Source organism: Tachypleus tridentatus, chromosome 12 (genome assembly GCF_004210375.1).
Source record: "Tachypleus tridentatus isolate NWPU-2018 chromosome 12, ASM421037v1, whole genome shotgun sequence".
Taxonomy (NCBI): domain Eukaryota; kingdom Metazoa; phylum Arthropoda; class Merostomata; order Xiphosura; family Limulidae; genus Tachypleus; species Tachypleus tridentatus.
Window position 1 is genome coordinate 69,737,266 of NC_134836.1, and position 72,089 is coordinate 69,809,354.

The following is a 72,089-nucleotide window of genomic DNA, read 5'->3' on the forward strand; positions in this document are numbered from 1 at the left end:
GGTAAGTTTAACAATAGATGCTGTATTTTGGGTGTTGGATACATGGTAGTTTGGTAAGTTTAACAATAGATGCTGTATTTTGGGTGTTGGATACATGGTAGTTTGGTAAGTTTAACAATAGATGCTGTATTTTGGGTGTTGGATACATGGTAGTTTGGTAAGTTTAACAATAGATGCTGTATTTTGGGTGTTGGATACATGGTAGTTTGGTAAGTTTAACAATAGATGCTGTATTTTGGGTGTTGGATACATGGTAGTTTGGTAAGTTTAACAATAGATGCTGTATTTTGGGTGTTGGATACATGGTAGTTTGGTAAGTTTAACAATAGATGTTGTATTTTGGGTGTTGGATACATGGTAGTTTGGTAAGTTTAACAATAGATGTTGTATTTTGGGTTGGATACATGGTAGTTTGGTAAGTTTAACAATAGATGCTGTATTTTGGGTGTTGGATACATGGTAGTTTGGTAAGTTTAACAATAGATGCTGTATTTTGGGTGTTGGATACATGGTAGTTTGGTAAGTTTAACAATAGATGCTGTATTTTGGGTTGGATTATTGGTTGTTTGGTAAGTTTAACAATAGATGCTGTATTTTGGGTTGGATACATGGTAGTTTGGTAAGTTTAACAATAGATGCTGTATTTTGGGTTGGATACATGGTAGTTTGGTAAGTTTAACAATAGATGCTGTATTTTGGGTTGGATACATGGTTGTTTGGTAAGTTTAACAATAGATGCTGTATTTTGGGTTGGATACATGGTAGTTTGGTAAGTTTAACAATAGATGTTGTATTTTGGGTGTTGGATACATGGTAGTTTGGTAAGTTTAACAATAGATGTTGTATTTTGGGTTGGATACATGGTAGTTTGGTAAGTTTAACAATAGATGTTGTAACCCGATACTAGTTTCTACTTTTCCAGAGAAAAAAAGTTTTTTTTTTTTTTTAAAGAAAATGCAAACAGGGAATTAGTTTAGATTATTTATAATTTGACAAACATTAGGGAAATATAACTTCAGACGTTAGTCAGCTGAATTTGACCCCCAGTGGCACAGCGGGATAGCTGAGGACTAACACTACTAGAAACTGGGTTTCGATACTCGTGGTGAACAGAGTACAGAGAGCCTATTGTGTAGCTTTGTGCTTAATTCTAAACAAACAAACAAACTTATAGCAATGTTTAGTATAGTCAAGTTTCTATAATCTAAACAGCTTTCAAATAGCTCAACTTATTTACACAACATTAATTCCTTTAGTAGGGGTTCATAACACACAGATACATAATAAGCCGGAAGGTGTAAGTTTATAGTGTATCATAGAAACTGAATATATGTTAATAATATGTAGGACATGAGAGTTCAGAGACTTTCGTAGATACCGAAATCTCTGAAAGAGTAAAAGTGGTATTAATTTACAAAATACACTGACCCTACGTATTTAACAGTTAAATTACATCCTTAACACACACTTTACAAAGGACGTTGTCCCTACATCTTTAACATTTAACTTACAATGGACACTGACCTTATATCCTTGACAATTAACTTACAAAGAACATTGTTCCTACATCTTTAACATTTAATTTACGAAGGACAGTTACCTTATATCCTTAACAGTTAATTTACAAAGAACATTGTCCCTATATCCTTAACAGTTAACTTACAAGAGACACTGTCCCTACGCTTTTAACATTTAATTTACGAAGGACAGTAACATTATATTCTTAACAGTTAATATATCAGGTCGTACCATAAGACACGTGCGAGTATTTAATACAGAAAGTGCATTGTCATTTCTGTCTTTGTAAAAGACTTTAATGACTAAAATATGGAGTATTACGTGTATAAAAATGTTCAGACAAATAAAAGAAACTAACCCAACTACACTTTTTCAAATCATTAATCAAATTAACCCTTATGAAGATAGATATGTCTGACGTTCAGGTCATCCTTTTGAGTTTAATGATGACTTGCTGTTGGCTGCACTTGTTGAAGATCGTGCCGTAACAGTTGAAGAACTAGCACAGAAGCTTAATTCAATCCATTCGACAGTTCATTGTCATCTGCAATAGCTTGGAAAGGTGTCAAAACTTAGAAAATGGGTCCCCCAGAAACCAACTTTAGAGTAAGAGTGGACATTTGCACTTCGTTAACATAACTCACCTGTTTTGGACAGGTTAGTGACTGGAGATGAAAAAATGGATATATTATAAAATTGTTAAGCGCTGCAGACAATGACTCAGTGCAGGTAAACTGGCTAAAGCACAGCCCAAAATGGACTTCCATCCTAGGAAAGTATTGTTAAGCGGTTGGTGGGATATTGTTGGTGTAATCCACTTTGAATTGCTGCCACTCAATGTAGCGAATACATCAGACTTCTATTGCTAGATCGTTTGAATGTTGCACTGAAAGAAAAGAGGCCTGCTACGATCAATCGTAAAGGTGTTGTGTTACACCAGGATAATGGGTTGTGTTACACCAGGATAATGCACGTCCCTATAGAGCAAGGATCACATCTGCAAAGATTGAAGAGCTAGACTGGGAAAAACTTCCACATCCTCCTTGTTCACCAGACCTTACTTCATCTGATTATCATCCATTCCAAAATTTGCGGAACTATCTTGATGGAAAAGAGCTTGGAACACATGAAGATGTCAAAACTACCCTCTCTAGATTATTTTTTTCCAAACCCCAATAATTTTATAAAAGTGACATTCAGAAGCTTGTGATAAATCGTTGGCAGGAAGTAATTAATAATAATGGAATATACATTACTGATTAAATAACATTAACAGCATTTGAAATCCTTTCTCTTTTTCTGAACCAAAATCGGACATTACTTAAAGGATGACCTGATACAAAAGACAGAGTCTTCAATAGTTAACAAACATGGGACAGTGTCCCCACATTCTTAAAACTTTTTCAGTATTTTGAATTTATATATCGTACTCTTGTGTTACAATTAATTAATCTGAATGTATGATGGATGTTAATTCGTTGTTTGTAGCCAGAGCCGTGCGTCGGCAGTTTATATGTTGCTGTTGCATGTCCTGACTTCATAAGTATTGGTTTATCCTTTCATTGTCATCAACCTATTTAGCATTTCTCTAACGTTCACTCACCAAAATCTTAAATGATTTTACATTTCACCTGTGTTTACTTATTTCAACTTCCCATTGTCTCCTACTTGCCTCAGTTTCCACTGACATTAGTTTAGTTCGATATGTGGTGACATCAAACTATTTTTATTTTCACACATCTCAACTTCCTTTGATCTTCATAGGTTTCATTATGTCTTCCTTTTTACTGGCAACGACTTGTTCCGGGTATCCCATCATACCCCGGTGAGATTTATTGACGTAGTAGATGGTTCTTTACCAGTTGCATTAAATTAATGGTCTACGAGGGCTAGAGTGTATTGAATTACAAACAAGTATTATAATTCGATAATTAAAGAATCCGCTTTAGTCTGTATGATTTTTGCCTTTATAAAAAAAGTTTGCTATACTTTAGAATAAAAGTTCTGTAAACTAAACATCGGAAGTATTGAAGTCGAATGTTTTAAGTATAACATTCTAAGAAAATTAGCTAACTTTTTGTTTCAGGCATTACCTTTAATGACAAATTCTTGAAGTTTAATTTAAATAAGTTATTTAATTTTCTGCTGTCAATATATTTAAAACATCACTTTCCAGGTGACACCGCCAACTAATAATATCACAAGTTAATTGCTGTCTATAGGTTCTGTGTCGAATTTATTATGCGTATACTATCATAGTTAATTGGGACAACATTCCAGTTCCAGATTATTCAAACCAGCAACCTCTCCAAACCACTATGATTTGATTTTCGCACAAAGCTACACGAGGGTTATCTGCGCTAGCCGTCCCTAATTTTGCAGTGTAAGACTAGAAGGAAGGGAGCTAGTCATCACTATCCACCGCCGACTCTTGGGTTACTCTTTTACCAACGAATAGTGGGATTGACCGAAACATTATAACACCTCCACGGCTGTAAGGGCGAGCATGTTTGGTACGACAGAGATTCAAACCCGCGACCCTCAGAGTTCCAGACTACATGGAAGACTCAATATTGTTTGTGAACGTTTGTACATAGGTCATTATTTGTTTTATTGTTTGTATTAAAAATATATAAAATTGTATGTATCAATCTTGTCATCAAACATTATAAATCCGATAGATAATGACATTTATTTAACATCAAAGTTTAAATTATCATTCTACTCAGTTTCAGGCTATTTGAGGGCCCTGCATGTCCACCAGGTGGTTAAGGCACTCGACTCGTAATCTGAGGGTCACAGGTTCGAATCCTCGTCACACCAAACATGCTCACTCTTTAAGCCGTGGGGGCGTCATAATGTGACGGTCAATCCCACTATTCGTTGGTAAAAGAGTAGTCTAAGAGTCGGCGGTGGGTGGTGATGACTAGCTGCCTTCCCTCTAGTCTTACACTGCTAAATTAGGAACTGTTAGCGCAGATAGCACTCGAGTAACTTTGCGCGAAATTAAAACAAACAAAGAAACTGGGATTATAGATATATAACAATGAAACCTATTTAGTTTTTTAGAAATAACACTGTTATTACGTATGCTACTCAATATTTGCTGATATGGTTTGCCATTATATTAACATTTTTCTGTTCTTTGTAAGCGTGAGATCAAAATTAATTTTATATCTCTTAAAATCTGTTAAAAGTAGTTTTTAAATAAAAAACCAAGACGGACAGTTACATTAAAAATATCATATATTAGTGTAATATATATAACTTATATAATATTGTAAACAAAATTAGCAATAGTTCCTCTAGTTTCTGACAGGTGGCAAGGTTTATTCGTTTTCGAAATTATTCTAAATAAGTTATTGATATAGTCTAATTTATATATATATATATACACACAAAAAAACAAAAAACACTGCAGTCTTTTATTTGTAAATATAATTTGGAGTTGTCCGTGTACATAACGCTCCATTGGTTGACAGCTTCTATAATCCAGCTGGGTTTCGGAAAGTAGATACTGTTCGAAACTGTAGTTTTCCATCGATTTTGGTACTGAGTTCGTTACCTAAGTTTAGTCTACATCCTTTAACATCACAAAAAACTGGAATCTTTCTCTCAAGTGAAGTTTTCCACCTAACAAAAGTCATATAAGTTTGTCTAAGACTACAATATACAAGTTTGTCTAAGATGTAAATTTAGCTAGGATTGAATAGTGTAGAGAATCTTTATTGAAAACGAACTGCATTTATTTTGTTAGGACTAATACCAATAAAGCAACTATATTCCAATAAGCTTCAATATTTCTGAAGCTGTTTCTTTATTATTATGAGCTCTATAGTCTATTGTGACTCACCATCAGCTGACTGAGAGGACTGAATATCAAGTGGATAGGTGGCGTGTCACATAAGAAGAGTGGACTGTTAATATTGAATTTGGGAAAAGCTGTGACAAAATTGGAAATCAATGGATAAGAGAAGAATAAATATGAAAGTCCGGTTGCTTAAACTTTAAATATTTTCTTTTTTTTTCAGAAAGTAGTGAACCATTCAAATCACTTTGAATATTTTCTTAACTTCTGAAAACAAACAGTTGTTTCATATATTCTATATTAGGGTTACTCGATGCTTTTCCTTTTTTGGATTTCAGACAAGAGGTGTGTATGTGTATATATAGCCTGTTATAAATGATAAAACTAAATATGTTTTAAACTATAAGTCAATAAATTATTATAAATTATAAGTTAATAAATTATTATTTGCATTCCGGAACGACGTTTTTCTTTTATTAGGTTCTGGAAAAACTTTTTTGAATATAGATCCCATAATATTTCTTTATCTCTCTTAGTGTGTGTATGTTTTCTTATAACAAAGCCACATCAGGTTATATGCTGAGCCCACCGAGAAGAATCGAACCCCTGATTTTGGCGTTGTAAATTTGTATACTTATCACTGTACGAGCGAGGAAAATATCTCTCTTAAGTATTATCTATGTAATTTGTCTTGTCAGTTATGAAAAATTTAAAATATGAAGTGATAAAAGTATGGAAACAAATGATTACGTTAATGTTTCTTTTGTCAAAACGAGGTTTATTGGGATAGTAAAAAACTAATCTTTCATTTATTGAACACCCAAAATTATTTCCGTATTGATTTTATTAGCTATGGTTAGTAAAACACTAAACCATTTCACTTAGTATTTTCTTTTCTGATTATTGGGTAAATAGTAAAAAAAACATTCTATTTGAAAGTAATTTTGTTTAATCCAAAATATCTAATTTCTTTACCTAAAACTTTCAACTTTATGGTCGAATTATGAATAATTATTTACACTCGTCTTTCATAAAAATGGTTTCAAATTAAGGTTTCCAGCGCGAGACTTACGTTTCCGTATACTATTCACATGTGTAGTTTCAAATCAATTCGTTATAACATTAGTAAGACGTTCAACACCATTTGTATATTTAGAAATAATGACGAAAGAAATTTAAGTATTATACCCTATTATGTTTAACCCTGTCAACCTTATTGTAGAGATTAATGGTGAAAGGTACCCCAACAGGGGCAAGCTCAATATGGCTCTCTGTCCATATTTAAATAATAAGTAGTTAATATGAAGGACAGAGGAAGAGGTCGGAGTTAAATTGAATAAGACTGTATTTCTTGAAGGACCTTGAAAGCATATTTAAACAAAATATTGTTCTTAATGTTTCAATTTTAACTCTGTTTTACACATTAAACAGCCATAAAAATGTTTAATACAAATGTGTAAGGAAGGACAATTTAAGGAAAAGACAAGAAGAGAAAGAGCAAAACAAGACATAGGAAGTACAATGGGGAACATGAGCAGGAAGTAAGTTGTTGAGAAATAGGAAGTGGGAAGTAAAGTTGTAGAGAAGTAGGAAATGGAAAGTAAGTTGTAGAGGGATAAGGAGTTGGAAGTAAGTTATAGAGAAATAGGAAGTAGGAAGTAAAGATGAAGAGAAATAAGAAGTGGGAAATAAGTTCTAAAGAAATAGGAAGTAGGAAGTAAGTTGCAGAGAAATAGTGAGTGGAAGGTAAGTTGTAAAAAAGTTGAGAATGTAATTCTGACAAAAGATGGAGCAGTAGCCAAACAGTGAAAACCAAAATATAAAGAAGAAGAAAATTGGTCATAATGAGTTGGAGGAAGAAAACTGACAAAGAAAGATGACGTTTCACCCGAACATTTTTGTCCCAATTACTAAGTTGGATAAATTCTTTGTACTTTATATTGTGTTATTTGTTACAATTAAAACACTTTAGAGTCATGAATAACAATAACATTTCTTGATTTTATGTACATTTCATTACTTAACACACTTACCATCAATTTTATTGGCTGCTGGTGGATGGGCACATTTCTAGCACTTAAAGTATTGTCTCGCACCAATCCTGTTCTTATCAAGTCCTGTTCTGTGCTTTGAATACCACAAAATAATAACTGTTAACAAGTGTTTTGAGTGTTCCTTCCTGAACATAAACACTTTCTCAATAGGGGTGGCTTATTAGCTGTTCTTGTTTTTCAGTTCTCACAACAGTGAGTCTCGGTATATTAAATATATTAAACTTCTCACTAGTTTAATATTTTGCAACATCTGTGCAACAACTTTGATGTTAACACTGACTTGTGGATGATGTTCTCCAAGAATTGAGAGATCTAATAGCTCCTGAAACTCACGCTTGAAGTATTGGATTAAAATATTTCACTTTTACTTTTCGAATGAGTAGTTCTTCGCCTGTTTTAAATAGCCTCTTGAGGTTTACCACGTAATAATAACACCAAAACTTCAAAAGAATTTTTTTCGCCATCCCTGTTAAACTAGAATAAGAAATCTAACCATACAGTAGATAGAAATATTGTAGTCACTTTAAAGGTTAGTGTTAGTGAATCACGAATAAGTTTTCTAAATTATTTATTAAGGGCTAAAGATCTTGCAGTGGAAGTAAGATAAGTACATTTGTTAACAACATATTTACATGAGACCTGACTTCAGAATACAACATATTCCAAACTGGTTCTTCTAATTTTTCTGACAAGAAGACAGTATTATATCGAAGAAAATAATAATTTCGAAGAGGATAAACACATCAAAAACTTATACTGTCGAATGAACGTTTATAGTAAGCATACATTTAGGGTTAGTTATGATTGCTGTTTCGTTTTCTTCCTGATAGGTCACGTTTTTTATCTGACCACACTCTTTTTTTTTACCCAACATCTGCTTCCACTGACTACTAAAAATCGAGGGAAATTTTGTATGTTTTCTCACTATGGATCTTTCCTCTTCATCATGATGACTGGACACGTGGGTCAGAGGAAGAACAATAGAGCTGTGACAGTCAGTAATGTCCAGACATTCACGCCTGCTAGTTTCAGATTCTCGAAAGTTTCCAGAACACGATGGCTTGCTAACTCTGTTGAGTGTCGATCGACGAACCACATTGGTTCTAGATGACCGCAAGCTGTCGTCCACGTTACTATACGCGGATCTCTGGTACACGGACTGTAAACGGACCAACTTACTCTTGATGCACGGACAGAATGTCTGAAGAAAAGTCCGTCGATATTTTTGACTGAATAAACAATACAAGACGAAGTTTCCAGCTGCATTGATACACACCAAAAAGTTGAAGATGTTACCTAGTCCCAGAAGAAGAGCCTCTTTGTTGGTATGAGGAGGAACGGTATGTAAGGATGTATAGACTAATATTGCTGCGGTTGGAAGCTGACAGACAAAAAATAAGACAACTACAGCAATCAACATGATTGTAATTTTATTTTCCTGTTGGAGAGAATCTCTTGACTCTCTGTGATGTGTCATGGTGTCCCGTTGTATCTTAGAAAGGTGAACCGACCTGATGAGGAAGGAATTGAATATGGCAAGAAGAAAAAGTGGGACAAAGATGAACAAAATGGCCGTCATGGTATAGTACACTGTTTTGTAGAGGTGGTTATTTCCAAAGTCCGAAAAATCCATAGTCATCATAGTTTTATTTGTATCCATATCTGTGATTTCAATGACGGTCCACTCAAATGGAGTTGGCAAGGTTAAGAAAAAACAGATCAGGGAAACAAAGGCAATGACTTTCTTTGCTCTAGACTCTGTACAATATACTTTTCCTTTGATTGGGTGACAAACTGCAATGTACCTCTCTATCGTAAAGGTCACTGTTAGCCAAACTGATGTATTGCTACAAGCGTCTGTTAACATAATAGCAAAGGGCCGAATGTGCCAATATACAACGTAACTTGGACTCTGTATCCCTGGATAATGAGACAGAGACAGACCAAAAACGCACATTAAATATAACATATCAAAGATAGCTAGAGCTGCTAAGTAATTATTGGTAGAGGAACGCATGCGCCGCCTGGTCAGTATAACTATCGTTATGGTATTTCCAATTAGACCAACAATAAGGATGACAGGAACCAGAACTCGCTGAATCCAGAAACGACTCTGTTCTCGAAATTCTTCGAGTTTTTCGTCTACTCCAATCGCTGTTTCGGTGAAGTTTGAAACGACAAGTGTGTGGTTGGCACTGGTCCAGAATGTATTACTACAATTAGAAAGAAAGCAGTCTGTACTGTATGACGAACAATTAGCATATGTAAGCCGTCGATTGCTCCTCGTGCAGTCTGTGGGAAATATCATTTGAGAGGACATTATGTGGAAGTAAAACTCAGGAAGAAATAAAGCAGGCTTAGTGCAGTATCAGAAAGGAGGATTTCGTTTATTATAGCTGTTGAAACCTGAAAAAAGAAAAAAAACTGTTAAGAGGTCTGTTTGAAATAAGGACCAAATTATGTATAATATTCTCAACAATCAATCGTTAACCTACGTCTGCGAACTTACAATACTAAACAAGGGTTGCCATTGTCGTGGTGGGAAGAGCACAGATAGCCCATTGTGTTGTTTTGTGTTTAGTTACATACAAACGTTTGATTAAAAATTTATGAAACAGAACTGTTTTATGATTTAAAATTAATAAACGATCAATAATATTTTGAAATAACAAAAGAATTGATATAATGTTTGATGATGAGAAACCCACTTGAAATAAAAATGTATCTCAGAACGACTGGTGTGGGTATTAACACTTTTATTGATAAGGAGAGATAAGTGTACATACCCATACCAGTCGTTCTGAGTTACAGAGTTGATATAATTCAGTTGCAACTAGTGAAACAAAATAATAATTTATCACAAACAATGTATAATTTAATTTGAATAAAAGCAGCATCTTAGTTAATTAGTTTTCGCTTGTTTATATAATAAACAATATATTTCTCTTCTTTTAATGTTTATTTCCGTACGTATCTTGCATTTATAGCAGAACTACTAAGACTATATTTCACCGTTCCACATTTTGAACTATTGACCAGGGGGAAGACATCCAATTAGATGCACCTTTCACATGCCATCCACGATAAAGGATACGCTGTTACTCTTATAACGCACTCACAGCTTAATGTTAGAATGATTTACAGTAATGATGCGTTACCTAAGTGTTTTTTTAAGGTCAACTGAAGTTAATGCCAATAGCAATTTCTTATATTGGACAACTGATTGGTCTCTACTGCAAAAATTACCAGATCATTCAAATAATAGATTTTTTACCCCTAAATATGTTTGTTAAATTTCGCGCAAAGCTACGCGAGGGTTGTCATTGCAAACTGTACCTACTTTAGAAGTGATTAATTAGAGTAAAAGCAGCTAGTCGCCACCGCCAAGTCAAAGGCTACTTCTAACTGCATAGTAGAATTTGAATATATTTAGGAAAACTGAAAAGTTTTATAATAAATATTATGAAACATTATTATATCTAGTGGTATCGAAAAGATATCAAAGGGAATAATTGTCTGGAAATTATTTCACGTTAAAATAACTAAGTTAGGCTTTAAATGTTTTAAACGATACCCCCAAACTAAAACAGAGTTACTGAACCATGAAATAAATAAATAATTATAGTGGAGACTGTTTTAGTCGTTTGTTTGTAGCCAAGCACAAAAATACACAATGGGCTATATGTGTTCTGCTCAACACGTGTATCAAAACCCAATTTCCAGCGTTGTAAGTCCGCAGATATACCACTGTGCCACTAGAGGTGCAGAGTAATTTCAAAATACGATAATAGTTTGCGACTTTAAAGTAATGTCAAAGGGATGAATAGAACATGTTTAGAAAATTGATTTATAACACCTTACACACAAACAAATCTTTAAAGACACTATTAAGTCAATGACAGGGGAAACTGAAGGTTTCTTATAAGAGTCTAATTTGATGACAAATAACCAGGCAATACGTATTTCTTTGTTTGAAGTTAAACACAAAGCTACACAGTTGGCTATCTGTGCTCTGCCTACCACGAGTATCGAAACTTAGTGTGACATGAAGTACAGGCATACTGAGTGTTTGTGTGTATTTTCCTTATAGTAAAGCCACAACATGCTATCTGCTGAGCCCATCGAGGGGAATCGGACTCCTGGTTTTAGTGTTGTAAATCCGTAGATTTACCGTTGTACTTGCCGGGAGCCAGGAATACTGAAACGATACCAACTTAAAACAATCAATAGGTATCTTAAGATAGCCCCCCCCCCATCTTCCCAATGTCTCAGTGAAAAGTCTGTAGGCTTAGGATGTTAAAATTTGGATTTCGATACTCATAGGGGCCAGAGCACAGAAAACCAATTGTATAGTCTCGTGGTTTCTTGATGACGAGAAATCCACTATAAATGCATTTGTCCTATTCCACCGTAGTAGAAAAATTAAAAAAGGGGAATATAACCTGAGTTAGCACTTGCTAATCAAACTGGAAATATATATATATATTTAAATATAATTTGAAATATCGATGTGTATTTTCAGCCAATCAAAAAATAGTCGCAAACTATCGTTAATTTGGGATTTCTTCATCCGTTATCGTTTAGGCAGAGACATAAAATAACACTAAATATATTAGACACGACGGGCCTTGTTGCTGGGGCTTCATCGTAGTGCTGATTAAACCTGAATTCCATTAACAATATTTGGTACTAACTGTTGTTATTATTACAAACCAAACGGAATAGACCGCGACTTTTCTTATAAAACAACTTTATGAATACCGAAATTGTATGGTAAGCCTTTCCGTTCTTTAGATAACTCAGAGCGATTAAATATCGTGCGACAAGTTATGATGAACTATTTATCAAAAGGAAGTAAGGTCTTTGTCACAGAATTCTATCAATAATTTTAATGTATCATGATTGAAAATGTCAACTATAGAATTCCAACAATGTTGTTAAAATATCAAACATACAGTTCCACCAATGTTGTTAAAGTATCAAACATATAATTCCATCGATACATGTAATGTAGGTATTATACAAAGTGTTACAATACCTGATAAAATAAAGTCTTTTCACTGAAATATTAATTGTGTGATCACTTTTGAATTGCAAATAAACTTTAACCCTTACCTTGCATTTTCCACGTTTCATCACAGCTTAGTTGCATGTCTTTATTACGTTTATTTTATTCTAGAAGCTGTTTTTTTTATCTGCTATATTAGTCCAGAGACAATAAGAAGATAATTAGTTTTGTACTATTTGAGTGTTCTTACTTGTTTGTTTTTGGAATTTCGCGCAAAGCCACACAAGGGCTATCTGTACTATCTGTCCCTAATTTAGCAGTGTAAGACCAGAGGAAATGCAGCTAGTCATCACCATCCGCCGCCAACTCTTGGGCTACCCCTTTACCAACGAATAATGGAACAGACCGTAACATTATAACGCTCCCACAGCTGAAAGGTCAAGCTTGTTTGGTGCGACGGGGATTCGAACCCGTAACCATAGGATTACGAGTCGAGCGACTTAACTACCCGACCATGCCGAGCCTGCAGTGTTTGATTCCCTGTTTTCGACAGTAAATAACGTATAAAAGATGGAAGGTCAGAATGTAAACATACATTTTACTATTATTTTGTGGAATATGTTGTTTTTTTTGCCGTTAAGCACAAAGCTACAGTATGGGTTATTTGCACACCACGGACATCGAAACCGAATTTCTACCCTTATAAGTCTGCAGCATACATGCTCCTGTTAAAGTTTCCTTCAACAGGAGCAATAACAAGAACTGTGAAACAAGTCGATAACATTTTCACAAGACTTGAAGTGAGTAAAACTAATTGATAGGTTCGATAACACTTTGAAAAGAAGTGAAGTGAGTAAAACTAAATAATAGGTTGGATAACAGTTTGACAAGAAGTGAAGCTCAGTAAAACTAATTCGATAAGAGTTTGACAAAAAGTGAAGTCAGTAAAACTAATTGATAGGTTCGATAACACTTTGAAAAGAAGTGAAGTGAGTAAAACTAAATAATAGGTTGGATAACACTTTGACAAGAAGTGAAGCTCAGTAAAACTAATTCGATAAGAGTTTGACAAGAAGTGAAGTCAGTAAAACTAATTGATAGGTTCGATAACACTTTGACAAGAAGTGAAGCTCAACAAAACTAATTAATAGGTTCGATAAAACTTTGACAAGAGGAGAAGTGAGTAAAACTAACTAATATAGCAAAATCACATCAGGCTATTTGTTGAATTCACCAATGTGAATCGAATCCCTAATTTTAGCATTGTAAATCCGTAGACTTTTCGCTGTACCATCAGGGGATCTATATTTAATGTTATGAATCCAAATGCTCTTTGATGATAATTTAGTTAGAAATTGTGCACTCTTTTTATCTTTTTATGGCGTTTTTGTTTCATTTTATAATCAATTTATGGTGATTCATGAACCTTGTAATTGCACGTTGAAGACAAGGTTTAACCCTATTTTTCTTCTGGTAACTGATTCAACATCTCGTTATGACGAAAAACACATATGAAGTAAAAATGTATATGAGAACATTTTTGACTCGATATCTAAATCTAGAGGTCGCTGTTTGTAATTTGTGTTTATTGCAGAACAGTCACACTTGAAATTATGAATAAAATTGTCAATGGAAAAGTTCAGAAGGTTATGAACTTATGAATTCATGATAAATTAAAGCAACTCATGTCGATAGATTGTTTTGTTTCTTTTCGAATTTCGCGCAAAGCTACACGGGAGCTATCTGCGGTAGCCGTCCCTAATTAAGCAGTGTAAGAATAGAGGAAAGGCAGCTAGTCATCATCACTCACCGCCAACTCTTGGGCTACTCTTTTATCAACGAATAGTGGGGTTGACCGTAACTTTATAACACCCCCACGGCTGAAAGGGTGAGGATGTTTGGTGCGACCGGGATTCGAACTCGCGACTCTCAGATTACGAGTCGAACGCCTTAACCCTTAACCTGGCCATGTCGGGCCTCATGTCAATAGAATGGCGACACCTGCAAGAAAGTTACTAGTTTCAATTTAAAAAAAATTATTATTTTAAAGTATATGCAACAGGGCCCTATGGGTCATACTTAGAACTGTACTTTATATAGTTTTCATAGTTACCCCTTTCACCCGTAAACGAAGTAAGAAAAATGTATTTTTTATCTATAGGTTTTGGTTTCAGTATTAAATGACTTGGCCACAACTTGGCATTAGCGTGTCCCGCACGTATCGAAAGGTCCAAGGATCTAGATGCGATTTGCTGTTGGTGCGTCATAAGAGCGTTGGTCAGTTCTGTTTTTGGTTAGGATTATTCAACGACGGATGCTACTGATCGTTTACCATCCCTCTGGCCAATAGCTCTAGATCAGTGAAAGTTATGAGCAAGGCTTGAGATCTATGATTTGGTCTATTTAGATAACGATTATTACATTGTATATTTTTGTTGTCATTTGGGCAATAATAGAAATATTCATCTATGTATCAAACTTCTCTATAACAACTACACACGTATATATGTGGACTACACATTCATGTGTTATATCTATGGCGACTACACGCTTATTTATTGCATTTATAGCGAGTATACATGTATTTATTGTATATATGGCGACTACACATGGATTTATAACGATTAGACATGCATTTATGGCAATTATACATGTATTTATTGTATTTATGACGACTACATGGTAAGACTCAATAAACTAATCGTTAAACTATTTACTTTATGAAAAACACATTTCTATTATCTCTGTTTATTATGTACTTATGAAATTTTCTTATACAGTTACAAAGTTTTCCGAAAGTTAAAACGTTTGGAATTAGTTCTTGCTGGAAGTTCCTAATAGACATTACGTATAAATAAACAAGCCTATTATGCTCGCTAGCCCTTAAACACATTAATACGTCCAAGAGCTTCGTAAGTAACCAGAGCAATTTACTTAACTCCTTTAAGATCCTAAAGTAGATATTTATATTCTCAATATCTGGGTTGCTTATCGCCCCAAATTTTTTTCGATGGGAAAACTGCGGTAGGTGGCTCTGTCTTCTAATAACGTTATTAAGGCATGATTCCTCGCCTGTCAGTTCTTTATTATATAGGAGAAATAATGTTTTAGTACGTTTTAGAAGCTTTCTCTGTTGTAGTCTATTAATCAGATAAATAAATTAAGAAGTCTATTTCTGACTCCAACCTCGTAATTCTCTGTATAGACAGATAAACAGAAACGAGTTTAAAGATATTTCTGGACATATGTTCGGGGAGTGGGAAAGAGATATTTTTCCCTACATGTAACCCTCAGTACGTCAGCGTTAAGTCTGAAGAATTATCACGTTGAGAATTGGGTTTCGATATCCTCTGTGAGCACAACACAGACAGTCCAATGTGCTTATCAATAAATAAACAAACAAACGCCACATACCGTTGAAGAAAATCGTTCTTAATACATCTTTCTGTGTGTAAAAAAGTAACTTCTTTCCTCCTAGCGGGTCAACAGCAAGTTTACGTACTACCAACCCTAAAATCCGGGCACAACTTCATGTGGTGGACGAAAAGTAGAAAGCCAATTGTGTGAATATGCGCTAAAATAAACAAGTGTTTGGTTGCTTTACGAATACTTGGGAGTTTTTTAATTCTAATTAAACGGAAATGAAATGTAACACAACAAATGGAAGTTAGCACATCTCAGCTGTTTCGAACGAGATATTTAATGTCCAAATTGAGTAAAAACCGTAAATAAAACAATCCGTGGTGGTAATTGTACCAACTGTATAAAGCGTTATCATTGAATTAGTCATTGGACAACAACGAAAAGACCAGATAAAGGCAACCGTACGTTTTAATCCGTATTATTCAATTTTTATGACTAAAGCGACATAGCTATAGATACTGATTAACCAAAATACTGGTTGGACATTCCTCAATTCCAACTACCTTATTCTGATTTACTGGAACTAAGTTCACGTACAGAGTAGTAGTTGTATGACATGATATCACTAAGTAAGTTAAAGGGTGTGTGTGTGTGTGTGTGGAGATGAATCCGGGATGTTGTGTGTTTTCTAATAGAACTCTCAGATCATTTAGGTTTCAAAAGTTTGTTGTGTAGTTTTCGGTATTAAACATCGAAAATTTGACGTTTTTGTGCTCCATCCGTATAAATAATGTTTCAAATTGATTTGAAAAAATCAAAAAAAATCCACGTAGTTCACGCTCATACCACATCCAGTTCCTTCTTCTACACACCCGTTTTCATTACACGTCAGTTCTACCTTCTCACATCACTTGCCAGATGAGGAGGACGTAACCATCTCCGTGCCCACCTGCCTCTTGGCTGGAATGGAATTGCGTCATATTGCGTACACTTTCGACTTTCATAGTCCTGACTAGGTCATGACCTGGACAGTAGCAAGTGATAAACTTGAAACGATATCTTAAGAAACCTCTTGTTGGGAATCCATAAAGGACTAGGTGAGAAAAAAATGTATTATTGGGAATCCATAAAGGAAGGTGAGAAAAATGTTGAGAAAAAAAATGTAGTCCACCGTAAATATCATTACAAGTATTATAGGTCAGTGATGTAACTACAACAGATGGTGTAACAACAAAATGTGGTGTAACTACAACAGGTGGTGTAACAACAAGAGATGGTGTAACTACAACAGGTGGTGTAACAACAAGAGATGGTGTAACTACAACAGGTGGTGTAACTACAACAGATGGTGTAACTTCAACAGGTGGTGTAACTACAACAGATGGTTTAACTACAAGAGATGGTGTAACTACAACAAATGGTGTAACAATAAGAGATGGTGTAACTACAACAGGTGGTGTAACTACAAGAAATGGTGTAACTACAACAGATTATGTAACTACAAGAGATGGTGTAACTACAACAGGTGGTGTAACTAGACCAGATGGTGTAACAACAACAGGTGGTGTAACTACAAGAGAGGGTTAACTATAACAGGTGGTGTAACTACAAGAGATGGTGTAACTTCAACAAATGGTGTAACTACAAGAGATGGTGTAACTACAACAGGTGGTGTAACTACAACAGATGGTGTAACTTTAACAGGTAGTGTAACTACAACAGATGGTGTAATTGCAAGAGATGGTGTAACTACAACAGGTAATGTAACAACAAGAGATGGTGTAACTACAACAAATGGTGTAACAATAAGAGATGGTGTAACTACAACAGGTGGTGTAACTACAAGAGATGGTGTAACTACAACAGGTGGTGTAACTAGACCAGATGGTGTAACAACAACAGGTGGTGTAACTACAAGAGAGGGTGTAACTATAACAGTTGGTGTAACTACAAGAGATGGTGTAACTGCAACAGGTGGTGTAACTAGACCAGATGATGTAACTACAACAGGTGGTGTAACTACAAGAGATGGTGTAATTACAAGAAATGGTGTAACTACAACAGGTGGTGTAACTACAACAGATGGTGTAACTACAACAGGTGGTGTAACTACAAGAGATGGTGTAACTTCAACAGGTGGTGTAACTACAACATGTGGTGTAACTAAACCAGATGATGTAACTACAACAGGTGGTGTAACTACAACAGATGGTGTAACTTCAATAGGTGGTATAACTACAACAGATTGTGTAACTACAAGAGATGTTGTAACTGCAACAGGTGGTGTAACTAGACCAGATGATGTAACTTCAACAGGTAGTGTAACTACAACAGATGGTGTAACTTCAATAGGTGGTGTAACTACAAGAGATGGTGTAATTACAAGAGATGGTGTAACTTCAACAGGTGGTGTAACTACAACAGATGGTGTAATTGCAAGAGATGGTGTAACTACGACAGGTGGTGTAACGACAACAGATGGTGTAACAACAAGAGATTGTGTAACTACAAGAGATGGTGTAACTACAACAGGTGATGTAACTACAACAGATTGTGTAACTACAAGGGATGGTGTAACTACAACAAATGGTGTAACTACAACAGATAGGCTCCCCCGCATAAAAAATAATTGAGCCTCCCTTCATTCATACCATTTGTCAGAAATTATGAAGTTCATCAGGCCATTTGGAATCCCGTTTGACTTAGTTCCTGCTCCTCTCAGTTTCTGTGCCTGTGGGGACATACTGAAGCCACTGTTATTAGCTAAACGCTTTTCATAGTTCGCCAGGTGGGCCCGGCATGGCCAGATGGTTAAGGCACTCGACTCGTAATCCGAGGCACATCAACTGATAATATAATAAAAATCTACAAAACATACCTTAGACCTATTATAGAATACGCATGTCCAGCCTGGGTAAACATAACACGAAAACAACTACACAAACTACAAAAAATACAAAATTCAATCTTAACTTCAGCTTATAAAGTACCACTCAGTACTTCATCCACATTCATGTACAAGTATGCAAACGTAGAAACAGTATCCGATAGACTCTTGCATAATGCACTAAATTATTTTAATAAAAATTGACATAAAAATGATTTATTGTGTGATCTCGACAGATGTACGTGATGAACATAGTCCTAAGTTCCTCTCCTCTGTGAATATATATTTAAATCAAGCTGGCCACCATGCACTAGACGTTTAGAACTGGTATAATATTCATAGCTTTTTCTTCTTTCTTTCTCTCTTTTTACTTTGTTAAATATATATATATATAATATTAAAAATAATAATAATGAAACAAATATAAAAGAAGAAAATAAAAAACGTAAATAAAAAAATGGTAACTCAAGACAATATGTGGACATTGCCCTGAAAAGGGCCAGAGAACTGTGGGTTACTCAACAACTACAACATTGTAGAAGCTGAAATTAAAGCTAGGGATGAAGGAAGAGGTTTTATTGCACCTGACCCTCCTGGGTCAACATACCCAACTACCCACAAAGAAACGATGTTTGTTTATTTGTTTTTGAATTTCGCACAAAGCTACTCGAGGGCTATCTGTGCTAGCCGACCCTAATTTAGGAGTGTAAGACTAGAGGAAAGGTAGCTAGTCATCACCAGTCACCGCCAACTCTTGGGCTACTCTTTTACCAACGAATAGTGGGATTGACCTTCACATTATAACGCCCCCACGGACTGAAAGGGCAAGCATGTTTGGCGCGAAGGGGATGCGAACCCGCGACCCTCAGATTACGAATCGCACGCCTTAACACGCTTGGTCATGCTGGGCCTACAAAGAAACGAAGCGAAGCAGATTTTAACGCTCAGAACCGTGCTATCAAATAATATTTCATCGAATAAAATGTAAACCACACTAGTTAGGTAAGTACGAAAGTTAACACACATCCAAAGTTTAATTAATCTTCTAACAATAACTCCAAGTAAATTAAACGGATGTAAGGTCGAATTATTCTGACGAAAAAGTTCTATCTCCAGCATGACTCATTAGACGTAATGCTGAAAAGCCATCCGTCAAGGATACAATGTTTTAATAAGTTCCAGGCTTTCTCTTGTTTTGCAGGTGACGAACAAATGGTTTGGAAAAGCTTTTTAAAACCTTGACCAGAATTCTGACATTCATTCATTATGGAAAACGATGCCTTCACAACAGAAAGTAATTGTTTAAGGTCAGGATAGCAAACTGAATTTCTCTTCATAGTTAAGTCTTATGGTGTAACTTATAAAGAATTTAAAACAAAAATACAGATTCGTTCTGGTGAAATTTGATGAGTCCTAAAAATAAATGTGTGTTCACCATTTCGATGTGAGCATCGTTTAAAAAAGGTCCGGCATGGCCAAGCGTGTTAAGGCGTGCGATTCCTAATCTGAGGGTTGCGGGTATGCATCCCTGTCGCGCCAAACATGCTCTCCCTTTCAGCTGTGGCGGCGTTACAACGTGACGGTCAATCCCATTATTCGTTGGTAAAAGAGTAGACCAAGAGCTGGCGGTGGGTGGTGATGACTAGCTGCCTTCCCTCTAGTCTTACACTAATAAATTAGGGACGGCTAGCACAGATAGCCCTCGAGTAGCTTTGCGCGAAATTCAAAACAAACAAACAAATCGTTTAAAAGGCACGTCGCTTTAATGTGCCCTTTCGGTTCTTTTCACAGAATGTCGAAGTTCTTGACAATTCATAACAATACGCCCCATGCTAGTACAGCGGTAAGTTTACGGATTTACAATGCTAAAAACAGGGGTTTGATTCTCCTCGGTGTGCTCAGCAGATAGCCTGAAGTGGCTTTGCCATAAAAACACACACAAACACACGTAACAATACATTTTCTTGTTCCATTTCAATTACAATATTTTGACTTTAAGTTCTTTCTTAAGTCACAAGAAACCAGAACAGTCTGTATTCATATCATAAAGTGTAACAGAACGAAGTATAGCTGGCTCTGTTAATACTAAAACCGAGGTTAAAAATGATATATGAAACCGCTGAAGTTGGTTATTTAGTTTTCTAGAAACATTTTTTTTTCTGGACTGTTAGGAAGCTGAAAGAACGTTTCTTTTGAAACGAAATATAGTAATTCTTAGCGCATAGACGAAACGTTTATATTATTAGAGATTTATAATAAATCACTTTCTAACTTATTGATTTGTTACTTTTTATCTGTTACATATAATAGATTTAACAACACGTGGTTGACTCACAACAAAAATGTTAAGGGCGTTAATATATCCCGGGTGGTTGGGGGATCCTCATGTTTAATTACATTGCACAACATAGTTTGTGCTTCTTGAACACTGTTGGGTGTTCCTTATAGATTCTTGGCTGCTGATCACGAAAATCACATCCAAATTTGCCCATCACGTTCCGTTTCATCGAAATCTTCAGTTTCACCAGGACATTGCTACAATGGAAAAACGATATTAAGGCAACTGGAATCCGTCAATGCTTGCTGACTACTGTTGGACACTGCAACGTGATGCACCGGACATTAAATACAAACAAAAATCAGGAGCAAAACACTTTTAATCATGTTGAACTTAATAGCGAATTAGAAATATAAACGCGATTAAATACGTTATGGCCGATAATCATTTAACTGTCTATTTCTCAGAGTTCCTACGTGATGAAGCAAAACCAAAACTATATTTGTGCATACCCACAAGGTACCTGTCACAATCAGCAAAAACCTTTCAGGAAGCAAAAATTAAAAAAAAAATTGTTATGCAGTGTTATCTTAAGTTCCTCTAATTCTTGGCAGGCATGGCCTGGTGAATTAAGGCGTTCGGCTCGTAATGTGAGGGTCGCGGGTTTGAATTCCTGTCAAGCCAAACATGCTCGTCCTTTCAGCGGTGTGGACGTTATAATGTTACTGTCAATCCCACTATTTGTTGTTAAAAGAACCCATGTGTTGGCGGTGGGTGGTGGTGATGACTAGCTGCCTTCCATCTAATCTTACACTGCTAAATTATGGGCAGTTAGCGCAGATAACCCTTGTTTAGCTTTGCGCGAAATTCACACCAAACCGAACCTTTAATTCTAGCTAAACGTTTTAGTTTATATATATATACTCTTCAGAACAAGAAACACAAAAGGAATATTTTTTATTTTAAAGAGAAATATATGTAATAACGTTACAAGCTCAGAGTATGTGATGTTACACGTGTTAAGGCACTGACTGACAGACCAAAATGAAATAAAAGTTGTGCACTTTGAAAACGGAGGAAAACATCGGATTTTTTGCCAAAACGCATGCGTGTCCAATAAATTTGTTTGAAATATCTACATGTTCTGCAAGTGCAACATGTGCAAAATCCCTATAAAAGTGACGGGGTCTCGGTTTCCATAGCTCAGTGTTAAGCGACTGACACGCAATACAGTTACGCCAAGACTGACTGAAGCACAACGCAACAACGCCATTGGTCGCTTGGAAGCAGGCGAATCTCGATCAGATGTTTCCAGAGCTGTGAATGTCCACCCAAGCACCATCACAAGGCTATGGAATCGTCACCAACAACATGGATCAATTCGTGACCGTCCACGATCTGGCAGACCTCGTGTGACCATGCCCGCACAAGATCGCTACATCCGGTTACGTCACCTTCGGGATAGGACAACCACTGCGACGTCTACTGCCTCAACCATATCAGGGCTGCGTAGGATTTCCGATCAGACCGTACGCAACCGTCTACGAGATTCTTAGGCCCCATGTGCAACCCATCATGGTGAACGTCAACAACGTTTTTCAACATGACAACGCCCGTCCTCACACAGCCCGACTCATCACTGTCTTCTTGACACACCACAACATCAACGTTCTTCCCTGGCCTTCCAGATCATCAGATTTAAACCCCATCGAACATCTTTGGGACGAGTTGTACCGACGTCTGCGACGGCGACAACCTCAACCGCAGACTCTACCTCAGCTTGCAGCAGCTTTGCAGGCTGAGTGGACAGCCATTCAACAGGATGTGATTTGTCATCTCATCGCTTCCATGGGCAGGAGATGCCAAGCAGTTATTGATGCTCACGGGGGCATACTCTTATTGACGTTGAGTGACGTTAAACTTCACCTAGTGAGCGTGGACTTCACCTTTGCAGACTCTAGGATGTTCAGCAGTGAATGTGCAAAGTTTCACACATGTCATACAGAACCACCCGGAATAAACTTGTTAACAATTTGTCTCAAATTTTGCCTTTTGCGTTTCTTTTTTTGAAGAGTATATATTCTAAACTTCAAATCTCAAAAACGTTATGGAATCACTTGTCGGTTTGACAATCTATAACATTTACAGAGCTGTGACGTGAGAGTGTCTAAATATATACATAAACATAACTCTGTTTGTTTGTTTGTTATTAAGCACAAAGCTACACACTGTGCCGTGTTCTATCCACCACGGGTATCGAAACCTTGATTATAGCGTTATAAGTCCGTAGAAATACCAATGTTGTACTGGGTTGGACATTAACATATGAATAGAGATATTTTAGCTTTAGAAAGAGTTGTAAGAAAATGTTGTTAGTGTGGTTTAAATATGTCTAGATTTGTCCATAAATATACTGATAGTATTCCAATGCAGAATTTGGAAAAGCTCTGGAAGTACTCCAGAAGGCTTGGTAGTCCACATGAATGATACTCGACCTCCTGATTTGGTTGGAGTCACTACTGGATATCCACATTTATCTTCTCCCAAAATTTTTTTTTTTTCTTCAAGAAAAGGGAACTTACAAGTTGACGGAGTAATCTACCTTTTAAGATTTTGATTTACTTGTAAAATGTGTTTTTTATGGTATTTTGAGCCATAAATTATTTAAATAAGATCTTGTTAAATTGATTTATGCAAATACTTCATTTGAATTTATGTAGAACTGTCTTTGTATTTTTCTTATAGCAAAGTCACATCGGGCTATCTGCTGTGTCCATCAAGGGGAATCGAATCCCTGATTTTAGCGTTTTAAATCCGTATATTTATTGCTGTCCCAGAGGGAGACTTATGTAAAACTATTCATATAATGTGTCATTCGGTGGAACAACGCTAAAATCCGAGGTTCGATTCCCACAGTGCAAAGACTAGATAGCCAAAGTGGCGTTTTCTCTAAACCAATAATATAACGTGAACGAAAGCAAATCTACATCATATTATTGTTCGAAAGAAACCAGAAAAAAAATATCGTAAAACAAAAAGTACGAATTTTGTGTCAGTGTGATATAATTACGTCCAATAATTGTTTTTGGATACAACTACGAAAGTTTATTCATATCTGCACATTTAAAATGTTCACAGATGGAACTGGGTTATCTTTCATTACAAAACTTTATGATTTTAATACAAAGTCGTTGTTGCAAATTTCGAAATACTTTAAGTTAAAAAATAAAGTCGTGAATCATTTTTCCATCCAGCACTAACGTCAGACGTGTTGTGTAGCTAAAAGATCTCAAACACGTGGAAATGTTAATACATTCTTCACACGTGTGTAGTTTCTCTGGAGTGTTCTTAAAGTTACTGTGAGTTATTTCTATTCACTGTTATCAAGAAAGTAATAAAATCGACAGTACAGATCTGAGAAACTCAGTCTGACAGTTGACGGACAGTTCACGGGCTATCTGTAATGAAACCCAAACCCAGAGTTATTTATCTAACGAAGTTGCTATCTGCTGTAACGTTAACCTTTCCCGAAACGTGTTTCTTCTGCTCGTGGATGTTCCATAGCATGGAAATATCGTTTGAAATAACTTCTTTTGTTGTTGAAATCAATTTAAAATATCTGCATTTTAAACTACATTCGTTGTGAAAGGTTTACTTTAACAGGATGGCTTATGTATCGATTTGTACTCAAGTTCGAACACATTGTTGGCTACACCTTCATACACTAACTTTAACTTTTATTTAAAAAAATGTTAGCACACCTATGTTTTAATGGTAACTTTTTAGAGTTTGCGTTACACAGTAAGTTACTTGTGCCGTACAAGTCATAGGTATCAAAACCTGATTTTGCGCTTGGAAAACACTTGTTTTAAATTTAATAATAGTTTTGTAATGTGGTGTGGGGTTGTTCTATTATATGTCTTGTATTTTGGTTTTAACCACTTATTTGTTGATTAAATTACTCAAACGGCTAATATTCAAAGCTCAACACTAACTGGTTTTTCATAATTTAAAATAATATTTGTAGAATATACAATAATGTACACTTCAACATTTGAGGCAGTTTTTGAAGATTTAAAAAGTAATTAGAAAAAGGAATCTCTCACGTCTACATATCATTCTAAAATCATCAATTTTGTGAGAAACTTGAAATGTTCTCTAGGAAGAATTTTTTTTTAATTTTGCGCAAAGCTACACGAGGACTATCTGCGTTATCCATACCTAATTTAACAGTGTAAGACTAGAGGGAAGGCAGCTAGCTAGTCATCACTACCCACCGCCAACTCTTTGGATACTCTTTTACCAACGGATAGTGCGATTGATCGTCACGTTATAACGCGACCCTTGGATTACGAGTTGAGTGCTTTTACTACCTGGCCATGACGGGCTAAGAAGAAAGAAAACATCAAAGAAAGGACGTAGGTAAGGGCCACGGATTGATACTTTGTTTTGTTTGTTTGAATTTCGCGTAAAGCTAAACGAGTGCTATCTGCGCATTGTTAGTTTATTCGAGTTTCCTTTTTGTTTGTGGTATGTTTACGGACTTACAAGGCTAGAAATCGGCTTTTGATAGGAGTATTGGGCAGAGCATAGCGAGCCCATGGTGTAGTTTAAAAACAAAACATGTTTGTTTTCATTATAAAAAAATTACTTTAAAAAAACTAACTGTTAACAGAACTTTGGGAATTTTCCATGAATTAGCGGATAGAGCGTAGCCTAAATCTTAGCATTTCAGGATGCGGTCGTAGGATCTGGGATTCAAGACGCGATTCTGGTAGACATAATTCACGCTTTCCAGATATTAACACGGCTAAACGGTAAAGGCAGGGGATGTTGTTGATTGGCTGCCTTCCTTCTAGTTAGCAACTCAAACTCTGTGGGACGGACATACATAAATCCTAAATAAACCTTGACCCGGACTAAAGGCTTATATTAAAAAAAGAATAAAAGTGAAATTATTATTATAATTATGCGAATGCCTTAATTTCATATCAAATGAAACTTGAAAAACGATTTTCAGAAACAACAACGGACAGAGAATAACAGGATAGAAATTTGATGCTGGTGGCGACGCCTTTTGAGAATAAATTAACTAGAATTTCAACACAATATTATTAATTAAATAAAATTAAATTTCAGCGAACACAAAAAGATGTAATTGTACACCCGTATATCCACTGTTATTTCTGGCTTTTTTCGATGTTAAAAATATCTGCTGTAATCATGTTATGCTTATATCTTTCTGTAACAAATGTTGGAGTTTCAACCCATATTTCATGAGACGTAAAAGATAAAGTTCAAATGTCTAAGTCGAGTTGACCTGATTATTATTAACTTCTAAAAAACTCCTGATTTTTGAAAATTTTGTAAACGGAATGACCTTTTTTTGACGGCTCGGCGTGGCCAGGGGGTTAAGATACTCGACTCGTAATCTGAGGGTTGAGAGTTCGGGTTCCCCGTCGCACCACACATTCTGGCCCTTTCGGCGAATGGGGGCTTTATAATGTCATGGTCAATCACACTATTCGTCGGTAAAAGAGTAGCCCAAGAGTTGACGGTGGGTGATGATGACTAGCTGCCTTCCTTCTAGTCTTACACTAAAAAAATTGTGAATTTTTACGCGAAATTCAAACCAAACGTTGTTTGAACGAGCCTCTAACGTGTGACTACAAAATGTTTGATATTCGTTACAAGATTACAAAGATTTGATATTTTAGGCAAAAAGGAAAGAAAAAAAAACAAACAAACCACTCTTCACAGATATTGAGAATCTTTTGGAAGCTATCGTTTACTCACGAAACGTTTTCACTGGAACCATACCTTAAGTCGTAAAGACATTTAAAAATTATATTTCAGTGTCTACATTAAAGAAAACTAAATTATGATTCATCCTGTAAGAAAAAATATACACAAATAATATCCGTGAAAGATAGATTATATGTACCAACTGTCAATATTCTAACATTAACACTGTATAAATATTCATGAAAGAACTTCCAGAAATATTTTATGCGTTTCTTAGACGCTATAACAACAAGTAGTACATAATAATAACGGTTAAGAAACAGTTCATTTAGTCAACATGACCGCTACAAATTCTGTGCATAAGATATGAAATAACATAGATTTGGTAGACGAACATATTATGTTAATGAAGCATGGTTTCAACCTATCGAGGTCTTCAAGAAACAGATATTAGGGATATCGAAGTAGCAATGCAAGCATTTTTACGTCGTCTGCCTGAACGTGCACCATCGCAAGATATAGTCTTTTTTTGTTTGTTTTGAATTTTGCGCAAAGCTACTCGAGGGCTATCTGCGCTAGCCGTCCCTAATTTAGCAGTGTAAAACTAGAAGGAAGGCAACTAGTCATCACCACCCACCGCCAACTCTTGGGCTACTCTTTTTCCAACGAATAGTGGGATTGACCGTAACATTATAACACCCCAACGGCTGAAAGGGTGAGCATGTTTGGTGCGACAGAAATTCGAACCCGCGACCCTCGGATTACGAGTCGAACGCCTTAACACGCTTGGTCATGCCAGGCCAAATATATAGTCTTTCGAGATATATTAAAATTTGTTTGTGAATATCAAGTGACACACAGTTATCCAAGTTATATTAAAATTTGTTTGTGAATATCAAGTGACAAACAGTTATCCAAGTTATATTAAAATTTGTTTGTAAATATCAAGTGACACACAGTTATCCAAGTTATATTAAAATTTGTTTGTGAATATCAAGTGACACACAGTTATCCAAGTTATATTAAAATTTGTTTGTAAATATCAAGTGACACACAGTTATCCAAGTTATATTAAAATTGGTTTGTGAATATCAAGTGACACACAGTTATCCAAGTTATATTAAAATTTGTTTGTGAATATCAAGTGACACACAGTTATCCAAGTTATATTAGAATTTGTTTGTGAATATCAAGTGACACACAGTTATCCAAGTTATATTAAAATTTGTTTGTAAATATCAAGTGACACACAGTTATCCAAGTTATATTAAAATTTGTTTGTGAATATCAAGTGACACACAGTTATCCAAGTTATATTAAAATTTGTTTGTAAATATCAAGTGACACACAGTTATCCAAGTTATATTAAAATTTGTTTGTGAATATCAGTTATCCAAGTTATATTAAAATTTGTTTGTGAATATCAAGTGACACACAGTTATCCAAGTTATATACTCTTCAAAACAAGAAACGCAAAAGGGATATTTTTGTTAATTTAAAGAGAAATATACGTAATAACGTTACAAGCTCAGAGTATGTGATGTTACACGTGTTAAGGCACTGATTGTTAGACCAAAATGACAATAAAAGTTGTGCACTTTGAAAACGGAGGAAATCATCGGATTTTTCGCCAAAACGCATGCGTGTCCAATAAAGTTGTTTGAAATATCTACATGTTCTGCAAGTGCAACATGTGCAAAATCACTATAAAAGTGACGGGGTCTCGGTTTCCATAGCTCAGTGTTAAGCGACCGACACGCAATACAGTTACGCCAAGACTGACTGAAGCACAACGCAACAATGCCATTGGTCGCTTGGAAGCAGGCGAATCTCGATCAGATGTTTCCAGAGCTGTAAATGTCCACCCAAGCACTATTACAAGGCTATGGAATCGTCACCAACAACATGGATCAATTCGTGACCGTCCACGATCTGGCAGACCTCGTGTGACCACGCCCGCACAAAATCGCTACATCCGGTTACGTCACCTTCGGGATAGGACCACCACTGCGACGTCTACTGTCTCAACCATATCAGGGATGCGTAGGATTTCCGATCAGACCGAACGCAACCATCTACGAGATTCTTAGGCCCCATGTGCAACCCATCATGGTGAACGTCAACAACGTTTTTCAACATGACAACGCCCGTCCTCACACAGCCCGACTTACCACTGTCTTCTTGACACACCACAACATCAACGTTCTTCCCTGGCCCTCCAGATCACCAGATTTAAACCCCATCGAACATCTTTGGAACGAGTTGGACCGACGTCTGCGACGTCGACAACCTCAACCGCAGGCTCTACCTCAGCTTGCAGCAGCTTTGCAGGCTGAGTGGACAGCCAATCCACAGGATGTGATTCGTCATCTCATCGCTTCCATGGGCAGGAGATGCCAAGCAGTTATTGATGCTCACGGGGGGCATACTCGTTATTGACGTTAAACTAGCGAGCGTGAACTTCGCCTTTGCAGACTTTAGATGTTCAGCAGTGAATGTGCAAAGTTTCACACATGTCATACAGAACTACCCGGAATAAACTTGTTAACAATGTGTCTCATATTTTGCCTTTTGCGTTTCTTTTTTTGAAGAGTATATTAAAATTTGTTTGTGAATATCAAGTGACACACAGTTATCCAAGTTATACTAAAATTTGTTTGTGAATCTCAAGTGACACACAGTTATCCAAGTTATATTAATTTCTCTTCTCATGCTCTTGACGTTTCGGTGTCTAGTTTTGAACGAAGTTTCTGTAACTTAGAATAAATCGCTCTTTAAGTAATATTTTTCGGATCTTCCGAAAAAAAACCCAAAACAAACCAAAAACGTGTTCTTAAAAAATTGTTTCTACGTTTCTCAAACAGAAGGAACGAAGGCAGAAGTTTTGACAGTCGTGTCTTACCATCACTACTATCTAGTTTAATAGATAATCGTTGACTATACTATCTATTACACAGTTTAATATAAGTACGTTGATTGTATAATCTATTACACAGTTTAATAGAAACACGTTGAATGTACTATTGCACCTTTAATAGAAACAAGTTCACTGTACTATCTATTACGTTGACAACAGTTTAACACGTTGACTGAAACACGTTGAGTACGTTACTATATATTACACAGTTCAATAAAATATCGTGGACTGTACTACCTATTACATAGTTTAATAGAAGTACGTTGACTGTATTTTCTGATCATTGTCACAATAAGATTTAAACGAATAGATTCTTACAGTAGTTATTATTTGGTTTGTTCTTTTTTATTTTCGTGTAAATCTACACTAGGGCTATCTCCGTCAGCAGTATGTAATTTAATAGTGTAAGAGTTGAAGGAAGGCAAGTAGTGATCACCACCCCCCGCCAACTCTTGAGCTACTCTTTTATCAATGATTGACTGTAACATTATAATGCTCCCCGGCTGAAAGTAGAGCATGTTTGGTTTGATGGGGATTCGAATACTCGACCTTCAGGTTTCGAGTGAAGCGTCTCTAACCACTTGTCCTTGCCGGACCTTGTTGTTTGTGTTAAGATCAAACAAAATCAATACATTTTGGTTTGACATGTTGTTTTTATTTTTTATTCTTTCTACTTTGGTAGTTTGGGCGCAGAACTTGAATGTTTGCCTTGAGCATCAAATACCCTTGCGCTGGTTTGAAGCAGACAGCTGAATGTGGGTTTATCTGGTACAAACAAAATTATCACATCTCTAAGAAGATTTCTGGTGTTAAAGTAAGATATTTAGTTTCGGTCATTAGTTTTCAAGAATGAAAGTAGTTGTTTCTGGTGATTATCTATCTCTTAGTTTTATTGTCTGTTGAGAAACTTCATTAATATACATCCATGTTAATTATTTTTGACAATATAATCGTGAAAGATGGGAACATGCTGTTCACCCCTTGTTGAATTATTTATTACCTAAGTTTAAAAAATAATCGCTGGTACTTTTGTCATTCCACGTGAAGCACAGAACGTGCATAACAATACATGACGTCGCGTGGGAAACGTTAATTGGCTGCCGCTTTTCTTGCGTAAACAGTTTTATGATACCCGAGAAGTAATGTCGCAGAATATCAGAAATGCTTTGATAGGCAAAGTGTAATTGAAACGCGTAATGTTGCATCGTATTGCGCATGGTTTCTTTGTCGTTAATTAGACCCGGCATGGCCAGGTTGATTAAGGCGTTCGACTCGTAATCTGAGAGTCGCGGGTTTGAATTCACGGCATTCCAAACATGCTCGCCCTTTCAGTCGTGGGCACGTTATAATGTGACAGTGAATCCCACTATTCGTTTGTAAAAGAGCAGCCTAATAGTTGGCGGTGGGTAGTGAGGACTAGCAGCCTTCCCTCTAGTCTTACACTGCTAAATTATGGATGGCTAACACAAGTAGCCCTCGTGTAGCTCTGCGCGAAAGTTAAAAAAAAAAAGTTGTTAATTGTGAGCAACTGGTAGAAGTTTGTGTGTTTGAACTTAAACACCCAACAACGCAATGGGCTGTCTGTTCTTTGCCCACCACGATTATTGACACCCACATTACAGAGTTGTAATTCCGCAGACATACCGCTATGACACTGGGGACAACTGGTAAAAGTGGGGAGTATATTTTAAAATGTTTTCAGAGAAACCAAACGCTACAAACTCGACCCAGAAGACAGTTTTAGACAAAACTTTGCTGAAAATATTTATACCGCTATGAAGAAAACCCATAGGTACATGAAGGATGCATTTCGTTTGTCTCCGAATTTTACTCACACCCTCAACTAGGCAAAGCTACACAATGAGCGTTCTGCTCACACCATGAATATCGAAACCCGATATTTAGCGCTTAGCCACGTTGTGAAAAATATATTACTGGTGTTATAATTCGATGTAACATTCAATGATATTTTTCCCAGCTGCAAATTAGGTAAGAGGCTGGGCGTGGCCTGAAGATTAGCGCGCAAAGGCTACAAACCAGAGGGCTCGTGGTCCGCGCTCTGTTACTTTAAAATCAGCTGTTGTTTCGTGCCTTTGGTCCGGGCAGACAAGAAAAGCCCAAGAGTAGACTAAGTATGATGTAGATTAGCTGCCTTTTTTTAGCCCGTCAGCTAAAAATTACAGAAGGGTATCCGCAAAAATTCTGGAAGGAGTTAACCAGACGAGTAACGAATGTTCATGAAGAATTTTATCACTGGTTGTGTCGTGAAAACGTGACCGTCATAGTCAGTCTATCAGACCCAAAGATGTATTTAATAGTATTTATTCGTATGTGCGTGCGTGCGTGCGTGCGTGTAGTCGTTTCGAAGCGAGACATAATTCTACTGTTCCATGATCTGGTTGAAATACATAATGCTTTCTAATGAGCTAGAAGTGCGAGCTTATTGGACAAACATTGATTCAGTAGATAGGTACATTAAAACACAAACAATGTCAAACATCTGTCTATTCTATGCGTTCTTTAGAAGCTGAACTTGTTTTGAAGTTCGCGCAAAGCTACAGGAGGGCTATCTGCGCTAGCCGACCATAATTTAGCAATGCAAGACTAGAAGAAAGGCAGTTAGTTATCATAACCCATCGCCAACTTTTGGGCTACTCTTTTACTAACGAATAGTGGGATTGACCATTACATTATAATACCCATACGGCTGAAAGGGCGAGCATGTTTGGTGTGACGGGTATTCGAACCTATGACCCTCAGATTATGAGTGGAGCGCCCCCTAATCACCTGTTCAGAGAAACTGAGCTAAAAAAATAGAATTTTGAAAAGGCTTTATTCGTTTATTATTAAGATATATGTTTAATGTCTGCCACAGGTATTAAACCTTGGATTTTAGCTTTATATTTCGTGAAACTTACCGCTGAATCCCTGCAGTTAAGGAGGAGGATGACGAAATGAGAAGGGGCGAAAAAACTTTGAGTTAAAAGTTATTGAAAGTAGACTAAAACAACAAGATTTGACTGCTTATGGTAAAACACATACTTTGTATATACATTTATTTTTGCTTGTTGTGTTTACGACAAAGCTAGTAAAACCAGCTACGCCATCACTAATCATGAACTACAGACCAGACAGAAGGAAGCCAACCAGGAGCACTCTTCCATCCACCATCCATGCTATGAGATTGATTATCACTTTATAACGCACTCATAGCTTAGAACCCGACTTGCTAGCTCCGAAATCCAGGGTTGTATAAACGTAGACTTTAGGTTTAACTCTTGTTAAGCCCAAAGCCACCCAGTTGGCTATCTGTTTACTGTCGAATGCGAGTATCAAAGCCCGATTTGTAGCGTTGTTAAATTGCAGGTTTATTGTTGAACTACTGGGATGAGAGGTATGTGTGAGTGTTGTAGACGTGAGTTTGTTTGTTTGTTTGTTTTGGAATTTCGCACAAAGCTACTCGAGGGCTATCTGTGCTAGCCGTCCCTAATTTAGCAGTGTAAGACTAGAGGGAAGGCAGCTAGTCATCACCACCCACCGCCAACTCTTGGGCTACTCTTTTACCAACGAAAAGTGGGATTGGCCGAACATTATAACGCTCCCACGGCTGGGAGGGCGAGCATGTTTTGGCGCGACTCGGACGCGAACCCGTGACCCTCAGATTACGAAGCGCACGCCTTAACGCGCTAGGCCATGCCAGACCCGTAGACGTGAGAGATATTTTTCTTGGATACAATTGCAGTAGTTTGTGACGTATGTTGGTATAATGTTTTCAACCGAAGTCGTTCGTATGCTTGAATTTTAATTCGTTCAAAACGGACAAAAAGTACTATATATATAAGGTTACTTATGTTACCTAAAAGAAAGATTTTAGTTGGAAAATAAACAAGTCAGCGCAGATAGCTCTTGTGTAGCTTTGCGCGAAATTCGAAAACAAACAAAAGCAAGTCATATTATAACCACAACAGATGTAACACTGGGACGGAATGGTACATCACAACTACATTTTCGCACTGTTTCGCGTTTTGCACCAAGTCGAGTGCCTTAACTACCTGGCCATCCCGAGCCAAAATATAAAAAAATAGGTATAGTTCTTTTTATCCTATACTGTTAATACTCTATTTCATAAAGTAACAACATTTTCTTACTATTACATCCTTTCTTCGTCAAGTCGAATATAAAAATAACACCTGTGTAGTATTTATACCTATTACAGGTTTTTAAACAAAGGTATACTTTTTTTACGAAATATTTTACTCGAATGAAGTGTTTCGTACTAAGTTTATATTTTGTTCTTGTGGAACTTTAATAACTTTTAATATGTTATCTAAACACTTATGGTTTACGTGTAATACAAATTGTTTTATGTTTTGTATTAATAACATCTGGCGGATTTACAACAAAAAGGACATTTTCGTATTTCTTCTCTATTTATACGTTAATTTGGAGACAAGCTAGACTGATGACGAGTCTGAAAATGTTTCCATATAAACTGGTTCTTCCGTAATAGGGGACCAAAGTTTATCTTAGACCACTTTATACATTACAATGTAAGTTTCAACATAGTTTCTAACTCAGGGGATTACCAATCTTTATTGTTTTCAGCACGATTATTTTAAAATTTAAAACTGTCTCTTTTGAGCTTTTAGTGCTGTATGGTAATTCACTGCACAAAAGATTTAACACGTTGACTGATTCTTATAACGTTGTTACTCAGTTAGGGGTCGAGTTAGTTATAGCTTTCAGTTTAACAACCAGGAAACGTAAGGTGAAGTTGAACCAATATTGTTATTTCAACTTTCTTGTTTCTTAAAAATGCTTAATTATATAGTATATCATACTAATTACTGTGTTGCGATTGTTTAAAACATTTTCAAAAGCAATAGTAATAGGAATCAGGCTTAACAATGATAGGTTGTGCGTACCAACAACGAATGTGAAAAGAACGAAAAGAAATGTGATAAGTTGCTTTTTATTTTGTAATAGCGAAAACTTCCGTGAAATGTCGCAATTACTTTAATTGGCTGCACGATTTTGAAGTTTCAAGAGTGATTGATAGTATAATTTTCTGGAAAGTATCAACTCTATATAACTTTATAACTTTAAACAAAACAAACATAGTGTCACTGTAAATCACTTGCACCAGTTTCTTTCACCACACGTATGTTTATAACTACGTAATCCTGGTTACATCTTTGTTTTCGAGAGCCTTTTTCTCGCGGGCATATTCTAACTGGAGACCATAACTGATAAATGTTTTTGGTTGAAAAACAAGGAAAGAAACAAAAAGTTAAACAAGGTTGTTGATATTTTAACTAGGGTTAAAATTCTTGCTTTAATCCTCTAAGGATTTAGGTCCAAGTATGTGACCATTGTTCTGTTCTGTTTATAGGAACATTTATTTAAACAGTTTGTGACAAAAATTGAAACTCTAAAAAATAAATAAATTTCGTAGGCATAGAAGAAAAAACACTCTGGGATAAGTGGAAACAGCGACATCTAGCGGTGTAATATATAACAGATTGATTTTTACTTTATAAAAAAGTTAATTTGATCAATAGCAGTATGTCCGAAGATTTACATCGCTAAAATCCGGGTTTCGATACCCATGGTTGGCAGAGCAAAGATAGCTCATTGTGAACTTTGTACTTAATAACAACAAACAAACAGTACATAAAAACAGATGCATTCTATTGTTATTATTAGCCAATTTAACAAATATAAATACCTTTGTCACTTGTTATTTTTGTCTTTATATTATCAATTTTCACAGGGTCAAAAGTTTTCTTTGTTTGTTTTGAATCTCGCGCAAAACTACACGAGGGCTATCTGCGCTAGCCGTTCCTAATTTAGTAGTGTAAGGCTAAAGAGAAGGCAGCTAGTCATCACCACCTACCGCCAACTCTTGGGCTACTTATTTACCACCGAATAACAGGATTCACCGTCACATTATAACGCCCTCACTGCTGAAAGGGCGAGCATGTTAGACGCGACTGGGATTCGATCCCGCCATCCTTAGATTACGAGTCGAAAATCCTGAACCGGCTGGCCATGCCGGGCCTCTTCTAGTACAATATGGAGTTAGGAGATTATATGTTAAACGTTTTCTGGTACTGCAAGCAAACACGAATTTAAAAAAACAGTTAAAGTCTTCGTTTAAACTATTTTGGTACAGTCAGCAGTTAATAAAGTTTTTTGAAACTTTTCTGGTACAGTAAGTAGTCAAAAAAGTTCCTATGTATTCTCAAGACGGCTGGAATGGATATTAGAACTTTAATTAAAATAAAGTACAAAACAACGTTTCAACATTCTTAGGTCATATTCAGATTACAATGTTGTTCTGTACATTATCTTAATTAAAGTTTTGATACCAGTAGTCTTGAGACACATTTTTACTTCAAGTGTGTTACTTGTCATCATGTAATGTTCTGATACAGTAAACAGTCAATAAAGTTTCTGTTGAAACTACTCTGGTGTAGCGATTTTGTAGTAAAGTCTGTTGAAACCCACATGATATAATAAGCACTTAATAGTCTGGAGTTATAACAGGAAGAGATGAAGCTTTTGTTGAAACTTTCCACGTGAAGTACACAGTGAGTACAATCTGTGATATAACTATTTTAGTACGGTAAGCAATACGTAAAGATTTCTGTTGAAATTCTTCCAGCAGAACAAACGGTTAAAATGTTCATTTTAACAGGCAAATCGACAAACATAGGAGTACACATAAAGACCCAGCTTTTCTATTCGTTACTAGATTATCAGCCAGCCAGTAAGGTGTTGGTTTACCATAAGACTGGTGCATTTCTAAGTCCTCATGAGGCCTTACTCTGGTAAAAGGGAGGCATAGAAAGCATTAAAAAAATTCTTTCTTCTGGAATTCCATTAACGGAAGCTCTCAAGGATTTCACATGAAGTCAGTGCATTTGCTTTTTGTATGATGCTGACACGACAATGTTGTATTTTCTTAGTTTTTAAACTATTCCTGCTTGTTAAACAGATTTTTTTTTTGTCGGTTACGGTCTTATATTTTAAAGCAAAGTATTCGACATTGCATAACGTTCATATAAACGTGCACATATAAAAAATAATAGTAAGACCCAGACAATGAGGGACACAAAAACAAAGTGAGTAAAATGAGGTCTAATGAACATAAGAATTTATAATAATATGTCAACCAAATAGAATCTCGAGTGCAGGCGAGGCTTGTCGCTCATTACCAGGACTTATGAGGCGGTTAAGATACAATAGTCACAACAGTGGTTGAGACATTATCTCAAGACGGCTGGTATGGGTATTAAAACTACTCCAAGTGTGTTTCTCGTCCTCATGAGTCGTTGAGACACTATTTATAATATTGAATTGCTCGAAGAACAAATGTTACTGTGTGAACTAGATTAAACTGGTGAACCGTAATTTATTTCTGTTTCATATGAGTTTTTAGCAATAATAATAAGAGTAAGGATTAACAACACGATATTGTGTATGTCTTTATCTAAACAGCAATATTTTTTGTCATTTATGATGACGAGGTTGTTTGACCCAACTCAGAAATGATTAAGGCTTAGACGCAGAAATGTTTGATGTAATATCAGATTACAGGATCAAGAATGTTATGGTGGAAAAAAAAGATTAGAACCGAAAATGTACTATTTGTTAACTTTACTTGAGTAATTTACCGATCAGAAATAGCGTAATGATTAACAACACAGTATAAGGTGTTTAGTGATGTGGTTATTCTAATAGAGTAATTATTAATAACACAGTAGACTGTGTTTAGTGATGTGGTTATTCTAATAGAGTAATTATTAACAACACAGTAGGCTGTGTTTAGTGATGTGGTTATTCTAATAGAGTAATTATTAACAACACAGTATAAGGTGTTTAGTGATGTGGTTATTCTAATAGAGTAATTATTAACAACACAGTAGACTGTGTTTAGTGATGTGGTTATTCTAATAGAGTAATTATTAACAACACAGTATAAGGTGTTTAGTGATGTGGTTATTCTAATAGAGTAATTATTAATAACACAGTAGACTGTGTTTAGTGATGTGGTTATTCTAATAGAGTAATTATTAATAACACAGTAGACTGTGTTTAGTGATGTGGTTGTTCTAATAGAGTAATTATTAATAACACAGTAGACTGTGTTTAGTGATGTGGTTATTCTAATAGAGTAATTATTAATAACAGTAGACTGTGTTTAGTGATGTGGTTATTCTAATAGAGTAATTATTAATAACACAGTAGACTGTGTTTAGTGATGGTTATTCTAATAGAGTAATTATTAATAACACAGTAGACTGTGTTTAGTGATGTGGTTATTCTAATAGAGTAATTATTAATAACACAGTAGACTGTGTTTAGTGATGTGGTTATTCTAATAGAGTAATTATTAATAACACAGTAGACTGTGTTTAGTGATGTGGTTATTCTAATAGAGTAATTATTAATAACACAGTAGACTGTGTTTAGTGATGTGGTTATTCTAATAGAGTAATTATTAATAACAGTAGACTGTGTTTAGTGATGTGGTTATTCTAATAGAGTAATTATTAATAACACAGTAGACTGTGTTTAGTGATGTGGTTATTCTAATAGAGTAATTATTAATAACACAGTAGACTGTGTTTAGTGATGTGGTTATTCTAATAGAGTATTATTAATAACACAGTAGACTGTGTTTAGTGATGTGGTTATTCTAATAGAGTAATTATTAATAACACAGTAGACTGTGTTTAGTGATGTGGTTATTCTAATAGAGTAATTATTAATAACACAGTAGACTGTGTTTAGTGATGTGGTTATTCTAATAGAGTAATTATAATAACAGTAGACTGTGTTTAGTGATGTGGTTATTCTAATAGAGTAATTATTAATAACACAGTAGACTGTGTTTAGTGATGTGGTTATTCTAATAGAGTAATTATTAATAACACAGTAGACTGTGTTTAGTGATGTGGTTATTCTAATAGAGTAATTATTAATAACACAGTAGACTGTGTTTAGTGATGTGGTTATTCTAATAGAGTAATTATTAATAACAGTAGACTGTGTTTAGTGATGTGGTTATTCTAATAGAGTAATTATTAATAACACAGTAGACTGTGTTTAGTGATGTGGTTATTCTAATAGAGTATTATTAATAACACAGTAGACTGTGTTTAGTGATGTGGTTATTCTAATAGAGTAATTATTAATAACACAGTAGACTGTGTTTAGTGATGTGGTTATTCTAATAGAGTAATTATTAATAACACAGTAGACTGTGTTTAGTGATGTGGTTATTCTAATAGAGTAATTATTAATAACACAGTAGACTGTGTTTAGTGATGTGGTTATTCTAATAGAGTAATTATTAATAACAGTAGACTGTGTTTAGTGATGTGGTTATTCTAATAGAGTAATTATTAATAACACAGTAGACTGTGTTTAGTGATGTGGTTATTCTAATAGAGTAATTATTAATAACACAGTAGACTGTGTTTAGTGATGTGGTTATTCTAATAGAGTAATTATTAATAACACAGTAGACTGTGTTTAGTGATGTGGTTATTCTAATAGAGTAATTATTAATAACACAGTAGACTGTGTTTAGTGATGTGGTTATTCTAATAGAGTAATTATTAATAAAACAGTAGACTGTGTTTAGTGATGTGGTTATTCTAATAGAGTAATTATTAATAACACAGTAGACTGTGTTTAGTGATGTGGTTATTCTAATAGAGTAATTATTAACAACACAGTATAAGGTGTTTAGTGATGTGGTTATTCTAATAGAGTAATTATTAATAACAGTAGACTGTGTTTAGTGATGTGGTTATTCTAATAGAGTAAGAACTAATAACATGGTATATTGTGTTTAGCGATGGGGTTATTCTAATAGAGTAAGAACTAATAACATGGTATATTGTGTTTAGCGATGGGGTTATTCTAATAATTACTTATAACACAGTATATTGTGTTTAGTGATGTGGTTATTTCCCGCATGATCATTGCACTAGTAGCTTATGTTTTAGCTGTGTTATGTAAAGTATATGTAGCCATATATGTGAAAGTCAAATAAAAAAGTGTATTTATGTACGTATAATTTTCGATTGTAACTAAATCAACTCCACTGAAACTCTAATATTCATATTATGTTTTACTACGAAATATCTCAAAAGAAATCCAATCTTAAGAACTTTCGTCTATTTACACTATTACACTTAATGAATACACACATATTTATACAGCTGAACATTAATCTGTTCTGTTTGCAGAAAGTATTCAGTATGCTTTATCAAAGCAATTTCTTAGTATTGCATTTAGAGAATTAAGATAAATGAATAAACACACACATACATAAATATCGGTTTCGTGTTTTCATGGATACTTTTCAGTTTCTGTTTTGTTTGTTTGTTTGTTTTTAAATTTCGCACAAAGCTACTCGAGGGCTATCTGTGCTAGCCGTCCCTAATTTAGCAGTGTAAGACTAGAGGGAAGGCAGCTAGTCATCACCACCCACCGCCAACTCTTGGGTTACTCTTTTACCAACGAATAGTGAGATTGACCGTTACATTATAACGCCCCCACGGCTGAAAGGGCGAGCATGTCTGGCGCGACGGGGATGCGAACCCGCGACCTTCAGATTACAAGTCGCACGCCTTAACACGCTTGGCCATGCTGGGCCTTTCAGTTTCTGATGAAAGCTGTTGAACAGACACGGCACACGGCATGGCCAGCAGGTTAGGGCGCTCGACTCGTAATCTGAGGGCCTCGGGCTCGAATCCCTGTCACACCAAACATACTCGCCCTTTCAGTTGTGGGGGTGTTATAATGTGATGATCAATCCCACTATTCGTTAGTAACAAAGTAGCCCAAGAGTTGGCGATGGGTAATGATGACTAGTACCTTCCCTCTCGTCTTACACTGCTAAATTAGAGACAATTAGCGCAGATATCCATCACGTACGTTTGCACGAAATTAAAAACCAAATCTTCTTAACAATCTTCTATATTTTTAAAATTCTCTCTCTTATTGTTTAACTATGTAATCTTTAATATTGATTTAAAATTATTAATAAAATAATTTTCATAAAATGATTCTTTAATATTCTGCGAAATAACACTAAAATAGAAATATTTAGGGGAAAAAGTTTTTGAAAATAATTTCCCATAAATACATTTATTTATCTCATGTCAAAAATGGAAATAATTAGCCACTGCCTGTTACAAAACACATTAATAAGCGCAGCACATGGGAATAACTGGTACTAATTTACTGTACGTTTATTGCAAAACAGCAAAATTAAAATCCTACCATAAACCTATAAAATTTAGGTACACACTGTAATGTCTAAGCAAAGTATATAATGTTAGTTATTGAATCTCAAATCATAATAAATGGACACTTCAAAGTCATTGGCTTGGAAAGATAGGCATATGTCTTATCACAACCGCTTTATGTAGATTCTGAATCGTCACCATCGTCCGTTACTTGCTTTGAGACAAAACCAAATGCCCGCAGCCGCAACCGAATATCACAAGATTAGCTTGTATGCCACATGCACAATGAAATGCATTTCACTCATAATACAGAACATAATAATACTGCCAAGTAGAGCATGCACAGTAAACGAATGACACATGCGATAATATTCTTTTCCTAGGTCAAGCCATAGGATACATGGAGCTACACAGAACAATTAATATTCGTACATGAACATTATACATAGGGAGATTGTGAAAGTATGACACGGAAAGGATTAAAAGCATTGCTAGACACATCCTATGAGTTTGTTATTAATAGTACATTTTCATAGGGAGGGTCAAATGCTACGACCATTCATACTGCCATACAACAGTATAGTTAGTTCCGAGTTCAGCTAAATGGATTATTACGTGTTATACTGATCGATGCATTCCTTGAAGAAGACAGAACAGATAAGCCTAAACGGTCAAATAACTTGTTTATCATCGATCACATAACAAAAGTTATTGCAAGATACGCCACATTCTGTCAAGTGAAATCAGATTATAGTTATATAAAAACCTAAGGTCCTAACCAACGTCAGACTTTTAAGTAAAATATCGGTAACTGTTTGCTCTTGCTATCTTTTTTGACCATTGTCATTATTAACCTGAAACATTATCAACTGTAAAGCCACCAGTATAAAATTTGAATAATTTATAAATGTATGAACAAAATAATGTAATAACATGTCATTCATACTATATCTGCTGTTTTCTGAGCCGACGAAGCATTTTTGTTCAATATTAAGAGTCGTCAAACCGGATGGGACACGACAGTAATAGTAGTGGTCGAGGTACTATTTATATCTTAAATGATTTAAGCAACAACTTTTCATTAACAAATAAATAACCAATGATTTTCATTTCAGGTCACCGTATGGATCATCTAACGCCCCAGTTGCAAGGACTCATGAAGTCAGTTTATATTAGTAGTTTTTCTTGTTTTAGCTAAAATCGTACTTATGACAGTTAATAATAAAGGGTTAATTCTTCGCCATGTTTCGCAGCACTCATCAATACAATAAAATATGATTGGCAACAAGGGACATTCAAACTGGTAAGAATTTGTAAGTATGTCTCAATACCGACTTACCTCGTCTATAGAACATGGCACGTTTGTTATCTGGTATTCGTGGTGGGGTTTTCACATTGCTTTAAATAGTGGGATATTCTTGTATATAAAAATGGCTTTAACAAGTAATGTGTTTTTGAAAAAGTTGAGCTCATAATATAATTTTCGATAAATATATCAGTTCTAAACTTTTTATTCACTAGCATTATTTACACATATTGTGAAACAAACCTTGGAACTTCCGTTTGAACAATTAAAATTATAGAAGCATTAATCGCTATAAACAACTAATATTTGCGATAAAAATTATATTATATTTTATATTATTATACATTAGGTACCGCGGATTTTTTCTTTGTTAAGTCACTCTTAATTCAGGTCCGACATGGCCGGGTGACTAAGGTATTCGACTCGTTATCCGACGGTCGCGGGTTCGAATCCTCGTCCCACCAAACATACTCGCCCTTTCAGTCGTGGGTCGTTATAATTAACGGTGAAGTCCAATATTCATTAGTAAAAGAGTTGCCCAACAGTTAGCGGTGGTTTTGATAACTAGCTGTTTTCCCTTTACACTGCTAAATTAGAGGAGGCTAGCGCAGATAGCCCAAGTGTAGCTTTATGCGATGTTAAAAAATAATAAACACATCATTCTTCGTAAACCGAAGTAAAACTGAATAAAATATTCAGTTCCAGACCAGATAGAAGAGTTGGTATTGTTTGTAAACTTTTAAAACTCTTGTATATAAACCAATATTTGTAATAACCGTTATTATAAATTGTATTGTTGTATATATATTAAAATCTATTTCTATTGAAGAAAGAAAATTGTGTATATCATAACTTTCATATATATCCACATTTAATTAACTTCTAAACTCAAATTAAAATTTACAGCTATTTGAAATCGTTACGTATTAACTTAAATAACGTGATAAGTCGGAGTCTTGTCCAATGTAAATTATAGTACATAACAATTATTAATAGAAATTGTTGGAAGCAATACTTGGTATTTTTCATATGTATTACAGAATTATGAGGCTTATAGACTTTGATTCTTATGAGGCTTATAGACTTTGATTCTTAATATCTCTTAATCTCGTATAATTAAAACTGTTATACGAAATTCAAGAAACAAACAATCATAATAAATATACAATCAAGAGTGTATACAAATATTGTTATATTATTGTGTCGTTAGCATTTCAATAGTTGCAATAAATTATTCCACAAATTTCAAGCATGAACTTGCTGGTTAATATAGCGCATCTGTTGTTTCGAGAATTTATGGTTCGCGACAAGTTAATACAAACGAGCTTTTTTTCACTTTGAGGAGTGGGTGTGCTGTAAGAATAACAAAAAGATCTCAGTATTAGAATAGGGAATAATGGTCTAGGTGGTGGCAGTGGGTGATGCCTTTCCTCTAATATATCAGTTCAAAAACCAAGGGGGGCCCGGCATGGCCAAGCGTGTTAAGGCGTTCGACTAGTAATCCGAGAGTCGCGGGTTCGACTCCCAGTCGCACCAAACATACTCGCCCTTTCAGCCGTGGAGGCGTTATAATGTTACGGTCAGTCCCCTATTTGTTGGTAAAAGAGTAGCCCAAGAGTTGGCGGTGGGTGGTGATAACCAATTAACGAAACATGGCAATATAATATGAACGCACTTTCTTTTAATTAATGCGTCATGAACTCTGTTAAAATAAGCAGAAGAAAAAAATATATTAGTTGAATATCAGGAATAGTTTTTATTTTACAAACATTACACGCGAGAACACAACCAAGAAATCCTTGAAAGTATATTCTGACGTGTATTTTTGAAGACAAATACATGACACAACATTAAACAGAAATAAACAAAATGTTCGTGTTTTTTTTTCAAGTAAAGCACTTCTATAAATGAGAAACTGTAAAAAAAATGAAAATATGATAAACTTGGACTCAATGTTTCCATGTAATATTACACAAAGTTTCGTTGTGACTGAACAAGGCACTGAAGCTAATAACGTAATGATCCTACTTATAATGAATATTTTAGCTTTTGTGAAGAAATTTCGAAAAATTTTCTTATTTCACTAAACCTACAGAAACTGTTTTTTTTTTTTTTTTTCTGTTTAACATTGCTGTTAGCTTGAAAACTGAGACCATGACTATTCTAAAATTCATCGTAACTCGTGCGTGAAGGCTTAAGCAAAAACTCTAATGTAGTTACGTCGTGGGTATTTTGTATGGTTTGCAAAATGCATCTGAGCTGTGGCTTTAGCCAGAACACTCATATTTTTGGTGCATTTTCCGCCATATTTTTGATATATATTTACATTTTTTTTTCTATAACGTTGCAAAAGTGGGACACGAGCTAGAAATGTTTAATGTACAGAAGAAACTTTAGATCTGGGTTAGAGGTTATAACGAAAAACGTACTTTAAAAAAAAAAAGGCGAAATGTTTTCCCATCTTAAAAAAATAACAAAAATTGTGTTTTTTTTGTTAAATCACGCGCAAAGTTTCTCGAGGGCTATCTGTTATAGTCGTCTCTGATTTACACCACCGACAACTTTTGGGCCACTTCTTTCCAACAAATAATGAGATTATCATAACATTATAACGCCTGAAAGGGCCAGTACGTTCGGTGACAGGATTTGAACCCACTCTTACCAGTCGAGTGCGCTAACCATCGTACCATATTTGGCAAAAATGCGCACGCACACACATAAAACGTATTTGTTTTCTAGCAACAAACATGTATTGTATTGTTCGTGGGCCTGGCATTGCCAGGAGGTTAAGGCGCTCGACTCGTAATCTGAAGGTCAATGTGACGGTCAACCCCACTATTCCTTGGTGAAAGAGTAGCCCAAGAGTTGGCGGTGGGTGGTGATGACTAGCTGCGTTTCCTCTAGTCTTACACTGCTAAATTAGGGACGACTAGCGCAGATAGCCCTCATGTAGCTTTCAGCGAAATTAAAAATACAATTACAAAATATAGTGTATCGGTTCCGGCTTTTTAAGACTATTACTTTATTTCTGAGAGATTAGCGAAACGTCGAGACTGCGGTGTAAGATTTAACGTTAATTTAATTGTACTTACAATAATACTTTGTTACTGCACTTAAGCCAAGTTTCAAGAAAGTAAAAATAACAGAATAATCATACATTGTTCGCTGTGACATCAAACCTTTCAGTAATACTGTATATTTCACTGTCCAGTTTACCCTAACAGCGACGTTTCTTTTGTTTAGAGAAAAGTAGTAAATTAATAAAGCTTAGGATTTAAATATATTTATTCTGGCAATTTAGAGTAAAGAAAAAGAAACAAAACGTGTATAATAATTATACATTATATAATAATTATGAACAAACGATTGTTTTAAAAATTATCTTTCAAAATAAGTTGTTTAACACAAAGCTTTCTGGTGGTAATAAGTCCATAGAACGGCTAGCATGGATATTAACGCTTTTACAAGGAATTCCGCTGGCAAGTTTTTAACGTACTAGAATTTTTTTAATTTGAATAATTCCACACGATAGCGCCACTTAGATCATGCAATGGTTTCTGTGTGTGTGTGTTTTTCTTATAGCAAAGCCACATCGGGCTATCTGCTGAGCCTACCGAGGGAAATCGAACCCCTGATTTTAGCGTTGTAAACCCGTAGACTTACCGCTGTACTAGAGGAGGGCGCAAGGGTTTCAATATGGCGTTGAAATAAAATACTATTTAAAGTTTATCGTTTCTAACTAATATGGCGCCTTAAGCGACACACGAAAAAAAAAAAAGCCACATCAGAGACCAAGAAGCTCAGGCATAGATGACTTTAGTTTAGAACTGTTGACCAGAAGGAGGAAAATTGGTCAGAACTATCCGCTGCTTACTCGGCCACTTTTAATCGAATAGTTAGATTGGTTGTTACTTTCATAATGCGTCAACAGCTAATCGGTTAACGACTGTCGAAACGTTTAGGAAAATCAAGGGAATTTTCAAGTAGACACTAAATAAAGTTCCTTTTATCGTAACGCGATTAGTGACGTATTATGTGAATGTTTTTTAGCTTCTAGAACAAGCCTCAGATAGCTTTGTGCGAAATTTTAGCTTCTAGAACAAGCCTCAGATATATTAGCTTTAGCTTAAGCCTCTGGCGACATCACGAGAGAATTCAAACAACTGAAAAATTACAGGTAATAAAACTAGAGTTTTTGATGTGTAGTTTTCTAAGAATCCTGACACTTTTACGAAACAAACAATTTTTCTTTCTTGACATTCTTGTGGAAAAGTTTCTGGAATTAATTGCATCCATTTATTACAACGAATAATATTTTTATTTTTATTGTAGGTATGAGTGTGTGTGTTTTTTTTTTCTTATAGCAAAGCTACATCTGGCTATCTGCTGAATCTACTGAGGGAAAGCGAACCACTGATTTTAGCGTTGTAAATCTGTAGACTTACCGCTCTACCAGCGAGGGACATTAAGTAAAACACACCTTTCTGGCTTGCCACAGTCATAATATACGAGAGCATAAATTAATTTTCTGTTAAAATGCGTCATTCTGACTAAATAACTTGGTATAGTTGACGGAATTTGGATTTTTAAATATTTTACTATTTAATTTTCTTTAAGGTAGCCGAGAACTAAATCTGAAATATATATATATATAAGAACTTACAAACTACCTAATAAATACAATTTCAAATCACAAAATATTTTCACCTGAACCTTTAATCTGAGTCACCAATCTGTGAATTTATGGAATTACAGGTCTCGATTCTTCGCGTTGGACAGAGTCCGGATAGTCCATTGTGTAACTCTGAACTAAAAAAAATATTATTTGTTTGTTTTAAATTTCACGAGGTCTGGCGTGGACAGGTGGGTTAATCCGTTTGATTCGTAATCTGAGGGTCGCCGGTTCGAATTCCCATCGCACCAAATATGCTCGCTCATTCAGCCGTGGAGGCGTTATAATGTGACGGTCAATCCCACTATTCGTTGGTAAAAGAGTAGTCCAAGAGTGGGCGGTGATGACCAGCTGCCTTCCCTCTAGTCTTGCACTGCTAAATTAGGGACGGCTGGCGCAGGTGTCCCTCGTATAGCTTTGCGTGAAATTAAAAAACAAACAAACAAATTCAAGGAGGGCTTTCTGCGCTAGCCGTTCCTAATTTAGCAATGTAAGACGAGAGGGAAGGCAGCTAGTCATCACCATCTACTCTTGGACTACTCTTTTACCAACGAATAGTGGAATTGATCGAAACATTATAACGCTCCCACGGCTGTAAGAGCAAACATATTGTGATGGGAATTTGAACCCGCGCCCCTCGGATTACGAGCCGATTTCCCTAATCATCTAGCCATGCCGGGCTGACTTTTGGAAAAAAGAAATAGATGGAAGAGAAAAAACAAAGTAAGAAAACGTTTGAAACAAATTACCCACTAGAGGGCTCGGCATGGTCAAGTGTGTTAAGGCGTTCGACTCGTAATCTGAGGGTCGCGGGTTCGATTCCCGGTCACACCAAACATGCTCGCTCTTTCAGCCGTGGGGGCGTTATAATATGACGGTCAATCCCACTATTCGTTGGTACAAGAGTATCCCAAGAGTTGGCAGTGGATGGTGATGACTAGCTGCCTTCCCTCTAGTCTTATACTGCTAAATTAGGGACGGCTAGCGCAGATAGACCTCGAGTAACTTTGCCCGAAATTCAAAAACAAACAAATAAACAAACGACTAAAGGAAATGCCAATGAGTATAAATCTACAAACATACCATTAAATAACGGGTTGTGGTACTTGTGGTGGGCAGAGCACGGATAGCCCTTTCTGTAACTTTGTACTTGATATTAAATAACAATAACAACAGAAGGAATTGTCCCTTAGAAAGACAGTAGCAAGTTTACGGACTTAGAATGCTAAAATTCAGGGTTCGATTTCTCTCGGTGAACACAGCAGATGACACAAAGTGACTTTGCTCTAAAAAACAAACAAACAAATTGAAGGAAGTACTTTACTGGCTCGAAATGTTATGAGAACTAGCAATGGTTATTGCGCACATAAAGAGATTCGTGAGTTTAAATAATCAACCACGAATGTATTAGTTAAGTGTTATTAAAAATCAAATAATTCTTTGTTTTGACATTTGCGCAAAGCTACACGAGAGCTATCTGCGCTGGACGTCCCGAATTTAGCAATGTAAGACTAGAGAGGAAGCAACTAGTCATCACCACCTATTGCCAATTTCTTGGCAAGGAATACTGGGACTGACCATCACTTAACGCCCCCACAGTTGAATGCGCGACCATGTTTATTGTGACAGGGATTCAAACCCGTGATTCTCATATTAGGAGTCAAGCACCCCCTGGTCAGGTAAGGCCAACGTTAAAGAGAAGGGTGTTAATCAAGAGCACCTACCGCTGTATCTTGGGTTACACTTGCGTGAATCTGAATATGGCTGCCACTTTTCATTTATATTGCACCCAAAGCCCCAGAGTGAGGAGCATGATTATCGGTTACGAATCTGAGAAAAACAAACTTGGATTCACAGTATCAATAGCTAAATAGAAATCTTTATCAGAATTTAGTGAAATTAAGTTAGTTAATTACATTACAGCAAAATACATTTTAGAGCCTTACCAAGTCGCTACAATGTCACCAAGTCCATTCGTGTAATATATGATCACCTGACAGCGCGTTTTGAAAATATCCATACAACAAAGTGCCCATTATAAAAAAATCTTCAATTTAAAATTGTCATGTTCAAAGCACGCCATTCCACCCTGTTGCTTTCCATAGTGTACGAGAACGGCGGTTTCCAGGGCACATTTCAAAAGTCTAATCGCGCAGAAATCCATAAGCGCTGCATCTCATGATTAACACTGTCTTTGTATGAACTAGCATGAATACCCCTTTGTAATTTACTCTGTTTATCTAAGTTTACGCCTTTATTTATTATGTTGCGTACTGTTGAGGATACACGAGAAAGGCGTTCAAAACAAACAAAGCTACCGGGAAGGGACAGTTTCTAAGAACAATATATATTATGAGCCCTTAACCAAGAAAGTCAAGTTCTAGTTTAATTCTAAAATTTGATGAATCTCTAGGATTAATATCGTAATGTTTAATTATAGAATGAAATATACGCATTATATATATAACATGAACGAATACTAGAAAATGGCTCTGAATGTATATACAACTCTTCTCGCTAGTATTTCTATCGTTAAAGATACGGTAGTTTAAAAATTGTGTTCAGAGTTTTTCGTAACGTATTTACATCTGTATGTCGTATTTAAAACAATATCTGCTAACGTTAAGTTGTTTGAATACCTGGCCACCAGTTTAAAATCTTCTTACTTCCACGATTGGAGCTAGATTTGTATTTTCTACTTGGAGAGCCTTCAGTAGCACAGCGGAATTAGAACACTAAAAACCGGATTTCGATACCCGTGGTGGGCATAGCAGAGATAGCCCATTCTACCTGAAGAATACATTATACTTTACATTAGTAGCTTGTCGCTTTATAAAGAGTATCTTAATGGGCTAAAACGAAATATTATTACGTTCATTTTTGTTCAGGGATTTTGCAACAAATACTACACAAGTAGCCACGCTTTTCTCTCGCTCGTTTCGGATACTGTGTCCATTATAATCTCAATACCTACTTCGTTTCCATTAGCTAATAAAGAAACATGTTTTATTATGTTTTGTTTTACTAATGGTTCATAGCCTTCGTCATAATCAGTTCCAAAAGAAACACGTTACCTGTGGCAACTGTTTCTACTTAAAAAAAAAATTATTTTACCTTGCATGCAATGAGTTTTATAGAATTGTCTGATATTAAGATCCAAATAATTACTTTATAAAATGGTTCATTTTAAAGACTGTGGAAACCTGTATCATGTAAATATGTTTTAAATATCTACGAGTTCTTAATTCAACAAACATGTTTTTTTTATTGTTTGTGGGCCTTGCAAGGCCAGGAGGTTAAGGCTCTCGACTCTAACCTGAAGGTCAATCCCACTATTCGTTGGTTAAAGAGTAATCCAAGAGTTGGCGGTGGGTGGTGATGACTAGCTGCCTTTCCTCTAGTCTTATATTGCTAAATTAAGGACGGCTATCGCGTATAGACCTCATATAGCTTTGTGTGAAATTCAAAAACACCTCAAACCGAGAAAGCGCGTTGTAAGGCTATAACGTGAGGACAAGCATGTTTGGTATGACGGGGATTCGAACCCGGAACCCTCGGATAAGGAGTCTAGTATCTTTAACCACCTGGCCATACCAGGCCAACATGTTTTATTTCTTGTATCGTTTTTGTTATCTTTAATAGCCAGTGATAATATACACTTTGTGGCTGAATATCAGTGATGTCGGAGTTCCAAAATTAATACAGATGTCAAACTTGAAATATTTCTGACAAACCTGATCTGCTTTTGCGAGTGTGAAGGAAAATAGTCGTCACACCAATCGCGAATTTTTTGTGTTTTTTCTTTCTTGTTTGTTTCAGAATTTTGCTCAAAGCTACACATGGACTTTTTGGACAGCCTGGAGGGAAGGTAGTTTGTCAGCCATCTAGTCCATCGCCAACTCTTCTTTCACCAATCTAGGAACGCTAGCAATTTGGCCACACCCTGCCATAGAAAACTTTTCATGAGGATAACTTCATGAATCGATTGAAACTGTATCCCTTATATTTCTTGACTGAAGTGGAACTTACCTTGACGATTACAAGTTTAGAACCATTTAATTATGAAAGCGTTAAGTAATTACAAGGGAAGTGATAGTTAATTACGAAGAAAGTAATAAGTAATTATACAGAAAATAATTATAAGAGTTGTCGTAATCTTTCAATGTGCACAGTCTGAGAATTTCAAACACTATAAATGCAAATTAAAATGGTTTCAAATATTACAAATTCGTCGTCACTCGAGGAACGTTAGTTTGGCTTACAACCCGTTTCGTAGGACGAAGTTCTTCCACGCTTTCTCTAAACGTATGCATTATATTTATCCCCTATGTATCAGCCCTAAATGACTGCAGTGTTATCAAGTGCGAGTTGCAGCTAATACGACTTAAACCTAATTGTATAGATCCATTTACTGCTGTTTTCAGTACCAGTTTCTGTGTCAGTGTTCAGAAGCGATCCAATGAGCAAGATGCTCAGGAAACGATGGAAACGTAATTACAAACAAACGTTTTTTTGTTTCGTAAGTTCGTGCAAAACTATATCAGTGCCACCTGCGTTAGCCATTTCTAATTTTGGCCTAATAGGTATTTATTAGGCTACTCCGTATAAAATAGAAGGGTTTAATTGTCATCCTCATAACTGACCCACGGTCCCAGCTGTGGAGTGCATATCTGTAAACCCTAGCTCGGAATGTAAGCCTGAACAAAGCTACCCACAATGGGCTATCTGTAGTGTGCCCATAACGGGTATCAAAATCAAAGTTTCAACATTATAAGCCTTCAATGTTACCGTTGAGCTTCTGGGGGCTAACCTCGTGCCATCTGGTAGCTAATAGCTGTTTAGGTAATAAAAAAAATAAATCGGCTTCATGTAGTGTGCCTATAACGGATATTGAAATCCGTCTTTTAGTGTTATAAACCCTAAGATTTACCGCTGAGCCATATTTACAGTAGACCGACTCCTGATTTCTATACGTCTCGGATTATAAATTCCGCATCTTCTATGTTTCTAAACTTACAAGTCATCGGTTAATTATTATGGCATCATTGTAACTTTCATTGTGATAAAAAATGATCAGCGGAAAAAATGTGAGATTTAAAAGTTTTTGTTGCTGTTGAAGTTATTATCTTGACACCAGATAACAACCAGGTTTGTTTGTTTTGAATTTCGTGCAAAGCTACACGAGGGGTATCTGCGCTTGCCGTCCCTAATTTAGCAGTGTAAGACAAGAGGAAAGGCAGCTAGTCATCACCATCCACCGCCAACTCTTGGATTACTCTTTTACCAACGAATAGTGGGATGGACCGTAACATTATAACGCCCACACGGCTGGAAAGGCGAGCATGTTTGGTGTGACAGGGATTCTAACCCGTAACCCTCAGATTACGAGTCGAATGCCTTAACCACCTCGCCATGCCGGGCCAAGAACCTCGGAGTTTGATATTTAAAGACATGTTCTTACAGAAATATCATTCTTAAGTACTTTGGCTGGGCATATCCTAGCGGTTATTACACCCTATTGTTAAAATATCGTATTCCACGGTTTTAGACCGTTAATGCGTGGTTGACGTGACGGTCAGTTTTCTCTTTTTCATCAGGTATTTTAAAAACAAAACTTATAAGTAAACTTCAGTGGTTTTAAAGGTATATGTCTACCTACTTGTAAAGCACTTTCTGATATATAAACTGTATTTTAAATTTACGGTGAGGCTGCCGATTGGAAAGTGTGTAATTATACACTAATTCTTCCCGCCCCGTCCCTTTTTCATTTTGTTCTTTCTGTTTAGGCTTAAGATTGATAATGTTTTATTTCTTACTCTTTAATGTAGTTAGCAAATGATCAAAGAATAACAACTTAAAAGCACATGTCTAGAAGCTAAAATTTGACAGATAAACAAATGTAATATCTTCGAAAACCGCTGCCATTGGCATGTAACTACATTCACGCCCTCTTATGGATTTTTAGGTATTTTTCAACGAATAATAAATATGATTCTTTAATGGAAAAAATGTACAAAAATACAATAATTTCTTTAGCACGTGGCCAAGAAATTCATGACAGATAGTACAATTATTTGAGCCATAAGAAAAATAATAGTATATAGTTTCGAAAACTGTGAGAGCGAAACGGCATTTTAATGAAAAAAAACACGAGAATTTCGAAACGGAGCCTAAAATGGATCATTATCAGTTCAGAGTATCAAATATTTTAGTTACGTCAAGGCAGAATCAAAATAGCCGGTGTTTAAAGAGATGTAAATTTTCATGTAATAGTGGGCACATCATAGATAGCCCATTGTATAACTTTATGTTTAATAACAAACAAAAACTTAATTCATCGATTTGTTTGTTTGTTTATGAATTTCGTGCAAAGCTACGCGAGAGGTATCTGCGCTAGCCGTCCCTAATTTACCAATGTAAGACTGAAGAGAAGGCAGCTAGACATCACCATCAACCGTCAACTCTTGGGATACTCTTTTACCCACGAACAATGGAATTGACCGTAACATTATAACGTCCCTACGACTGAAAGGGCGAGGATGTTTGATTTGAGTGGCATTCGATCCCCCAACCCTCAGATTACGAGCGTAGCGCCCTAACCACCTGGCCATGCTGGCTTATTCAATGATTCAAACAAATCAAATTTGCAAACAGAGATGGTTGACGAAAAGCGACTCCTCCTAATAAATGAAGGGGTGGATAATGAAAACAACAACAACAAAACAAACGGAGATAAGAGATTCAAATATATTAATAGCATATCCATGATTTTTGTTTTTTTTAGGTATACCCGATATTTATGGAGATTATAATTGAGTAATTGAAGTAATTCGTCAAAAACATTGAGACTAATCCTAGTTCGTTAAATGTCGAGAGATAAAGTAACTCATTGAGAACATCACCAGATGTCAAAGATATCGTAAAATATCTCTCTTTCACGAATATATGATAGTCATAAATGATATTAAATAATATAACGGTTTCGGGACATGTAATTATTCGGAAATGTATAATATTTAATACTGAATTATTAACATAATGTCAGGGTAGATTAACAACTTAGCATAATGTTAGAAATATTTTCATTCGTTCTTTTGTAAATAGACAACAGAACTAACTGTTTTGTTGCGTTTAATATTCCCTCATAAACAAGGAGTACCTGGAGGCAACTGACGTATTTTGTTGTGTTTATTATTTCCTAATAAACAATGGGTACTTGAAGACAACAGAAGAATTTTGTTGTGTTTAGTATTCGCTTATAAACAAGAGGCACCTGGAGACAAAAGAAGTATTTGGTTGTGTTTAGTATTCCCTGAGAAACAACAAGTACCTGGAGAAAACAGATGTATTTTGTTGTGTTTATTATTCCCAGATAAATAAGGAGCACCTGGAGACAACCAAAGTATTTTGTTGTGTTTATTATTCCCAGATTAACTAACAGTCCCTTGTGACAAAAGAACCATTTTGTTGTGTTTACTATTCCCTGATAAACAAGAAGTACTTGGAGACAACTGAGGTACTTTGTTGTATTTATTATTCCCTGATAAACAAGGAGTGCTTGGAGAAAACAATAGTAGTTTGTAGTGATTATTATAAATAACAAGTTCCTCGCAACAACTGAAGTAATTCGTTTGTTTACTATTCCTGATAAACAAGGAGTGCATATAGACAACTGAAGTATTTTTTTTGTGTTTATTATTCTTTCATAGACAAGGAGCACCTGAAGACAACAGAAGTATTTTTTGAGTATAGTATTTGCTAAAAACAAGAAGTACCTGGAAATAACAGATATATTTTGTTGTGTTTGTTCTTCCTTGATAAAGAAGGAATACCTAGGGACAACTTAATTATTTTGTTTTGTTTATTATTTCCTGATAAACAAGAAGCACCTGGAGACAACAGAAGTATTTTCTTGTGTTTCTTATTCCCTGATAATTAAGAAGTACCTGGAGAAGCTAAAGTATTTTGTTGTGTTTATTATACCTTATAAAAAAGAAGTACCTGGAGACAACTGAAGTATTATATTGTTAATTATTACCTAATAAAGAAGTACCATGAGACAACAGACGTATCCTGTTATGCTTATTATTCTTTGATTAACAAGAATTACCTGGAGGCAACTAAAGTATTTTGTTTGTTTGGTATTTTTGATAAACAACAAGCACCTAGAGACAACAGAGGTATTTTGTTGTGTTAAGTATTCCCTGATATAAAAGAAGCACCTGAAAAAACAGAAGTATCTTGTTGTGTTTAGTACTCCTGATACTCAAAAAGCACCTGGAGACAACAGACGTAATTTGTTGTCTTTATTATTCCCTAATAAAAAAAAAGTACCAGGAGATAACTGAATAATTTTTGTTTAGTGTTCCTGATAAACAAAGAGTGCCTAGATACAACTGAAGTATTTTGTTGTGTTTATCATTTTCACGTGAACAATAAGCACGTAGAAACAACAGAAGTATTTTGTTGTGTCTGGTATTCCCTGATAAATAAGAAATACCTAGAGACAACAGGTGTATATTGTTGTGTTTATTATTCCCTGTAAATAGGGAAGTTACTGGAGAGACAACTGAAGTATTTTGCTGTGTTTCGTATTTGCTCATAAACAAGAAGTACCTAAAGACAACAAAAGTATTTTATTGAGGTTAGTATTCCTTGATAAACAAAAAGTATCTGGAGACAACAGACGTATGTTGTTGTATTAATTATTCCCTGATTAACAAAAAGTACCAGAGATACTTAAGTATTTTGTTGTTTTTATTATTCCCTGATAAACAAGGAATACCTGCAGTTAACAAAAGTATTTTGTTGTCTTTATTTTTCCACGATATTGAAGGAGTACCAGGAGATAACTGAAGCATTTTGTTTTATTAGTATTACTGATAAACAACGAGTACCTAAAGACAATTAAAGTATTTTGTTGTGTTTATTATTCTCTCATAAACAAGAAGTACCTAGAGACAACTGAAGTATTTTGTTGTGTTTATTATTCCCTGCTGAAGAACAAGTACCTGGGGAGAACAGAAGTATTTTCTTATGTTTATTATCCCCTGATAATCAAGGCGTACCTAGTGACAACTGAAGTATTTTGCTGTGTTTATTATCCCCTGATAATCAAGGCGTACCTAGAGACAACTGAAGTATTTTGCTGTGTTTATTATCCCCTGATAATCAAGGCGTACCTAGTGACAACTGAAGTATTTTGCTGTGTTTATTATTCTCTCATAAACAAGGAGTTCCTATAGATAACTGAAGTGTTTTGTTGTGTTTATTATTTCCTGATAAACAAGAAGTACCGAGAATAGAAGTATCTGGTTGTGTTTATTATTCCCTGAGAAACAACAAGTACCAGGAGATAACTGAAGCATTTTGTTTTATTAGTATTACTGATAAACAACGAGCACCTAGAGACAATTAAAGTATTTTGTTGTGTTTATTATTCTCTGATAAACAAGAAGTACCTGGATATAACATAAGTATTTTTTGTTGTGTTTGTTATTCTCTGTTAAAGAACAAGTACCTAGAGACAACTGAAGTATTTTGTTGTGTTTAGTATTCCTGATAAACAGTGAACTATGTTATATATTACATTAATGTGCTTTAAGCTACTCAATCAGTTTTATTATTTACGATAATGGCGTTTATTTTTAATAAATAAGTAAAGTAATGAATATACTCACAAAACTATAAATTAGGATCTATACGTAATGTGTGATATTTTGTAAGACACTTCTTCTACATAAGAATTGTAGAACCCATACTGGCTTTCAGTTATTTTACCAGAGTTTGAGGAAACTTGCGTATCACGTTCTGAACCTATTATTTCATCTGAGAACAATTTATAGAACTTCTGTGTTAGGAAACACGAAAATATATACGTATTTATACGATCTAACTAGAGTAGGTTCTGAATATAACATGATGAATAAAACTATATATACACATAAGAGAAATAAAGCACTGTATCTTATTAAAATATTTCAGATGCTCTTCACAAAAATAAGGCAGTGATAAGCGATATTAAATGTTCTACTGGTTTCGTTAGATATTATTTAGGAATATATGAAAAGGATGAAAAATATTAAATCTTCTACCGGTTTTGTGAGATATCACTCTTTAGGTATATATGATAAGGATGAACGATATTGAATGTTCTACCGGTTTCGTGAGATATCACTCTTTAGGTATATATGAAAAGGATGAAAAATATTAAATCTTCTACCGGTTTTGTGAGATATCACTCTTTAGGTATATAGGATAAGGATGGACGATATTGAATGTTCTACCGGTTTCGTGAGATATCACTCTTTAGGTATATATGAAAAGGATGAAAAATATTAAATCTTCTACCGATTTCGTGAGATATCACTCTTTAGGTATATATGATAAGGATGAACGATATTGAATGTTCTTCCGGTTTTGTGAGATATTATTTAGGAATATATGAAAAGGATAAAAATATTAATATGTGTAGCTTCATGTTTAATTCCAAAAAATCAAAATTAATTTGTTCCTAAAAAAATATGTATATAGATATATATTAGCATATGTCTAGGTTATATATAGTTACTTACAAGAAATAACTTACAGTTTTAAGGACAAAGGTTACTGGAATGTTAAACACGTTATTAATATTAAGCTAATTGGTTATTTATTTTTATTTTACAAGCGTTAAAATAGTTTAATTTCTAGCATAAATTGCTTTCTTATACACAGTCGGTAAGGTCTTTTTAATTATTTACAAAAGGCTACGTTTGTACTTCTTAAAGAAGCATTTCATTTAATTATATCTGTTTACCAAATTAAAATTAAATTATTCAATAATTAAAAGAGAAACCTGAGAATATTCTCGTCCCTACTGGTTTTGTTATTAACCTTCAGGCCCAGCATGGCCAGGTGGTTAAGGCGTTCGACTCGTAATCTGAGGGTCGCGGTTTCGAATCCCCGTCACACCAAACACGCTCGCCCTTTCAGCCGTGAGGACGTTATAATGTGCCGGTCAATCCCACAATTTGTTAGTAAAAGAGTAGCCCAAAAGTTGACGGTGGGTGGTGATGACTAGCTGCCTTCCCCTTTAGCCTTACACTGCTAAATTAGGGACGGCTAGCGCAGATAGCCCTCTAGTAGCTTTGCGTGAAATCCAGAAACAAACAGATTAGCTACGTACGAAACTCATTAACAATTAACTAAACACATTAATACCGAAATGTTTTCTGTTATGACTATACCTATAAAGAGCTTTAGAAAATGTGATAGAAACAGAAGGTAAAATGAGTAAATATGATTAGCACTGTTTTTTTGTTTTTTTTTCGTTTTCATGTTTACGAAACTTGATCATTATAATTTAACTGTCAACGGGTTTCCTTTTTGATAACATATTCAAAAACAAGATACAACTGTACAATAAGTTTTGCTAACCTTATTGGCAGGGATGGCTCTTGAGATGGAAGTTGTAACTCGTCAGTGGTATCGATGAAACAAGCTTTCTCCACCTTCCCTTCTCGTCAACAGGCGAGATAATAGTCCGATATCAACTACGAGAGCAACACTGGATTTTTGCTTCGGAAGACAGCGCCCTCTTCAGAGCAATAAATGCTACCCGAGTTTATATTACATTGTTACACTACCTGTGGCTGTTATCGACAACATTAAGAATTGGCTAGACAAAAACATGTTTTTACGTTTTACATACATGTCCAAGAGCTTTATAAAACGTGACTTAAAACGTTAAAATCTAGGTTCGATTTCCTATGGTAGACACAGTAAATAACCCAGTGTGGATTTATCTATAAACAAACATTATTTGGATTAGTGTGTGTGCCTCGTCTAATTACTAATAACGATTATTATTTGAAGCATTATCTTAGCTACAGCTATTATAAAATAATTCATTATTCATGTGTGTATTTACATGACAATTTTAACATTTTACTTTATTAACAGAGAGACACCTAGATACATAATTTTGTAACTCGAATGTTCAAGTACGTGATTATAGAAAGCTCAATAGATGAAAATAATAAAAGTACATGAAACTTCTTTCTTAGTCGGGAGTTTGACTTTTCTTTCATGAATCTCCCCTGGTGGTTAAACTATAAGATGTCATAAGGCGTATGAATACAATATAACACTGTAGGGTGTCAGAAATTGTTGAAGATGTGTACGTTTGTTATGAGGAAATATTTATAAAGTGTTCTATATCTCGAATAACAGTTTATAAATCACTAAAATACCCTAAAACATGCTATTGGTGTGTGCATATCACAAGTTATACCACAGGGCGGTAATATTTCATACATTATAATTTGTAAGAAATACATCTTTATTAAAACGAGTGAACAAATCAGAATTTTATTGATAAACCGATAACGTCGTAACTGGCTTCTTTTCAGTGCCTATTTTAGTCTCAATTTAGAATAATAAAAACTATATGAACAGTATTTATAAATCATGACAGTGATCCATGAACAGAAAGAAATTCGATTCTTAAAAATTCCATTATCGTATGAAATATATGTTCATATAAAAAAATATACTCGTGACAACATAAGTGTTACGTATTCGTAAATTATATATATGTAACTTCTACATATCTTTCAGTTAGCAAGAGATAGACAATGAACGTACACTGTAATTTAAGCGAAATGTCTTTTAAACTTTAATGGACCAATTCAGTGATCCTTCAACGGTAAATCTGTGGACTTGTAACGTTAAAAGTTACAATTAAATAATGTATATCTAAATGTATGTAGTAATGTATATCTAATGTATGTACTAATGTATATCTAATGTCTGTAGTAATGAAAATCTGACGTATGTAATAATGTATATCTAATGTATGTAATAACGTATATCTAATGTATGTAATCTAATGTAATATCTGACGTATGTATGTAATGTATGTAATAACGTATATCTAATGTATGTAGTAACGTATATCTCTTATCAATATTGTAAATATTTATTCCTTCCTTGATACACATTATAACAGTAATTTCTACCTGTTTTTGTGGGAAGAGCACCATTAGGCCTACCATAAAGACTTATTTACATGAGCCACAAAATAAAAATCAACAACAAGAAAACGTTTGGAACAGTGAAAGTGTGTATGTGTTATTCTTATAGCAAAGCCAAATCGGGCTATCTGCTGTGTTCACCAAGAGGAATTGAACCTCTGAATTTAGGGTTGTAAATCCGTCTATCTCTTTAAGGATGTGCTTAATATTTCGGAATATGTTCTTTGATTTACCTTTTTTTTTTTACTTCGTAAACTCTTATGAGGAAACACTATAACACTTTTTTCTGTCTCGTGTTTATTTCTGCTAAACCTTACTTTTGCCTGGCTTGGCACGGCCAGGTAGATGAGGCACTCGACTCGTAATCTGAGGGTCGCGAGTCCGAATCTATATCACACCAAATATCCTCGCCTTTTCAGCCGTGGGTGGGGTATAATGTTACGGTCAAGCCCACTATTCGTTGGTAAAAGAGTAGTTCAAATGTAGTCGGTTGGTGGTGATGACTCTAGTCTTACACTGCAAAATTAGGAACGGCTAGAGCAGATAGCCATAAACAAACAAATAAATAAAATATTCCTGCTTCTGTTAGCGTTTTACTGCAGTAGAAAAGCTTCTGTAAATCTGATATTTTTACAGCTGAATCTATTGCATTAAAAACGTATTTGAGATTTGTATTTGGTTTACCCTGCAAACAAAAACAGAATTTGTTAAACTTGTAGAAGTGGGATATCAGAACACGCCACAAAGAGATTTTTTTATCAAAATAATTCAAAAACCGAAATTAGCATCAACTAAAGGTAATGATCACTCCGCCACAAGTTATTTGTGAAACGTTTCAACCCATTTGTTAACTTTCAGACGTACAGCTGAGCCACTGGTGATGTGACATGTCCTCTGAGAGGTTTAACCATATTCCAACAAGTTTATGGCAAGTGGCTTTCCCAGTTTTATCAGACAGAGCTCTCAGAGCTCAGAGAGAAGTGTAATTAGACAAGTAATCAATTAAGTTCAATTTCTTATTACCTTTCCTGATAGATCTTCAAAGTAATTAGGAGGCCTTGCACACCACGTTGTTAGAGGGCGCCACACGGGTGTCGAACTCTATGAGAGAAAAAGAGATTATGTCACAGTTCCACAAACTGTCGCTAGAGGACGCCATGACGTTATAGTTCCACGAAGTGGGTGGGACAAACACATTTTATTATGACCGAAAATGACTATAATTAAAACAGTCGATATAAAACACTAACTCATTATTTGAACAAATTTCCTTACCGCTTAAATAATTATACAATGATTGAAACTTCCTCTTTGACAATTTCATTATAAAAGTAACATCATTACTATAATTCTAGACATAATATTTCTTTTCTAAACAATTTATTAATATTTTCTAAGTTAATATTTTGCAATCTGCTCTACATAAAGAGACGCATCGATTAAAAATATATCAACACGAAAACGTTTTACGATAAACTGAAGAACAAACATATCATTACTATCTTTGTGGAATCCCAGTTTAGATAGCAGTTTTGATTTTCACACAATTCAACAATGATTATAATTAATATATACAATACTGCCCACATATAGATGAATATGGTTCATGGAGTACTTTATGGTTGTTCAACAGTTCTTCTTTATTAATTTTATTATGTTTACCAACAGTTTAACGATAGCTACAATACAGTTGTGAGGAACTGATAACAACAGTTTAACGATAGCTGCAATACAGGTGTGAGGAACTGATAACAACAGTTTAACGATAGCTGCAATACAGTTGTAAGGAACTGATAGCAGCAGTTTAACGATAGCTACAATACAGTTGTCAGGAACTGATAGCTGCAGTTTAACGATAGCTACAATACAGTTGTCAGGAACTGATACCAAAGGTTTAACATTAACTAAAATACAATTGTAAGGAATTGATAGCAACAGTTTAACGATAGCTACAATACAGTTGTAAGGAACTAATACCAAACGTTTAACAACAGGTACAATACAGTTGTCAGGAACTAATACTAAAGGATAGACAACAGCTATAATACAGTTGTCAGGAACTAATACCAAAGGTTTATGACTCGAATCCAGGTTGACAATGTGTAATTGTTTTTCTGCATAGTCATGTTGTCTGTCACTAGCAAACACACCTCCAAACGCTTTTATTGCGTGCACAAATTTTTAAAGAATATTCAATAAGTCTCTAATAGTGTCCATAGCTTCTTAGATACAGTTACAATGTTTCTCGACTGACCAGTTTCTAGAACAGAGTGAAAGTCTGTATGAGAACATTTATTCTGGTGGGTGAGGCTTAGCCAAACGGAATTTCAGTTTGTAAATTTCCTTGCTTCACCAGATTAAAGTGAGAATCTCCAGCAGAGAGATTCAAAATAAGATTAAAGGCAAAGATTGAATATCTTCTCGCGAACTTGTCATATCCTATAGCAATTCCGTGATCATGAAAATGTTTTACATTCCACTAAGTAATGTTTCGTAGCTTCGTGGATACAGCTCAATGTCAAAATGTTGTTGTAAAGGTCAAGTGAAAATCTCTTTCCATCCACATGGATTGTCATGAAATTGATGCTCTAATGTTTGAAATTGTATGGATTGTGATCCCGAAATATTTTAAAAGGGATCGTTATCAACACATCCTATAACAAGACATGTAGGTACTTGACACACAAAAAAATGTTATCAATAGATGTTTGTGAGTTACCCTGGAGAGTTGAAAACGATCTGCACATTATAGAGTTCAAATATTAGCTTGTGACAGATCAACTGACGGGCTGAGCTGGAATTTTCTAGATACGTATTCTAGAACAATTTTGAATACCAATTTATCATTTAACACAATACAAAACGCGCTCCTAACGACGCGCCATCTCGCGATAATTTACGGAATTATGACGTCATCTCCCTTCTGCTTCTTGAGTTAGGGCCTGGCATGGCCTAGCGCGTTAAGGCGTGCGCTTCGTAATATAAGGGTCGCGGGTTCGCGCCCGAGTCGCGCCAAACATGCTCGCCCTCCCAGCCGTGGGGGCGTTATAATGTGACGGTCAATCCCAAACAACAACAACAACAGCTTCTTGAGTGTGACACATGTATGGCGTCCTCTAACAGCGGAATGTGGAATAGCCTCCCCCTAACTACTTTCTAATCACGTCTGTAAGAAACAAATGCACATTGAAAATAATAAAGAATGACAAATTCTAACAGGTGCCGCGAGGGAAGTGAATCAGTTACCTCTTTATCATTTTGAGGTTTAAGCTCTCGTAAAGAAGTGGTTACTTTATGGATCAGCTTGTAAAATATCAACGCCTTTAGGCATATTGTAATGTTTCTCGATTCCATTGATTACAGTACAAACTTATAGCTTTACTATTTTGTACATCAATGTAAAGCGATACTTTAAGTTTGAAATATTACTGGCAAAACCAACTGGTGAACCAACTGCAAGTTCTGAGTTAATAGAGTTGAGAAAGTTAGTTTTTGTTTGTTACTCGTAAAACTACTAATGCACTATCTGTGACGTGTCCATATTTTAGAGTTAAAATAAACAATGAACATCACTGTTTTTTTACCGAAGTTCAACAAGAAATCACTTCACTCCTGTATCGGACGTGATCTAGTAGTTGGTGTATTGGGTTGTGGATCTTAGGTCTAAGATTCGAAACGTAACGTCCCCTAAATACTTCACACTTGTAACTGTGAACGCATTTTAAAATTCAGTAAATCGTTAATCCCATTATTTGGTTGAAAGACGTAAAGCGTTTATGGCACCGCGGATTGTTGACTGGTTCTGGTTAACAGTTAAGAATTAAGGATAACCATTTAACCGAACTGTGCATGAAAATCCAATTAAATTCTTTAACTAAGAAACGGACACCAGAAATATTTTTTATGTTGTTGTTGTTTTCATTCTGGGATATTTATCTATCTTGTTTTATTTGGAAGTTCTTGCAGAATAATACATGTTTATGTGTGACACATATGATAAAAGCATTAGAATAAAACACTGGGCATTACTTTGAAAAAAGAATATATTTAAAATTTAAACTCACAAGCAGTTGAAATGTAATGAGAAACAGCATTATGCGGAACAAAATGTTCTTCCATAAGAAGGTTTGTTTGTTTTGAATTTCGCAGAAAGTTACTCGAGGGCTATCTGTGTTTGTTTGTTTTGTTTGTTTTTTGAATTTCGCACAAAGCTACACGAGGGCTATCTGTGCTAGCCGTCCATAATTTAGCAGTGTAAGACTAGAGGGAAGGCAGCTAGTCATCATCATCCACCGCCAACTCTTGGGCTACTATTTTACCAACGAATAATGGGATTGACCGCTCTTTGTAACGCCCCCACGGCTGGGAGGGCGAGCATGTTTGGTGCGACGGGGATTCGAACCCGCGACCCTCGGCTTACGAGTCGAACGCCTTAACACGCTTGGACATGCCGGGTCTCCTTAAGAAGGTGTAATTACATAATTTAGTTTATTTATTAATTATTAACTGTGTTTTGCAGTATTTTATGATAACGAGGCTTAGGTTTCATTCCATCATCTGTAACAAAAAAAGCATATTACTACAGACTTGTACTACTAGAAACTGGGTTTCAATAGCCGTGGTGGCCATAGCACAGATAGTTCTTTGTGTATAGTAACAAAACAAACAAGCTATAGCCAATCTCTTGTTAATCAAATCAACAGGTGAAACGTATTATTACCAGTTCAAGCGAACGTAGTTCTTTCCTAATTTAAGATTCCATCTAATCTTAAAATCTTGATTAAGTCGTACAGAACTTAACGTTTTTTGTCTCAGCTTTAAACAAGAGAAACCTACTAGAACATATTCTAATATAAGACGTTTCGTGTATTTAAGTTTCGACCTCTTGCTTTGAAAATAACAAAAAAAAACAAAAACAAACGGTATAAACTTCCCCGAACTTTTGAATGTTGACAAAATCGTTTTCTCAATGCAAGTTCAATTTTGTTTAGGGCCATTCCATTTCGGACTTGATTTGCGCTGTAAAATTTCTTTCAACATAAACGTGCTTTCTTGGGAAATTACTGTGTGCATTTAGTCAAAAACAAAAATAGATGTTCTATTTCTTATGGCTTTCGATGGTTAATCTTGAGTTTAATTACTGAACGAATTACCACAGATAAGGTGATTATAATGAAATCAGCAAAGCATTTCTCTCTTATTAGCCTTATTCAGAGGTTTTATTCTTTTATTTTGTGTCTTAGTTGAGATTCTGTGAAGTTCCAAAGCGATGAAAAAACGTAACATTAAAAATAAAACACGGACTAGACAGTTTAATAGTTGGTCAACACAAGCTTAATATACTCACTCCAGAAATAACTGTATTTTATAAATTAATAAGGGCCTGATATGGCCAGGTGGGTTAAGGTGTTCGACTCTTAATCTGAGGGTTGCGGGTTCGAATCTCCGTCGCACCAAACATGCTCGCCCTTTCAGCCGTGGGGGCGTTTTAATGTGACGGTCAATCCCTCTATTCGTTGATAAAAAGAGTAGCCCAACAGTTGGCGGTGGGTGGTGATGACTAGCTGCCTTCCCTCTAGTCTTACACTGCTAAATTAGGGATGGCTAGCGCAGATAGCCCTTGTGTAGCTTTGCGCGAAATTCAAAAACGTAAACAAACAAATTAACAAGTTTGTTATAATTCTGTAATATATACGAAAAATACCAAGTATTGCTTCCAACAATCTCTATTAATAATTTTTAAGTACAATGATTTATATCGGACGAAGCTCCGACTTATTACATTACCTATGTTAATGTATTACGATTTCAAATAGCTGTAAATTTTAATTTGAGTTTAGAAGTTAATTAAATGTGGATATATATGAAAGTTATGATATACACAATTTTCTTTCTTCAATAAAAATAGATTTTAATATACAAACAACAATACAATTTATAATAACGGTTATTACAAATATTGGTTAATATACAAGAGTTTTAAAAGCTTACAAACAATACCAACTCTTCTATCTGGTCTGGAACTGAATATTTTATCGACGGTTCACTTCACGTGATGGGTAGTTAGCTAGATTTATAACACGTGAACTTTTTTACGACGAAAATATTTAATGTCCTTGCAGAAATATTAAAGTCTGAAGTTAAATCACTGAAGTTAAACAGTTTGTAATGTTCGTATTTATAAACGTTTCTGGTCAAATATCTTCAACTTTCCGATTAATAAGCGTTAATCACAACTATAACTACCGAGGTTTGTTGTGTACTAACTGTAGCAAACCAACAGTAATTTGAAAACTGTCAATTGGAACATCGATTTATAAACTTTAGGCGAGGTTTTCGAAAGTTTAGTTGGCAACAATACTTTACTTACACACACAATACATTATCGATTCTTACAATCGAGAATCTAAACATTAAGAGAACAGGTGGAACTTTCGCAATAAAAATTTAACAATATAAGTTATATTCATTTATAAGTATATATTAAAACTAAAACAAACAAAGATATTAAAATAAATAAATAATAATAAATCCGTTACATAACATTATTTTCTAATTTTATTATGATTAGCTTCCATACTTCTGCTACCCCCTTCCAGTGGCATAGCGGTATGTCTGTGGACTTACAATGCTAAAAACGGGGTTTTGATACGCGTGGTGGGCAGAGTATAGATAGCCCATTGTGTAGCTTTGTTCTTAATTACAAATATTGTTTGTTTGTTTTTTGGAATTTCACGCAAAGCTACATGAGGGCTATCTGCGCTAGCCGTCCCTAAATTAGCAGTGTAAGACTAGAAGTAAAGCAGCTAGTTATTGCCACCCACCTCCAACCATTGGGCTTCTTTTTTACCAACAAATAATGGGATTAGCTTTCACATTATAACGCCTCTATTGAAGAATAACTTCTAAAGATTTCTTCCCCCTTTTTTTTTCTAAATTTTCTTCCTTTATAAAAACTGTGACATTTGTGCTGTCTGGTTGGCAGCTTTATTATTCTAGTCGGGCCTGCTCGACTCGTCATCCGAGGGTCGCGGGTTCGATTCCCCGTCACACCAAACATGCTCGCCCTTTCGGTCGTGGGGACATTATAATGTGATGGTCAATCCGACTATTCGTTGGTAAAAGAGTAGCCCAAGAATTACCTTTTCTCTAGTCTTATACTGTTAAGTTAGGTACGGATAGCGTAGATAGATTTCGTGTATCATTGCACAAACTTTAAAGAACAAACAAACATTATAATAGTCAGCTGATTCACAATGACGAGACACTTATTTGAAGTCAGCTAATATTCGACGGTGGCGCCACATTTTGAATGACTGTTTTTTCATCGATGTAAAATTGTCTCTTACTCGATTAGCTATACTTGTCCTTATTTCAGAGTAGTAAAACGTTTCACACGATAACAGTACCTCATGGTAAACTTGGGAAGCACATGCTTTGAGTTTACCGTCTTTTATCTAAGATTTTTCAGTAGTTTGTAAAATTCTCTGACTTTAATCCGTCGTAACATTCTTTTTTTTTTTTTACTGAGATTTTTACGTATGGTATGCACATTAATCGATGGAGCACTGCTGTTTTCTGGTCATGTAAAGGGTTGTCTGCGCCATGTCCACCACGTGTATCGAAACCCGGTTTATAGCGTTATAAGTTCACAGACTTACTGCTGAGCCACTGGGAATGTGGAGCGTTTGATAATGGAGTTTGCCATACATTTTCTGTTAGGAGTTAGTTGTAGAGGATAGCGAAATATACGCGGTGATTTCCCTGTTTTTCTTGTCGTCCTTATATTGAAAAAACAACATGACTTTGATTTTTCTTAGGAATGTATAATTTATGGTCTCGTGGGGCTGAAGAGGCATAACGAACTTTTCAGTTAATTTTTTTGTACAACGTCATCAGTACATCTTTTTCATTAAGTGACTTTTATATTTATTGATTTAAGATCGGTGTTTACAATAACGCACGTGGCTCTTGTGAAAATGTATTGTCTTCAGTACGCTACAAAAATGAAAGAAGGTTTTTTCTCCATCAACTTGAGATAGTTAAAAAAAACATAGTGAAGTGTTTTAAAGGGCTCAACTTTTAATAAATGTAAATTATGGGTGTATTCCTTGAATAGCTGCATATAAAGTTTATGTAAAAAATTTGGTTTGTTTTGAATTTCGCTCAAAGTCACACGATTGCTGTTCACGCTAGCCGTCCCTAATGTAGCAGTGTTCGACTAGAGAGAAAGCAACTAGTCATCACCACCCACCGCCAACTCTTGGGCTACTCTTTTACCGACGAATAGTGGGATAGACTGTCACATTATAACGCTCCCACAGCTGAAAGGGCGGAGCATGTTTTGGTGAATGGGGATTCGAACCCGCGACCTTCCGATTACGAGTCGAGCGCCTTAACCACCTGGCCATGGCAAACCTTTCTGACCTATAGTGACATAGATAAAGTTATAAGAATTAACACCAACCAACAAAATGTAATTTACTAATATGTCTGTCGTATACCTGGAGATCTCGTAGCGTATATAGTTTTATGGCACATTATTATACGTTTTGTTTGTTTCACTAAGGAGTTCTTACTCATAATGCCTCCTGGTGACTTAGTAGAAAGTTAGAGCAGAGAAGCTCCAAAATCGTGTTTCGATACCACATTACAGATGAATCGGTTAGGGAGCTTGACTCAATGTGAGAATTGTGAGTTCCAATCCCCATCCAACTAAGCATGCTCGTTATTTCGGACGTGAAGTCGTTATGATGTAACGGTCAATCAACGAATATTGATTCGTTGGTAAAAGAGTAGCCCAAGAATTGGTGGTGGGTGGTGATGACTAGCTTTCTTCCCTCTAGTCCTACACTACTAAATTAGGGACAGCTGGCGAAGATAGCCCTTGTGCATCATTACTCGAAATTCAAAATATCATCAAAATCGCATCACAGATAGCCCATTCTATAGCTTTGCGCTTAACAGGAAACAAAATTATTCACAACAGTTATGGTTGCCAGTATAACACAAGAAATGGATTTTACATAACTCTTTCAGCAGCTAGCACTAAGTGGTGTCATATGGACAACAGTTATTCCCTTAATCTAGGGCACTACCAAGAAATATTCCTGTGTTGCCAAACTTCCTTCCTGAGGATATCTTCGTATTTGAAGATAAGTAAATTAAATACAAATAATGAAGTTAATTGGCGCTTTAGTATCGCACATTGAAGTTATTAATAATCACCCATAAAAACAAAATAAAGAAAAACGACAACATCTCTTGCAGCCAAAAATTTGACCTTTGGGTCCTTCAAGGCTATTCTTGCACACTAGACCTTGACAAAAAAAGAGTAGAAATGTAAAACCACCCTGCAGATGAAACAAAACAGTCCTATCTGGAACCTAGCCTGCACCCTGTAGATGAAACAGAACAGTCCTATTTGGAACCTAGCCTGCACCCTGTAGGTGAAACAGAACCGACCTATCTGGAACCTAGCCTGCACCCTGTAGATGAAACAGAACCGACCTATCTGGAACCTAGCCTGCACCCTGTAGATGAAACAGAACTGTCCTATCTGGAACCTAGCCTGCACCCTGTAGATGAAACAGAACTGTCCTATCTGGAACCTAGCCTGCACCCTGTAGATGAAACAGAACCGACCTATCTGGAACCTAGCCTGCACCCTGTAGATGAAACAGAACCGACTTATCTGGAACCTAGCCTGCACCCTGTAGATGAAACAGAACTGTCCTATCTGGAACCTAGCCTGCACCTTGTAGATGAAACAGAACTGTCCTATCTGAAACCTAGCCTGCGCCCTGTAGATGAAACAGAATTGTCCTATCTGGAACCAAGCCTGTTGTTTTACAAAACCCACACATGTATTCTATCTTTTTTTTTACCTTCAGAATACAGTTCAAAGAAATCAGAAGTCTTATCGGTAATCTTGTAAACTTCGATGAGATTATCTCTTATCCTTATTTTCTAAAGACAAAATAAATTAAGAGATATTAATCTATATGACAACACTCCATAGCAGAAGTAATTCTAGCTGCCTTCCTCCAAATCCTTTCCAATAAATCAATATCCTTTCTTCTGCCATAGAAAAATATTACCTTATTTGATTGGTGAACCGTTTATCTATAAGCTTACCTTAAAATTATGCTAGCTTTACCCTTAACACCAGAGCACTGCATCATTGGTTTAATACGTTTATTTATTCAAGCTATTCAAAGAATTTTCATCTACATTGAGCAGATATAATTAATTGAAACTTCTCATATATCTTCCAACTTACAAACTGATCCAAAATCCTTCCTCAATATCCCAGTATCTTCAATACAGCTAGAAATAGTTTAATATCGTTAAATTTTACTGTTCAATAATTAATTTGTATGTTTGCATTGAATTTTGCGCAAAGCTACACGAGGGCTATCTGCGCTAGCCGTTACTAATTTAGCAGTGTAAGACTAGAAGGAAGGCAACTAGTCATCACCACCCACCGACAACTCTTGAGCTACAACTTTACCAATGAATAGTGGGATTGACTGTCATATTATAACGTCCCCACGGCTGAAAGGGCGAGCATGTTTGGTGTGACGGAGATTCGAACCCGCGACCCTCAGATTACGAGTCGAACGCCTTAACCCACCTGGCCATGTCGGGCGATTCAATAATTAATCCCTCAACGTTAACTCAAATAAGAAACAATAAAGGGTTGAGCACTGATTCTGTGTCACTCCATCAATAAAATAAGTTCGGTTTGATTGGATTCCACTAGTATAATCTTTTGACCCATCTCATCCAAGTACAATAACATTCAGGTACGTATTTTTTTTTCCGATATGATTTTGTTGTCTATTTTTGGTAAAATCTCAACCATCAAAAACTCTTCATTGAAAACTTCGCCACAAGCAACCTCTAATGACTCAATTCATCATTCTGGTTTTAAAAATCCTTTCTGTTAATGATAGCTTTATCAGCTTGCTATTTATATAAGCCATTCTGGATTTCCTATTTTAAGTTTTAATATCCTTGAAAACACTTAATGATCACAAAATCATTAAAGTTGTAAACAGGCTGTCACCACTGCCACCTTGTGGGGCTTGCATGATGCTCGTGTTGAAACCTTTTCATAAAATGATTTTTGTTGGTTGTTTTTTAAACCAGGTTCTGACCGGCTTCTTTAACCGTGCGATCAATCTAAACGTCATTGTTAAACTCATAGTGAGGCTTGCCTCCTCTCGGCTGTTTCCGTTACAAGTGTAGAGGAATTGTAATCACACACACGTGCGCGAAAGAAACACCTGTTATATGCCTCACACCCCCATATTCCATCCACCTCGAAGAAACGCACAGAGTGGGAAAATACTTTGAACGTTTTGCTAAAAAACATGTTTATCGTAAAATGTATGTACAAAACGAAACAAATGTAAGAAACATTTTATTTGTTCAGGATCTTTGAAGACGCATTACTTCCTTTTCCTCCTCTGACAAGCCGCTGAACTTATTCATGTTCTTCCTAATATTACAATAATCAACTAAGTTCATACTTGATTGTAGTATGTTTATCTTCAAGTATTACAGACTTGTTACTTGTTGCCCTAGCTATCCTATCAATTTATTTATTCAAGCTTTCCTAACCACTACGTGAGTATAACCTATTGTCAATGAATATATACAGTTTTCAAAACATCCTACCACCTAATCTGTATGATATCTCTGCCACGTAATTCCCCCTTACCCTAAAACATACTCCACAGATACAGTTAACCTATTTCTTGTTATTTGCTTACACTTGAGGATTTCTTAATTTAGTCTTACCTCTTCCTAAGTAACTTATTTTATCATGTTGGTCTCACACATCTACTTGAATCGTTAAACCTCTAAAAGAGTTTTTTTTACACGTTTAAATAACTCTTTCTAACTTACAACTTCCAGCATCACTTGCTCCTACAGATTAAAGATATTTTTTGTTGGTATCAAAGTCTAAGTTCTCAACATGCTCTGTAATATCCTGTACTAAAGTTCTCATCATGAACTGTAATACCCTCTATTTAAGTTCTCATCATGTTCTGTAATATCCTCTATTTAAGTTCTCAACATGCTCTGTAATATCCTCTATTTAAGTTCTCAACATGCTCTGTAATATCCTGTACTTAAATTCTCAACATATTCTGTAATATCCTGTACTTAAGTTCTCAACATGCTCTATAATATCCTCTACTTAAGTTCTCAACATACTCTGTAATATCCTCTACTT

General features: G+C 35.5%; 1 protein-coding gene across 1 annotated transcript; it reads right to left on the reverse strand.

Annotated features, from left to right (window-relative positions):
• Positions 1–8,056: 8,056 nt before the first annotated feature.
• LOC143235251 (thyrotropin-releasing hormone receptor-like) lies at positions 8,057–58,335 on the reverse strand. Its single transcript, XM_076473211.1, has 2 exons — positions 58,245–58,335; positions 8,057–9,786 (listed from the first exon to the last, which is right to left on the reverse strand). Exon 2 carries the CDS (start codon positions 9,698–9,700, stop codon positions 8,132–8,134), a length of 1,569 nt encoding a protein of 522 aa, XP_076329326.1. The 5' UTR covers positions 9,701–9,786; positions 58,245–58,335; the 3' UTR covers positions 8,057–8,131.
• Between the last annotated feature and the right edge of the window lie 13,754 nt (positions 58,336–72,089).

What these genes read in the sequence shown, in the direction of transcription:
- LOC143235251 (XM_076473211.1), bottom strand. Translation starts at nt 9,700, where the DNA reads ATGTCCTCTCAAATGATATTTCCCACAGACTGCACGAGGAGCAATCGA.